This window comes from Crinia signifera, chromosome 12 (genome assembly GCF_055691185.1).
Source record: "Crinia signifera chromosome 12, ASM5569118v1, whole genome shotgun sequence".
NCBI classification, from domain to species: Eukaryota; Metazoa; Chordata; class Amphibia; order Anura; family Myobatrachidae; genus Crinia; species Crinia signifera.
The window spans coordinates 68,403,612-68,475,700 of NC_139228.1; positions in this window are offsets into that span (position 1 = coordinate 68,403,612).

Sequence of the window (72,089 nt, forward strand, 5' to 3'; positions counted from 1 at the left end):
CGCCACCGCCGTCCATCTTCTTGTCCTGATTATTGTTGTGGTACCGTTGCATGCGCAGTAGCCTCTTTGGTACAGCGCATGTGCTGGCCCCAGCCTCTAGAGGCTGGGTCTGCTTCAGGCGTAGACCGATAGAATTGTATTGACGGTCCCAGGACCGGCGCATGCACAGTAACGTCCGCGGTACTGCAATACACAGAACCCATTTTTAGGGGCTGCCACCCAGCTGTGCATAGAGAGGCATCCCGGAGGGAGGGAACACCTCCCAATGGGACTGCCTTGAGTGACTGGCAAGTCGTACTTCCAATAGGAAGTCCCTGCCAGTCACAGTGAAGCCAGTGCAGTCTCTCAGACTGCACTGGCTTCACATAGTGGTGGATTTGACCTGGGGGGGGGGGGCTGCAGCCCATAGATATAAACCGCCACTGACTCCAAGGGATCCGCAGCACCCAACTACAGAGTACATAAACAAATAAGCAAAACAAGAACAGAGTGAGTTAAGTACAAGACCATATAGAACACGTACAGGTTACATACGTAGCTGCATCAGCAGACGGCACTGATATAAGTAATAGTGTGGCAGAAAACCGAGAGATTGGGGTCCTTCTCAGCGTTTTCGCTAAGCACGCTACCACCCCAAGACACTGCTTTTCTGTCCGTCATCTTGCAATACGGCTAGCTTTGAAAAATAGCAAGATTTCATTGCTGCATGCGCACTGCTGCTCAGACGCAGTTTATCAATTATCGGCCGCTGTGTGACCTCACAAAGCAGCGATCCAGTCTGAATCGGGCCTAGATGCCATTAAAATGAATATGGAGTACAAGATGGTTTAAATAAGTGTAGGAGAAGCAATTGTGGGAAAAGGGCCCTGCTCGTGTAAACTCCTCAACTTAACCTAAACTGTAACTGTTTAAAAGTTTTTCTTTTCTTACAAGCTTAAACAATATCGTTTTATAATCTCCCGATTTTCTTTTTCTGGAAGCAGACCTAGAACATTGTTCAGAGGCATCGTACCCACTGGCTGACCAACCTTGGTATTAAAGAGCTTTAATCTGTAATCTCCAAGTAGGAAGTTATTCATCTTTATTGCCAGTCAGTTCCCAGTGGTGGCCTCTGTTGAGTTGTTTCTTTATAGCTCCTGTGTTTAGATGTTCTTTGACATGATAAAACTCAGCTGCGGTTCAATGAGAAATGAGATCACTATTTGTGCAGCCTAATTGTTTCCTTCAATATACCGTCAATTTTTCCCTTTTATGAGCTAACTGGTTGGAAGAACGAACTTAAAGGATGCAGCTATCTACTGTTAATTAACCTCTTTCACAAACACATTAGTGCAGGACAGGTCAAACAACTGGCGAGTGTTAAGTGCATCATTACAAGAACATTTTTCATTTGAAAGATAAATCCTATTTTAACGGCGAAGGAAGGGACTGAAAAGTGGCCTGTCTGTTCTTTTATGTGTATTTGTAAATGAAAGGGGGGGGAACCCTCTTCCTATTTTAAACTTTGTTTTTCACCATCATTCAGCGCGGCGCTCAACGTTTAGGTTTTTCATGAGTGTAAAATTCCCAATGTTTTGCAACAGTGGAAGTTTGTTAGGACAGTACAATTCATCACCAAGTTCGTTTACTAATTAATCTCTTCCCTGTTGATTCGGCGCATTCCTTTCTCAGTGTGATGAGAATCCAGCGTTGAACAAAATATTAGTGTCTGCTTTTCCCGAGAGACGGAAATACCAATTCTAATTATTCTGGGCAAATCTATGTGAACTATGTTATCATTCTTATGCCGCGGTTTAGTTTTGTGCTTTTTTTAAACTGGATTTAAAACAAATTCAGTGCAGATCATTGTGGAAAAGTAATGATTTTCTTCACTTTCTGAATAATATTGGGGGAGGGGGTCCAATTGCCCAAAAACAGTAGCAATGGTATATAATATGATTACTTGAGCTGCCACCACATCATGCAGTTTAGGGGACAGGGCGGAACAGCTGCCTATGCCAAGTGGAAGTAGCTTTTTCTACCGTTTGCTGTGTGTATGGTTCTGAGTCAGTGCACTGGACCAGAGAGCAGCTGCCAGGAAGAAGAGACAGGGGCCTTACCATGAGGTGGGAGAATATGAGCTTAGAAAGTGCAGTACTGGTTCTGTGTGTGTGTGTGTGTGTGTGTGTGTGTATGTACGTATAATCTTTTCCTGACCATGTATTTATATTATATAAATGTATGATCCAGCCTATACTAGAGACCATCTATAGTGTTAGATATTAATACTGAAGATGGATTTTGCCCATAGCAACCAATCCGATTCTATCTCTTATCTTTTGGAAGGTGCAAAATACATAGGAAAAAGAATCTGACTGGTTGCTATTGGCAACAGCCATATTCAATAGTACTCCCATATTAGTATATGTGCCTGTTACTTTCTCTACACGCACACCATACTCCTATGTGGTCTTGTTTCTGAGCTGTCTTATGTCCACCTCCATCATTAGTAGCTGATTGGTTGGTACATTATCTCACTGGGCTACCGCCCCAAAACGGTCACAGGGTGTCAATCACCCTGTAAGCAGCCAGCGAAAGCTAGCCATCGCTTGCTGTCTTCGCACGGACGGCTCACGCATGTGCCCGGCGCATCGTACTCGCAGCAGAGCAAACAGGTCTGAATCGGGCCTTAGATCCGCCTCTGCTTCAATGAATAGAGTTCTAATGCCGTTTGCATTGTGTCATATTAGCCAAAATATAGTGGAAACCAGAAGAAAAGTCTGTATACAGCTTGTGATGCTGATGCTTGGCCCTGCACAAGCCAATTGTGACTATATTGTGTACACTGTACAGTCTTGTGGTCAACGTTGGCCATAGTCAAAATCTAAAAGTAAATATAGGCAAGATTGAATGGTTTTTGGGCTATGGGGAGTTCAAGGGAAATCTCATAGACAAAACGGTACACCGCCAAAATCTCACCGTGTTTATGCACCTTTTTAGGTATCGTGGTAACGTTGATGGCACTTGGTTCCAGTACTAAGGCTCTGATATAGGCAGTGATGTCGTAATGATTGTCATACAGTACTAGACATGACAGGCGGGATGTACTAAACAAAAAATGAGGTTTTACTGCATTTTGAAATGCACCAAAGCCCTCATGGCGGAGCTTCTCTGCGGTACATATGCAATGAGCATCTGCATAATGGGCGGTGGGATGATAGTTGGTTGCAGAATTTTACCCAGCGCCCCATTGAGGGGGCGTGTCATGCTCCACCCTAAGGGCGTGTCTAGTTCCATATATGGAGAGATTGTGAAAAGAGATTGTGAACGTGGCACCTAGAAGTGTGGGTGTGTACTGCTACATCTGAGAGGAATCTTCTATAATGACTTATATCCAAATGTAAATGATCCCAAAAGCAGTTAGTAAGAGATACTATACTTGGTAAAGTGCTGGGAAATGGTGCTGATGATTCAATGTAACTGTATCTGTCTCTCATTCCTTTTTTCCCCAAAAATTTAACAGTGTAATGTGGGTTAGGTGACATGAGGGAGATTGCTAGACTAATGAGGGAGAGAGGGAGATTGCTGTTATTTCAGGGAGTCTCCTGCAGAATGCAGGAGGGTAGGTAACTATGATGTAACAGTGTAATGTGGGCTAGGTGACATGAGGGAGATTGCTAGACTAATGAGGGAGAGAGGGAGATTGCTGTTATTTCAGGGAGTCTCCTGCAGAATGCAGGAGGGTAGGCAGCTATGCTTCTGACCTATAACTCTAATTACTAATAGCCCTTCTGTTATATGATTATGTATTGCTGTACAGTTTCCGGGTTCCAAAACAGAGTGATACACTAAGGTGCCGACGGCCTTGTCATGACGGCTTACACTCAAACATATTCAGTGAATGCAAAGTACAGTATTAGTGATTACAAACCTGCTCTGCGCCTTTAAGACAAAAACCAAAACGTGCAGATAAAATGATTTGTAAATCCTGATGAAGTTAACCTGAGGACAAGGCTTTATCTCTGTGTAAAATAATACATCCAGCATGAGAAATGGCTCTGTAAGTGTTCCTGAGATGTGTTTACTGTGAGGTCCTACCGGAGATAAGATTTCCCTGAGATATTATATCGTTAAAAACAAATACTGTTCATCTGCGAAGTTCTTTGATGTCTCTTCCTCTGTAATAACTGTCTGGTTGGAGACATTTGTGCACTTTTAGACTTGGTCAAGTCAAGTGTTCCATATCCCGCTCTGCTGTGCTGTGATTAAGGCAAGAAGTGTGGAGTATTCCCCTGTGCATCAGGCTCTTTGGGCCTAATTCAGTACGAGCTGCAGTCTTGCGGGACTGTGAAAAAACTGCAATTCCCAGAGTCAGGCTTGAGGGCGGGCACATGGCACAGCACAGGGCATAGCTCCCGGAAGCCAGGTCCCACCACACAGAGGCGGCGGCACAACGCTATTGTGTGAGCGTTTCGCTGTACATCAAAGCACTCGCATATAATCGACTGCCCCTGGCTGTGCAAAGCCGGCCCATTTTCTGGCGGCACTGCTGCATTGATGGACTCTTAAGGGGTAAGTATTACAAATGGGTACAGTGTGGGCCCACATTGCAACTAGCCATCGATAGTAACATACTATGTGATGGATGACCAGCGATGCTTTTACCTATCAATGATCATCCATTGTCTTTGACTGGCCTGTTGTCCAATCAGAACATGGAGGCGGGGATTCATGGTGTCAGAGGGGGAATTATGCTCCGTATCCCAGCAACTCTGCAAAATAAAAAAATAAAAATAATAATAATATTCGGTTCTGCTGCACCATTGGTTCTCCCCCATCGATGGCAAAAGTATTCTACATCGGCCATAAACCATCAATGATTTTGAATCATTGATGGTCATCCCTAATTGGTGGCAGCAGGAGTCCTACTGTGTGCAGATAGGTAAGAGCTAGGCCCTTATTGCACCATACCATTAGCGTTCTATTATTGTGGAACATTTAGGGCCTTATCACTCTTTCTGACAAAATCCTTCTTAGATGGACAAAACCATGTGCACTTCAGGTGGGGCAGATGTTACTTGTGCAGAGAGAATTAGATTTGGGTGGGGTTTTACTTCAAAATGAGATCTATAGTGCAGTGTAAAAATAAAGCAGCCAGTATTTACCCTGCACAGAAACAAAATAACTCACCCAAATCTAATTCTCTCTGCACATTTTACAGCTGCTCCCCTGCCGTGCACATGGTTTTGTCCATCTAAGAAGGAATTTGCCAGAAGGAGTGAACCAGAATAAGTCACTTAGAAAGCGTTTAAACGAGTGTACTTTTTGCACTAGTTGCAGCAATGAAGCGCTTCCTGCCCCTCCACTCTGTCTGCTGCTGCTGGCCATCGTACCCCCTAATTACCATCTCAGAATTTTAATATAGAAACAGACGACCGAGTTTGTGGCACAGAAAGTGAATGATTTTCGTAGACAGCACTAAAATACCTACGGAGATGGGTTATTTTTAAAGCTAGGTTATGTTGTCCGCCAACGAGAAGGTGATGTATTGCTTCAGGCATGTTTTTCACATTTGTTTATGTTCTGCATATGTGGAATAGTTATTTAATATAAAGTATGTATGTATTTTATACAGGGACTGTTTTTTCTTTGTGCACTTATTATATAACTAGTGAGCTACTGCTGAATGGTATTCCTCGCCTCCATGCATTGCTTATGGCACACATGGGAATCTATGCAGCGCACCCAAGATGGCTGCCTCATCTGGTTCTCTCACTGGTAGGGTAAACAATTCATGGAGCTAATGATTCTGTAAGGATCCTGCATCTCACCTTAGTATTCTGTAGCTTCACCATTGTGGTTAATCTCTTCCACGCATTGTCTGTTCTGCCCAGAGTTACATGCGGCACGCCCAAGATGGCTGCCTGGTCAGGTGATCTAGTGAGTAGCATATAAATCTTATGATCCAAAATGGCTGCATCAAACCTACTGTATGTAATCATTTATTTTTTTGTGGAATTTCCTGCAATATGTCTAAGATTTCTGTAAAGCGCCTTGATAATAGCGCTTTATAAATATTATTATTATTGTAAATGTCCAACTCACCCTCTTTGTGTCCATACACAGTGTTGGGTGATAGATTGTAAGCTTTTAGGAGCAGGGCCCCCTCTCCTCATTTCATTTGAAGCACAAGACGGAAACATACAGTAGCTCATCCTTCCCCACTATATCCAGACACAATCTCCCTCATACACACATATACTAAGCCTTGACAAAGCTTATAGAGAGCGAAATGCGCATTGGCAGATCGCTGTAAACTGTTTGTTTGTTTGTACCAGTGTTTGCTTCAAATTGTAAATGTATTGTGGTGGGAGATAGCGGGATAGGAGAGCGAGTACTAGCTGCAGGCAGCGTGAATCACAGTGGACTAATGGGAATATACCCCTTGAATGTGAAGGCACAGTTTTGTAACGGAGAATCACTACAGATCTCCGGTTGCTAACTGAGCGCACACGCTGATACGCGCGGCGAGTACAACGGGAACAGTCCCTGACAGAGACTTCTGTACTCAAGCCCGCTACCTTACCCGCCTGACGAACTAGCCCTATGTGTATATATAATTGATAATTTGGTGTGAAGGTGCACATATATGCACCCTAAATATCAATTTGTATACTGCTGCCCTAACTAATAACAGTGCCTGCTTCGAGACACTAGAACATATGCTATTCAAAGCTACTCAATTGCAGACACCCAGAACTGGTTATATCAGTACAAGTCAGTGTTTGGAAGCTGCGTTTCTATTGAGTAGCCTAATATCTATAACATGCATGCGTAGTGGTGAAAACCGCCTGCAGTATAAACAACGGAAATCCCTCTGCATACTACAGTAAAAAACTCCACCCGTCATAGCGGTAATTAGATGCACAGAGAAAGCCAGCATTAATTAACTAAGCTTGCTTCTGTGGCCGCAAACACTCCGGACGGGATAGGAGACAGTATTCTCTTAATAAATACCGTGACTGAGCGATATGCAGAATACATACGCAAATATATGCAACTAATACTGCGGAAACACTCCCAAACGGTGGGACTATTGTATCATACCCACTACTCTATCTGTCCTATCAGCCAGCCTGAATGTGCATATACAATCTATGACATATTGTGAATGTGTATAATCAAGCACCCCATATTATCGATATATGTACTAAAGCATAACCACTTGACAGTGCTTGCTACAAGGTGCAACAATATACGTGGACTAAAGCTACACAAGCGCAACATTTAAAACCAGCTATACCAGCACAATCAGCGTTTTAAAGTCACAATAAATATGAAAGCACACTTTATGGTCTGATACAGATACCCTGCATGTACATTGGCAACGCTATTCTAATATCAGTAGCGGAAACCATAAGACTAAACCGTCCTAGCGGTAATTATATATTCATACAGATTTAGCTGGCACACATTTACTATAGCCCGCTTCTGTAGCCGCAATATCCCTGACGGGAAAAGAGATAGCAGTGTTCTTATGAATTACACAGCAGCAACTATTACAAGTATAAAATAAATACTTCTGATGGCAACAGTGTTTTTCAGCAACAACAATAGTTGCGATTATATATAAACCCACACATTTAGTGGCTCTATACCCCTGACCACATAAATACTCACTGGTACAATACCACTGATAGTTACCACCAAACTATCAGAGCAAACCTGATTAAAACAACAGTTTACAGATTTTAATCTTCTTATTTTCTTTCCTAATCTATATTCATCACTTTATTTTAATACTTCGCTATCAATATCCCTGTCACAGGGACTCGTTATACCAGGTCACTAGACAATGAATACAATTGACCTACTGGAATAATAAATGATGGCCTTTTACCTTTAATTGCATATCAATAAAGAACATGTATTAATTTTTATGTCCCATAGGACAATGTGGATGAGGAGTGCATTGCAGTGAAAACTGATTTCTTTCCTCCTTTTTCTGAACAATCTCCCTCATGTCACCTAGCCCACATTACACTGTTACATCATAGTTACCTCCCCTCCTGCATTCTGCAGGAGACTCCCTGACATAACAGCAATCTCCCTCTCTCCCTCATTAGTCTAGCAATCTCCCTCATGTCACCTAGCCCACATTACACTGTTACATCATAGTTACCTCCCCTCCTGCATTCTGCAGGAGACTCCCTGACATAACAGCAATCTCCCTCTCTCCCTCATTAGTCTAGCAATCTCCCTCATGTCACCTAGCCCACATTACACTGTTACATCATAGTTGTCTACCCTCCTGCATTCTGCAGGAGACTCCCTGAAATAGCAGCAATCTCCCTCTCTCCCTCATTAGTCTAGCAATCTCCCTCATTTCCCGTAGACCACATTACACTGTTACATTTTTTTGGGGAAAAAAATAATGAGGAATGAGAGATAGATACTTTTACATTGAATAGTCAGCACCATTTCCCAGCACTTTACCAAGTATAGTAGCTCTTACTAACTGCTTTGGGGCTCATCTACATTTGGATATAAGTCATTGTAAAAGATTCCTCTCAGAATTACAGTACACACCCACGCTTCTAGGTGCCATGTTCACAATCTCTTTTCTCAATCTCTCCATATATGGAACTAGCCACACCCTTTGGGTGGCGCATGACATGCCCCCTCAATGAGGGAGCTGTGCAAAATGCTATTAAAATATATAATGTCCCTGACACTCGTTTTCAAAAGTAGGAAAGTATGCGTAGAATATATATTTTATTTTAACGTCTCTGTTCAGCGGCACCTAGCCCAGGTTTCTGCCACCCTAATAATTATTTCAGTGTCCTGTCCCCTGATGTAACCATCTTTATGGGATGCAGTTAAAATCCCGGCGGTCGGGATCCCGGCGTTCAGAATCCCGACGCCGGAATCCCGACCGCCGAAATGCCGACACATTCTCCCTCCTGGGGTGTCCACGACACCCCTGGAGGGAGAATAAATTAGTGTGCCGAGCGTAGCGAGGCACCGGGCCCGCTGCGTGGCGAGCGCAGCGAGCCCGCAAGGGGGGGCGATCCACGTCCCCCCCTTGTCGGCATTTCGGCTGTCGGGATTCCGGCGTCGGGATTCTTAACGCTGGGATCCCGACCGCCGGGATTCAATACTGAATCCCATCTTTATTTACCTTGTATTTGTTCTAAATTGCCTTGTACTGTATGTCGTCGTTGTTTTGTTTTTGCTCAATTATGCATTCTGGGGGTTATTCAGACCTGATCGCACGGCTGCAAATTTGCAGGCCGGGCGATAATCGAATGAGCATGCGTAAGGGTAGCAGTATGCATGCGCAAGGCCATTCTGCGATAAAATCCTGCCACTTTTTTTTTATCGCTGGCAATAGGCAAGTTGATTGACAGGAAGCCAGCGTTTTTGAATGGTAACCGGACATTTTCTGGGACACTCAGGGAAGACGCAGGCGTGCCCAGATGTGGGCAGGTCTCTGGCATCAGCAATGACCACTTTTTCCTCTGTTCTAAAGCTGATTAGTGGAAGCCGGTTCTGTTTTTACAAATGGATCTGCGACTACATCACTATTTGCGATAAAGTTTCAAATTGCGCAAGCGGCGGCCATTATTTCTGCCTCAGCGTGATTGCAGTCTACTGCTTTTTCGCTAACTAAAGATCCATCTCAATCCTCCCCATTGTACAGATTTGCACATACATACAAGACACATATGTATTTTATTACATGCATAAAAAAACTATAAGTGGTCAAAAATGTAAAACGATCCAAAGTACAAAGCTATAACTGTAAAATGTTGTCATCATCCCACAAGACTTCTAGTAACATAAGCTTGTAATTAGAGTTTTACGTGGAGGACTCATCTGTGCTAATTTGTGCTTCCGGGGCCCCACATCCTGTTCGTGTTGGAAACCAGATAGCCACCCCGAAGCCCAGAAAAACCTTATTGCGTTAAAAAGTCAAGTGCCCGCAACAATAATTCCAGGATGGTTTACAGTCCGCCGCGCTCCCCCACCCAGCAGATGTGTCTGCGTGTATTGTCTTTGATATGTGCATACCTATTTAGGGCCTACTGAAACGTAACCAGAATTTATTCACAGGCCAACAAAGAGGCTATAGTTGCGTTATTGTCCTCAATAACTGGTGCTGTCAGATAAATGTAAAGAAAGGGTATTACAGGCTTCTAAATCCGATATCATGTAAGTTGTGATGTGCGGCATTGACAGTAACAATATCTGTCAGATAGAACAATGACAGATTAAATAGCAGACTGCTCTTCTATCATGCTGTACGGTTACTGGGAAAAAGGAGTCCATTGTTCCACCAGACATATCAGTTATGGTCCACACAAGGCCCTGTTGATTAAATTGGCTGGCAGGAGAACAGCAGGTTCTTGTTATACTTACACTCCGAAAAAAAAAAAACCCTAACAAAAACAATTGCTATTATAAATTAGCTCTTTGCAAACAATATTTCAAGAAAATACTTGTACGTTTCCCCAGATTATACATTTTTGGGATGATTACATGCTTATGCGGGGGAATGGCCCCGGGCCAGCCAGGGAGAATATTGGCTGGGACTGCATTGAGTTTATTAACAATCCTTTCTGTTGGAAGGAACAAGACACTCGGAGATAAAGTGTATGATACGATACTCCACTACTTTAGATAACTCCTAGCGTTACTTCCGAAGCGATAAAAACCCTCAGTTAAGCCTACCAGCCCAACTTAATCTTTTAATAAGTGGCTGTTCGGGAAACCACTTGACCATCTGGAAGAGTGTGAGACGGCAACACTGATAAAAGAAGGGACAACTACGGCTTCTACAAAACATTTAGACGTCCCTGGCAGCCGATCTGTTGACTCTGTAAACGTGCATTCTCTAAATGGCCATTGTTGGCTTGGCTTCCTGCTTAGTAGATAGTCTCCACTGGACAATGGAGTCGTCCCACGCCACTATTGGCGCAAGGAAAGCTGTAACAGACACCGTTCAGTTTAACTTATGCTGGTGCGGAAATGTCTGGGCTCTCATGGAGATACTTGTCCATTATCGGCCGTCTCCTACGTTACATTAGACGTTGGGGAAGACTTGACCTGGGTTGTCTGGTCTTTTAAGAACTCTTTTATTTGGAAGATGTACACAACTTCAGACTTGCACTACCATAGCATATTCCAATCAATGGAATGTTTATATGAGTCCTTTGTAGTCCGCAGACATTATAGGTTATGCGTATATAAAATATAATGCAGGGGTGGCCCAACTGGTCCTCGAGATCTGCCGACGGTTCATGATTTGCAGGCCACCTGTGGATCTGTTATATGTGTTGGTTAGGTATGCAGTACATGTTTGAAAGGGGTGCGTTTTTAGCATGCTGGTGAGGAGACTGGCGCTCAGAACACCGGTGCTGGAATCCTGAAATCACTACAGATGCTGAAGCCAGAATTCCAATCTTAAGAGTATGCCAGGGTCTCAGCATTAGGCCTGTGTGTGTATGTGGGGGGGGGGGGGGATTTACTCCCCATGCACCATGCACTCTCTAATTATTTAGTCAAGTGTCTCCTGGTGGGCCCCTCATGCCCCTGTCTGACACTGGGTGGGGCTGCAAGTGCAGTCCAAAAATCAAATAGGCCAAACATGGTACCATGGTACCATTATCCCTCCAACACCAGCCCCATACCATTATCACTACCACTTCATGGCTGAGTTACTGCTGTAGTGCTGTTCCTAATTGCTTCCACTTTCTAATAAAATCACTTACTACTCACCATGGAATATACATCAGGGATGAAATATCACAAACTGTCTTATTGCAAAGGTGTTGTCCTATCAGAGTACCACGCAGAGGTGGTGTCCTACCAGAGTACTACGCAGAGGTGGTGTCCTACCAGAGTACTACGCAGAGGTGGCGTCCTATCAGAGTACCACGCAGAGGTGGTGTCCTACCAGAGTACTACGCAGAGGTGGTGTCCTACCAGAGTACTACGCAGAGGTGGTGTCCTATCAGAGTACCACGCAGAGGTGGCGTCCTATCAGAGTACCACGCAGAGGTGGCGTCCTATCAGAGTACCACGCAGAGGTGGCGTCCTATCAGAGTACCACGCAGAGGTGGCGTCCCACCAGAGTACCACGCAGAGGTGGCGTCCCACCAGAGTACCACGCAGAGGTGGCGTCCTATCAGAGTACCACGCAGAGGTGGCGTCCTATCAGAGTACCACGCAGAGGTGGCGTCCTATCAGAGTACCACGCAGAGGTGGCGTCCTATCAGAGTACCACGCAGAGGTGGCGACCTATCAGAGTACCACACACAGGTGGGAACCTATCAGAGTACCACACACAGGTGGGGACCTATCAGAGTACCACACACAGGTGGCGACCTATCAGAGTACCACACACAGGTGGCATCCTATCAAAGTACAATGCAAAAAAATTCACTGATCTCTTAAGAATGTTTGCAAATGGAGACAGCATTGCTGGGCATTTGATTTTATACACCTGTGGCCACGGGTCTGATTGGAATACCTGAATTCAGTAATTAACAGGTGTGGCCAAATACCTTTGTCCATATACCGTATAAGCTCTTATACCCCTCTCACTACTGACCCGTGACGTGTCTGCTGGTAGAAATGATGGACAGGTAACCTTTGTAACACGTATAAGACATCTTGCCGGTGGTCTTGGGATGAGAAAGTCATTACACGCTTGTTACAACATGTGCTTTCATTTGAACTACATTTTTAAATACCAACACTTGACATTTCACTCTTTGAGTGTCTTGGTGTTTTGTAAATCCTAGTGGAGCTTGAGATAGTCCTCTATAGTCCCGTAAGAGGAGAAGGGTGCATTCCATCGAGAGTCTGGCATTGCCTAAAACTCATTCGACCTCTAAATACCCTAGTTTGTCCATTATAGGTTTTACATCGCTGGTTGAATTGATCACGGGCTGTAATTATGGGATAAATGAGAAAAAAACGAAATGATTCTTCACTCTATAAAGAACTCTAATTGTAATATATAAGACTACTTACAAAGATAGAGAATTTGGCTTCTAATAATCATTTCCTCATTTCTAATTTACCTCCGTCCACTTTATCTCTCCAAGGCTTAGTAAATAGACCCCTTAAGATACCACACCTTGGAGAGAGATTAAGTGGATGGAGATAAAGTACCAGCCAGTTGGCTCCTAACTGTCATGCTAGGTTGGATGATATTCAGTATTTGAAAGTTTATTAAGGCATTTCCACCTTCTGGGTAAGGTTTGTGATGTAGGCCATGCACCACTTTAGGTGCCCTTCTTTGTACCTTCTCTAATGCATTTATATCCTTTTGGAGGTACAGCCTCCAGAACTGGACACAGTATCTAGATGAGGCCGCACCAGTGACCTATACAGAACTGGACACAGTATCTAGATGAGGCCGCACCAGTGACCTATACAGAACTGGGCACAGTATCTAGATGAGGCCGCACCAATGACCTATACAGAACTGGGCACAGTGCCATAGATGAGGCGGCACCAGTGACCTATACAGAACTGGGCACAGTGCTCTAGATGAGGCCGCACTAGTGACCTATACGGAACTGGGCACAGTATCTAGATGAGGCCGCACCAGTGACCTATACAGAACTGGGCACAGTATCTAGATGAGGCCGCACCAGTGACCTATACGGAACTGGGCACAGTATCTAGATGAGGACGTACCAGTGACCTATACGGAACTGGGCACAGTATCTAGATGAGGCCGCACCAGTGACCTATACGGAACTGAGCACATTATCTAGATGAGGTCATATCAGTGACATTGGAATTACTTTAACAGTTGCCTCAAACTGGTATTGTCCTGTCCCACTCTGCCACTTCATTACTATACCCTTCACTTTTCTTACCCTCAGGTATAAAATCATAAGTGTCCCTACAATTACAGCCTGATTTCCAACTCAGTTCTGTCAGCAATTGCTACCTCATCTAAACTATTTTTATCTCTACTCATTCCCACCTCCAAAACCTCATGCATACTCCTACCTACCTCTGGACATCACTCCCACTAAGGCTATTCACCATGACCGTCAAACATGCCTAATAATCTTTTATAAAGATTAAAAACCCCTTATCCTAAGCAACTCACTTCCCCACTCTCTCTCTCCATTAGATTGTAAGCTCTCATGATCAAGGCCCTCTTGCCTCATGTTAATTTACCCTAATAATAAGATGGGTGGTATTACATGTAATAAGTTATCCTCTCTACGTACCATAAGAGGACCTGTAACCACGCAGATTTCGGTTTAGTAATAAAAAAAAAAACTAATTAAAACAGCAGACGGGTTCTTTGATTTTTTTTGGCCATGTTAATGTCTAAAGCGGCCACCTTTAACTTTTTTCTTAACCAATTGACTTGTTGAATACACAAATTAAATCACATTGGTATTCTTATTCCTGCTTGTATATGCTAAATGTGGTTCCGGTAAGGTGGATCAAGACGATGCCTCTACTTTTGATCCACCCAATCACTACATAGCTTTGGGCCCAAACACTGTTTTTGAATTTTGTTGTCACTGTAAATTGATAGAAATGCCTTCAAGTCTTCCCTGCTCTCCAGCTTGGACAAGTAATCTGTAATATATCAGGGTAGATTTTATAATAGAGAATCACCTCTGATACTTATGATGGTTCTCTTTGTCCATGAGCTCTACAGGGGTTTCAAGAAGGAACGGGCTTAATTTTGTCAAGTTCATCTCTAAATGTGAAGCAACAATCATTTATCACCCAGAATTGGCCGTATAACTGATTGCCAATTTAAGTCTAGTTAAGAACTTGGCAAAATCTCACCAGTTCCTTCATCTTAGAACCTATAACTGTTATAGACCTCCATGCAAGGGTGTGGATGGATGGGTCTTCATTCTTCCAAGATGGGTCTTCAGAGGCTTTATGTAGATATGAGTAAAATATTCAGGGAGGCCAATCCCTGGCTGTTTTTACAATACTGGGATTTGATATAAAAAAATGCTCAATTCCAGGATTTCAGGGATCCAGGGATTGACTTGGTAGTGGCACTGGCTGGCAGCAACAGGACTTATCGCAACCCCCCCTTGACCCGTCATCATCTCTCTCCCTCCCTCTCTCCAACCCCCAGTACTTAGCTCTACCCCACCCCCCAAGTCCTATCTTCCTATCTCTTTCTCTAAACCTGGGATTAAAATCCTAGCTATTTTAGGACGGGATTCCACCAAGCTTGGTCTCCAGATTGTCCACCCTATTCAAAATGTCTCTTGAAAATATTCATTTTCCAGGATTGGCCACATTATTTTGCAGGTATTGACCCAGGCCATGCAGCACAATTTAAATTGTGCATCACAGAATGGGGAAGCTAAAGCAGAATCCGAGGACTGAGCTACACCATTCTGCCACTCAACCGGATTTCCACCACATTTTTTTTTTCTATTGAAAAATCATCACTGACGAAGTTACCTACTGCGGCCAACAGCCGCTATGTCTCCAGAGCCAACACAGCTGTGCCGACTAAGATGACCACACTGCTATACATGCAAGCTTCACTTTTCCTTTAACGGTCATGTTATGAGAAGAGGTTGGAACATTAGATTGTACGATGTGAACACTTTCCGAGTTATGTATTATTGTTTATGCCAGGAGACCTCTTTGCCTCTCATTTTCCATAATTTATGAATTAATTGACATCCACATTCCTGTGATGCTTAGCTGGGAATGGCTGAGCGGAGCAAGTACAGAGTAATGAATCATAAACTACAAGGCAAGGAAACTGTTTTACTTATGTATGGGAAAGGCCCGCATTGGTGATATTGAAGTTGACCATTTGTCTTAATATATTTGTTTAAAACACAAACTGTAATATTCAGAGCAATCCTGCGACGCATGATGTAAACAGGAAGATAAATAACGAATGCAAATCATTTCAACGCACTTTGGGGGGCATTGAGAGAAACAAATGTAAGGAGACGAGTGCGACCATAATTATGGAACCAGGCCAGACTAATGGCAACCAGCTGTATCTTGTCTACTTGGCTACATCAATTGGCATTTATGATTGTGTATGGTCACTGTAGTTGTATGGTGGCAACTCCGCTGTCTGCGCAGTCTTATGTCAATCAGCCAGTGGCAAAGGGGAAGTGCTGGTTAGATCGCAAGGCTCGTCCTCCGGATCAGGCCCCATGTCCGAATCACAACTGGACAGAATAAGGGGCAGATTGGTTGCTATGGGCAACATCCCATCTTTAATTGAACTCAGATCTTAGTAAATTTACCCCCCCCCCCCAGTCTTTGTACATACGCACAGATGTAAACCAGGAAAGTGGTTTGTTGCGACATCTGCCTCAACAGAGTCTGCCGCCTGCGCTTCAGAATTAGGCACAATGGGGCCATTTCAGACCCCTCGCAGCAGGCCGATTCTGTCCCGTCCCCGATGGCCGGGATTTGGCGGGATGGGTAAGCAGTAGCGCACGCAGGGGGGGTTTCTGAGTACCCAGAAAGCCCCCTAGGAGTCTAAGGGCCCTAGACTGAAAGCTGAGGGTCCCCTCTTTCCATGGGTACAAGAATTTAAAAAATCGGCCTTTGGGAACCGGAGAAATCTGACTTCAAAGCAGTGGTCCCCATCCAAGCCTGTTGATTGCTATTCCCAGTCAGATATTTCAGGTTCTGTCTGACATAGTTATTCTGAGGGTACATTCCAAAAGCTGGGACTCTCCCCCTTTGAGGGACACTAGTAGCTTGTCTCTACTCTGTCCAGAACCAGAGATATCAGCCTTCCAGCTGCTGATTACTGTTCCAGCTCCACACACCTGGTATGTAGTTTTATATGCTCGTTGGCAGATTGCTCTGCCTCCTGAACTCTGATCCCCTAGTCCCCAATACCATTTGGTAGGTGGGATTCTCTAGTTTTTAATTCCATTAAAATCTAAGAAATGTATTTCTTGGAACTGGAGGTATCTGCAGTCAAGCAAGCTTTCCTCCCACCAGAAAATTATGAATAATAAGCCCACTCCACTATACACCCCTCCTCTGCATATTAAACATCCTCTACCACCCTGGAAGTTATGTATCAGGGCCCCTTCATTCAGGCCAATGCCCCCTTCTCCCACCTCATCTCCCACCATCTGTGCAGTAAAGGGGTAATTAGTGGAAATTACTGATCCAGGCCCTACATGCTGAGCGGTTGATATAATACCCCCTACCACCCGGGGACATCAAAGCTTCCCCCACCCATTTTTTTTTATTATTATTATTATTTATATACATTTGGTCTATCTATAATACTTTATCTGACTCGGCATATACTGGGTCACCTAAGGGTCCATCTCCGTGCTTTGCTCCGCCCCTCTGGAAACCCCCTTCTGAAAATCCTGCGTTTGCCCCTGGTAAGCATACATATCCACTCTCATGCAAATGCGGGATTTGCACAGCGGGTGTGGTATGGGACTCCGACAGTCGGGATCCCGACAGTCATTATCCCGACTGGCCAGAGTCAGACAGCATGGCGAGTGCAAAAAAGCCCCTTGCGGGCTCGCTGCGCTTGCCACGCTGTGGGCATGTATTCTATTCTCCCTCTATGGGGGTCGTGGACCCCCACGAGGGAAAATAGCGGGTGGCCGTCGGGCACCCGGCTGTTGGCGTTTTGACAGTCGGGATCCTGACGTCGGGTAAATGATTGTCGGGATCCCGTCCGGCACCCCGCACAGCAGCATGGGGGGGCGTTCGGCCCACAGTCTCCTGAGCAGAGTGTGTCACATACATGGGGATTTTTCCGTAAAAGGGCCCTACAACTCTTCCCGGTGGCAGTAAACAGGTGAGGCACGGGGCACTGCTTTGACATGTTTTCATTGTTTTCTCTTTGTTTGTGAACTCATCGTTGTAGATGTCTTCGCTGTGCACGTTCTATTCGCCAGCGACAATTTCAGTTGTCCGTTTGGAATATCGTGGTAAAGTATTTAAGCATTTGCAGCCTGTTGCACATCATTCGTCCAGGCGTTCTCACCGTGCGCTGAAGATGTAATTTCCAGCCCAATGTGATGTCTCCAATGGGATAGGGTGTGGAGCAGGCGAGCGTCGACCTCTCTGTCATCTCCACAAAAACACCAATAAAAATGCCTCTCTGTCATGGAGACACCTTGTGCAGCCGGCTCGCAGTGGTATTAGTGCACACGTTCTATCTTTCCATCGTTAAACTGGACTGGAAGAGGCGCCTCAGGAAGGCTCCACAGCCTTATTCACAATATTGTGTTTGTGTTAAAGAGAAACTGTTGTGGTGTAAAAGGAAATACAGCGGAACCATTATTTCCGTTGCTTAGTATACTCTTTTATGCATATTTCCAGTGGTGTGGTAATGCCACCACAGTCCAAGCGGTCACTTGGGGGAGGGGGGTGGCTGCGGCACCTGTTCTATGCAGACATGCTGAAAAGATCCCTCCAAAAATGGCTGCCGCCTTTGGAGGAGACTGATGCTAGAAGTTCTACTGGACCTCTAGCATCTGTTAGGGAAGCAGATAACCCTACTCTGAAGTGCCTGATTCTTGGGAGTGCTGACGTGCTTCTGAGCACTGATCCCCTGGTAATGAGCAAGAAGCGGGTGTGGTATGGCTCTCCGAAAGGGGGGATCCTGACGGCCAGTATAGCGACGTCAGAATCGCGACTGCCGGTGCTTTGACGGGGGGGGGCAAGCTCAAAGAAGACCCGTGCGGGCTCGCTGCGCTCACCACGCTGCGGGCTTGGTGGCTCGCTACGCTTGCAACAGGTTCTATTCTCGCTCTATGGGGGCCGAGGACCCCCACAATGGAGAATATCCCCTGTGAGTCGGGATCCCCCCCTGTCGGAGCGTCATCTGGCACCTGCAAGAAGTGCGTAGCAACCACCATGTAACCCCTGTCAAGAAGCATGAAATCCCTGTCACTGAGCAAGAAACCGCTGGCAACGAGCAAGAAAACCCTGGCAATGAGCATGTAACCCCTGGTAATGATCAAGAAACCACTGGAAACGAGCATGTAACCCCTGTCAATGCGCAAGAAACTACTGGCAACCAGCATGTTACCCCAGGCAGTGAGCATGAAATCCCTGTCAACAAGCATTTAATCCTTGTCACTGAGCAAGAAACACCTGGCAATGAGCAAAAAACTCCTGGCAATGAGCATGAAACCCCCGCCAATGATTAAGAAACCCCTGGCTATGGGCATATGCAATAGGTAAAGTGGGGGTGGTATCAGAAACTATTTTTATCAGGGGTCACTACATTTCTAATTACACCACTGTTCGTACTGGAAAATGACCTACCTGACCATGATGACTCATAGGAGGTATGTTGTGTTTTGGATAGTGTGCTAGGCTTGCTTCCACTGAGTTCTCTCTTGACGTCATCTGACCATGCAGCCATATGCCACATGGCATCAGAAACTTCCAAGTGTTTAATGAACATAGAACGTGTCTCTTGCCGTCCCACAGGCCCTGCTTAGGGCTTACAACATGGCTGTCGTGTACAAACTGACCAAACAGCCACAAAGCAAACCAGCGTTTAAGCACGGTTCCGGATAAAAAGGTCTACACAGCCTAGATAGACAGTCAATAGGCCGACATGCACAAGGTGGACAATGCTGCATGGTAAACATTAGTATCCCAGATTTTTTCTAGGTGTCAATGGTGACACCTGAAAACATGGACCCCCAATCCGCTTGGCTCCCTTCACTCACCAAGCTTCGGGCCCATTGCCTTGCTCCGCTGCACTTGGCACACTTTACCGCTCCCAATCAGATTCCACGTGGATGATAAAGTATGAAAAAAGTAAATCAAAACAGAAAAAAATGAGGAGCATATACGCATGTTGACCTTTGCATGTGTCGACCGTTGCTGTCGGCCACTTGACTGTCTATCTAGGTACGGTTGACACATCTTCCGGATACCATAGAGCACAGGAGAAGATCGCTGCACCAGTATTACACTTTGGTATATGTGAAGGTCCAGACCTCTTCTGGAAACCCCTGGTACGTCTTAGCAAGCATCCCCCGGGCTCCCCCTCTCCCCAGCAGCCATTCCCCCCCCCCCCCCGCCACGGCCTCCTCTGAGCGCAGCTATAACCTATGTATAAATGTTTTCACATTAAATCTAAGTAAAGCATTAGCTGTGAGGTTTAACGCTTTCATTATTCTGAAATCAATCACGGCTGCCTTCTGCAGAGACAAACCTGTACATTTATGTGTCACGTAATATTTCATGTATGTATGATTACATGTAACTGGCTGACACAAAGGGCTGGTTGAGATTTTCATGTCACATCATTAATTTCTTATACAGTTATAAAAATGCAATAAAACATCCACCCAGACAGATTTACGGCTGTAGTTGTGCAGCCCCCTCTATGGAACCTGGTTCCTCTTGTCTGCAACAGACACGTTCTAGACTATTTTGGTCCTGGCGCACAGAAAGGGGCAATGTGGCAATCTATCTGCGACAGCTACAATTCACCGGTATAGTCAGCGGCGAAACGCAGGGTTTCTGGTGGGTCTTTTCCGAATGCCGTCCTCAATCTTACACTCATTGGCGCAAGTGCGGGGGAGCAGTAGAAGAACCTACTATGACCCTGGACATTGTACACATTGGTCTTTTTATACATTGGATACTGTATGGGATGCAATATTATTTCATTATTTACAGTTTCTTTTATAGCGTAGTATAATCCTTTACGTTTTACAATTGAAAACAGTGATAAAACAAACTTCGTAGTAACAAATCGACATAGAGGTAGGAGGGCCCTGCTCACAAGCTTGCAATCTTAATTTCTAAAACTATACAGTAGGTCAGGCATGTCCAAACTATGGCCCTCCAGCTGTCTTGAAACTACACATGCCAGCATGCCTTGCCATCGTTTTAGCGTTTCCAATAGCAAAACTGTGGAAAGGCATGATGGGACTTGTAGTTTCACAACAGCTGGGGGGGGGGGCAAAGTTTGAACATGCCTGCTATAGGATGTCTATAGTAGTGATGGAGAAACTTGGCACTCCAGATGTTGTTGAACTGCACATCCCAGCATTCCCTGCAACAGTTTTAGCATGGCTGAGTAGCAAAACTGTAGCAGGGCATGCTGGCATGTTTATTTCACCAACAGCTGGAGTGTCAAGGTTCTCCATCACTGGTTTATAGTACAGACTGTATCAGACATTTTAAAGTTCAAAGTACCATAACAAATAATAATACAGAAACATAATCAAACAAGTACTGCAATTTCTAATAACACATTCTCCCACACCATGGTAAGGCTCCTGTCTCTTCTTCCTGGTAGCTGCTCTCTGGTCCAGTGAACTGATTGAGGACTCGGATCCACACACACAGCATCTTGGTAGAAAAAGCTGATACCACTGGGCATGTGCGGCAGCCCCGCTATGTCCCTTACAGTTGGTGCTGCGTCCTTCTGTACTATACCTGTTGGATTTTTAAATGTTTGTTTTGAAAAATTAAAACGTCCTGAATAGAGTTTGGACTGCAGTGGATCTAATGTAGTGTGTGCGTGTGTGTGTGTGTGTGTGTGGGTAATATACATTTTTCTTATCTGTCTCTCATAGTGATTCAAATTTGACCCCAGCCCCGGTTGGGTCGGGGTTTGCGCATGCCCCGGCACTGAATGACTTTGGCGAATAAACACAGGCCATTTGTTCCAGGGCAGGGGCGGAAATGGGGGATGGATCAGGGCGTCCCCATAAAAATGCTGGGCTTTCCCTTTGGAACGCAGGAGGGTGGGACTGAGATAGCTGAAATGGGGGCGGGAGCTGAGGTCATGTGATGTCAGCCACACGTCCCAAGCAGGCATGGACACACCTGCTTTTTTTACAGGTGTGCCTATGAAACGCTGGGTGGTCCGCCTCTCGCCCAGCCTTCAGTGCCCACCCCATCACTTGCCAAAGACGTTCGCTCCAGGGGTATGCACTTGCGCATATTCACGCATGCTAAATCCCCAAACATCGTCCTGGGTAGCGAATTCAGACCTGAGTAAATATTCCTAAACCATGGACAGGGGACTATTCCCATTTCTACTGACTCTTTCCCAACATGGCAGGGCCTGTAAATTAATGACAGGAGGTCTGAACCAGAAAATATTGCTGTTCAGAGGCCAAGACCTCCAGGGTTCCCATGCCATAAAATAACACATTGCATTGGCAATACTGATACTTTAAATTATTACCTGGTTTTGGGAGGTCTGTGTGGGGCAATCCTTCATGAATTCTTGAGTGGAACTTTCAGTGTGTGATCGGTGAGAACAAGTTTTTAATTACCCTTATTCTGGGTGGTCCCTGGCTGTTTTCTCCCACTTGCCCTCCTGCATACCTGCCGCGTAAAGGCATTGGTGTGAACACTTCTCCACCCGAAAAAAACGTACGGCAGGTGTTCTCCTGATGATCACTTTCCTGTTCCTCATAACTCCTCGCTCATGTTACAGCCCTTGGCCTGGACTCGCTAATCCCCCCGAAATTCCCTTTTCAAAAGTGACAATTCTGATTTTTTTTTTATTTTCCGCCTCCTATGACGAGCGGGTTCTGCGGCGGTTACATATTCTCCAGATAACATGCCAAACACATTGCAAAATATGTTTTATGGCCGATTTGGCACAGATTTGTACGAAAGCCTTCCATTATTTTTGTTTAATTATTATTATTTTAAACGAGCAACCACTTAATAATGCTGACGTTTCTTCAGCCGGCCTCCTCCTGAGACGCTTTGCAAAACCACTAAACTCTGTGCGGCCGCATAAAGCAGTAATACGGCACAGATATAAAAATCCGCATAGTTTCCTTCTTAACCCGTCAGGAGGAAGTAACCCGATCGCTCTGTGGACGTTAATGCAACTTATGGGGCTTTTTCTGCCGCTGGTTCTGTTATTGTTACATTTTTGAAATCAGAGATCTCAGGTGACAGAACCTTATCAAATGTGTGATTGTGTAAAAGCTTTGAAGTCGCTTCCAGGGAGGGTTAGACAGATATTGCCGGTTCTCTGTTTGTACGTATAAGACATTTAACTGCTATTGCAATGTGTAATGGAAGCATGAGCAGGGTCATCTTAATTTGTGGGCAAGCTAGGCAGCTGCCCATAGCCCCAAGATTCTAAGGGCCTTCGAGCAGGAAGTGGCTGTCAGCATGCTGATTGGTGGATGGTTGGAGTTATCCAGTGATTCAGAGTGCAGCATTTTCTTCAGTTCCGCACTATCCTGTGTTCTCTTCTGTCTCCTGTTCTGCACTGTCCTGTGTTCTCTTCTGTCACCTGTTCCGCACTGTCCTGTGTTCTCTTCTGTCTCCTGTTCCACACTGTCCTTTATTCTCTTCTGTCTCCTGTTCTGCACTGTCCTGTGTTCTCTTCTGTCTCCTGTTCTACACTGTCCTGTATTCTCTTCTGTCTCCTGTTCTGCACTGTCCTGTTCCGCACTGTCCTGTATTCTCTTCTGTCTCCTGTTCTGCACTGTCCTGTGTTCTCTTCTGTCTCCTGTTCTGCACTGTCCTGTGTTCTCTTCTGTCTCCTGTTCCGCACTGTCCTGTTCCACACTGTCCTGTATTCTCTTCTGTCTCCTGTTCTGCACTGTCCTGTGTTCTCTTCTGTCTCCTGTTCCGCACTGTCCTGTTCCACACTGTCCTGTATTCTCTTCTGTCACCTGTTCCGCACTGTCCTGTGTTCTCTTCTGTCTCCTGTTCCGCACTGTCCTGTTCCACACTGTCCTGTGTTCTCTTCTGTCTCCTGTTCTGCACTGTCCTGCGTTCTCTTCTGTCTCCTGTTCCGCACTATCCTGTGTTCTCTTCTGTCTCCTGTTCTGCACTGTCCTGCGTTCTCTTCTGTCTCCTGTTCCGCACTGTCCTGTATTCTCTTCTGTCTCCTGTTCCACACTGTCCTGTTCCGCACTGTCCTGCGTTCTCTTCTGTCTCCTGTTCTGCACTGTCCTGTGTTCTCTTCTGTCTCCTGTTCTGCACTGTCCTGTGTTCTCTTCTGTCTCCTGTTCTGCACTGTCCTGTGTTCTCTTCTGTCTCCTGTTCTGCACTGTCCTGCATTCTCTTCTGTCTCCTGTTCTGCACTGTCCTGCGTTCTCTTCTGTCTCCTGTTCCGCACTGTCCTGCGTTCTCTTCTGTCTCCTGTTCCGCACTGTCCTGCGTTCTCTTCTGTCTCCTGTTCCGCACTGTCCTGCGTTCTCTTCTGTCTCCTGTACTCCACTGTCCTGCGTTCTCTTCTGTCTCCTGTTCTGCACTGTCCTGTGTTCTCTTCTGTCTCCTGTACTCCACTGTCCTGCGTTCTCTTCTGTCTCCTGTTCTGCACTGTCCTGCATTCTCTTCTGTCTCCTGTTCTGCACTGTCCTGCGTTCTCTTCTGTCTCCTGTTCCGCACTGTCCTGCGTTCTCTTCTGTCTCCTGTTCTGCACTGTCCTGCATTCTCTTCTGTCTCCTGTTCTGCACTGTCCTGCGTTCTCTTCTGTCTCCTGTTCCGCACTGTCCTGCGTTCTCTTCTGTCTCCTGTTCCGCACTGTCCTGCGTTCTCTTCTGTCTCCTGTACTCCACTGTCCTGCGTTCTCTTCTGTCTCCTGTACTCCACTGTCCTGCGTTCTCTTCTGTCTCCTGTACTCCACTGTCCTGCGTTCTCTTCTGTCTCCTGTTCTGCACTGTCCTGCATTCTCTTCTGTCTCCTGTTCCGCACTGTCCTGTGTTCTCTTCTGTCTCCTGTTCCGCACTGTCCTGTATTCTCTTCTGTCCTGTTCTGCACTGTCCTGCGTTCTCTTCTGTCTCCTGTTCTGCACTGTCCTGTGTTCTCTTCTGTCACCTGTTCCACACTGTCCTGTTCTGCACTGTCCTGCATTCTCTTCTGTCTCCTGTTCTGCACAGTCCTGTGTTCTCTTCTGTCTCCTGTTCTGCACTGTCCTGTGTTCTCTTCTGTCTCCTGTTCTGCACTGTCCTGCGTTCTCTTCTGTCTCCTGTTCTGCACTGTCCTGCGTTCTCTTCTGTCTCCTGTTCTGCACTGTCCTGTGTTCTCTTCTGTCTCCTGTTCCGCACTGTCCTGTATTCTCTTCTGTCTCCTGTTCTGCACTGTCCTGTATTCTCTTCTGTCCTGTTCTGCACTGTTCTGTGTTCTCTTCTGTCACCTGTTCCACACTGTCCTGTTCCGCACTGTCCTGCGTTCTCTTCTGTCTCCTGTTCTGCACTGTCCTGTTTTCTCTTCTGTCTCCTGTTCTGCACTGTCCTGTGTTCTCTTTTGTCTCCTGTTCTGCACTGTCCTGCGTTCTCTTCTGTCTCCTGTTCTGCACTGTCCTGCGTTCTCTTCTGTCTCCTGTTCTGCACTGTCCTGCATTCTCTTCTGTCTCCTGTTCTGCACTGTCCTGCGTTCTCTTCTGTCTCCTGTTCCGCACTGTCCTGCGTTTACTTCTGTCTCCTGTTCCGCACTGTCCTGCGTTCTCTTCTGTCTCCTGTTCTGCACTGTCCTGTGTTCTCTTCTGTCTCCTGTTCCGCACTGTCCTGTTCCACACTGTCCTGCATTCTCTTCTGTCTCCTGTTCCGCACTGTCCTGTGTTCTCTTCTGTCTCCTGTTCCGCATTGTCCTGCATTCTCTTCTGTCTCCTGTTCCGCACTGTCCTGCATTCTCTTCTGTCTCCTGTTCCACACTGTCCTGTGTTTTCTTCATCCACCCACTCTGCACCCTCTATATTTTGGGAACCCACCTTTGTTCTAGGTTTACCATCTATCTTGAAGGTTTGCCTGTTCACAGCACATTAGGGGACTATGCGCATTCCTGTTCTCCTCTTGGCAGAGGTGTAGCCTCTCACTCTTGACAGATTGGACCTATAACACCATCCAGTCCATCGTCTGCCTATCTTTGGGAATTTCCACTCTGATCTACCCTCCAAGACCTCTACAGGACACTGAACTCCAGGTGAGCCCCACCATCTATAGCCACCTGTATGAGACAGTGGTCCTCCACAAAATATTTTAAGTGGGACTGATAATCTCCACCATAATAGTGACCAGGGGTAACCAGCAGCCTTTACCTCCAGGTGAGCCAACACCATCATAGCCACCTGTTAGAGGTTCTGCCAACCCCCTCTACCAAACCAAGTCCAGGTTGAAGAACTCCTGCCCACCCTCCTCCAGTGTTTACAACATCCACTGCGACTTTTTCCACATATGGGAGGTGCCCAAATTGGGTATTGAATACCAATTTCCCTAAAAACCATCAGAGGTCCTTTGAGGGATATACTACGGACATTTCTCCATTGATTCCTCCAGCGGCAACTAACATCTATCCGTGAATATAGAGAGGACCGGTGAATTGTCCCCCACAATCTTTCCCCCATTCATCTTCCCAATCGGCAGATATACCATTGGTTAAGTGCACTTTCCAATTGGACTGATACTCAATAGGGCAGTGGCCCTCACTGATCTACATCCAATCAAAGAGTGAGACCTTCTTTTTAACTTAATTTTATTGTGTGATATTGTCATGTGTAAATGTATGTAATGTGTTTATTCATTTTTGTGATATAAATAGTTTTTTTCACCATAAAATTGTTCAATCTGTTCATTGTGACACCAGCGCTGCTTCTTTGAAACTTAACATTACTCCCACTAACACTGGTTTCCGTTCCCCTCTTCTTGTCCACACCTTCCCATGTGCTATGTCCTTCGCAGCCACGTCCCTACACGTTTATCCAAACTTGTAGCATGGAACCGAAACCGTTTGGGTAACGGGGTTATTTTGTATTGAGCTGCAGCACAATAAACCCACATACAGTACCTGACATATTACGGAGGTTAATCGGCCCCTCTGGGTGATAAAAGATTAAGCAGATGTGTCAAGCAAGTGTTGTCACGAACAGAAGCTGCTTAATGAAGGTTTGCCCGTTCACAGCACATTAGGGGACTATGCGCATTCCTGTTCTCCTCTTGGCAGATGCTTCTGACCTCTTTCAGGTGAGCAGTCACATACGCATCACAATGGATGTGTTGTTTTCCCCTGTGATATTTGTTTCACTTGCTGTGATAGACATGTCAGTGGGACGATCATCACCTGTACTGAGCCCAGTGTCCATGTCCCTGTATGGAGATGCTGCTACTAATGTCATCCTGTATTATTGCCCATTTGGTTTTGGTGGCTGGACCACCAGACAGAAAAGGTTTTATTCTGAGGTGGACGCTGCTGCTGGTGTCTATTGCCGTCATTGTGCTTGCGACTACACTAAAGCTTCGCTTGCGATGTTGGCATACGTGCACAAAGATGTGCAGAGAAGCCTTAGGGTGCATGCGTCATGGGACTTGAATAGAAACTTACGTGAACCTCTGCACTACTTACTGTAGTTACCCTCCCTTCTAGTAGTCTAAACCTAACCTCCTTCTTGAAGCCTGACCCCAACATTCCCCAAAGCCTGACCCCCAACACTCCCCGCTAGTGCCTAAACCTAACCCGCTTCCCCTCTGCCTAAATCTAAGCCCCTTCCACGAACCTAAACCTAACCCCCCTCCCTGCAGCTTTTCCCTTTCTGCACCCCGGAAGGGTAGGCAAGCCTCCCGCATTCCTGGCCAGCTGCATCAGCTCCCCCTCCCCCCACTGCAGCCCCCTCCTTTGCTAGTGAAGCTAGAATGGGGAAAAAATGGCACACATCGCAACATTTAGCCCCTCCCCGAATCACGACATTTAGCTCCTCCCCCTAACCCTAAGATCTGCAGAGAGTCTCCTCTCCAGTCTTCTCTGCTGAGTGAACAAGCTTTGTTGCGAAACGTACGTCAGACAAAGCTGATTACGTGGTGCACTCACGTGACCGGCGGTAAAGGTGCCCATACACTAGTAAGATTTATCTTCAGATCTGGCTGGTTGGAACAAAAACATGGTTATGGATGAGTGACACTTTGTCAGTTTTCCAGCATTTCCAAGCAAATGGTCAACTGTCATTTGCTCTCATCCATAACCATGTTTTTGTTCCAACCAGACAGATCTGAAGATAAATCTGCGTGTGTATGGCCACCTTAACGCTGCTGCTTCCCAGGAGAACGGAGATCTGCCGCTTCAGCACGCTTGCAGGGGGAACGTTCAGCACCAGCCGGGCAAGGGCGGTAATGTACTGTGACTCACGGCTCAGCTCGACTCAGCTCCGACCGTGCCATATACTCCGTCTGTTCTTTGTTTCACGGCATATGCATATAATTGTAAAGGGATTGATTAATGTTTACTATACATGCTTCCCCAGTTCTGTGGTGCCGAAAGGCATTGATCTCTGAAAAAGCAATCTAGTTAAAGGGATATTATGTGTCTTTTCTGTGGACCTGATCAAGTGTATATAACTTTTCAGTTTTGTGACACATTTGATAAGGTACTGTGGTGTGGCAACCTGCTGCAAAAGATTATGTAGCTGGCTCATAGAATCTTTACTCCTGCATTGTACTGTGAGAGGTAACATTGTTTCACATATCATAGTATCTATTGTTGAGAGGTAAAATTGTATAACAAAGTGAGCCATCCATTGTAACATATAGCAGTGTGAGTAACTGTGAAATTATCAAACATACTCCTGTAGGTTAAAATCCCAAGAGTGTATAAAGCCACCCTGATAAGTATTGTACCCCTTTTTTGATCTGTCTCTAAAAGGTGGGTCTCTGTCGGATGCATCAGGCCTACCCACCCTGCAATGCAAAGGTAACAGGGGGGTACCCTGATTTCCCGTCTTACTTTGCTATCCCTCCAGAGCCATAAATGGACACAGGACTCTCTCACTCCTCGTTCTATGCAATTAAGTAAGACGAGTGAGCAGCAGAGGTACAGTGCACCACAGAGGCTCTAATTCTTGTAAATTCAATCTATAATACTCTTGACACTATCCCTTTACCTATGTTTAAGGAGGGTTAAGGCAGATATACCTGGACTGCCTACCCTGCAATGCCACCAAGCAACAGGGGGGGCACCCAGGAGATTGGTCTGAAAGGATCATCCTTCTACACTATCCCTCTGGGAATATATATGGGCACGGGGCTCTCTCACTCCTCGTCCTATACATTAAGCAAGACGAGTGGGCAGCAGAAGTCCTGTGGGCATAGCAGTCCCAACTTTTTAATGAAACGAAAACAGCGGAGACATCATAGTGACCCATGATTAAATCCTTAACACTATCCGATAAGTGAAAAAAACCAACACTGGCACATAACCGGGTGTAAGGAAATATGATGGTCACATTTTTTCAGAAATTCTCTGATAATGATTAATTTGATCACCTACAGCTAACCCAGCCGGTTATAGAAAAATATTCGCAATTGAGGCATAAATATAGGAAGTATTATCATTCCTTTGCTTTACTTTTCTTCTCTTCCCCCCCCCCCCCCCCTTTCGTCGGTAATATTGTGTGGGACCACACATATTCCATAAATTAACTCAAAATGTTGTATATTGCAGTAAGGCATACTAATCGGAGGGAGTCCAGCGTGCACCCCACCCGAGTTTCTTTTTTCTTTTTTGTTGTATAAATGTAATCAGGTATAACTCGGGGGTGCACCACTGTCCGTCACACAAAAAACACACACGGGGTGATTGACCCACATGTGAAAAGGTGACTAACAAGGAGCAAGTCTCCAAAAGGCCAGTTTTGACTCCTCTCACATATGATATAACAAGTGTTTACACTAGTGCGAGTCCCCCACCTTTTTGTTTTTTTCACCCCTTCTAAGGTGGAACATTTTTTTAAGATAGGAGTACTGTTTTACATGGGATGTTGCTATGGGCAACCAATCAGAATCTACGTCTTATTTATTTTGTACCTTCTAGAACATAATAGATCTAAATGGTTGCCCATAGCCCATCTGAAATAGAACTTCAATCGTATACCCCTTTTAGACCAAAACGCCGGGTCGCACCCGGCTTTTTGGACCCTGGTTGAAGCCGGGTGCGACCCGGCGTTTAGGGGTATTTACACCGGACGGGCTTAAACGCCCGCACCCCCCTCCCGCCCCTTGAAGATGACAGCGCGATGTCATCTTCAAGCGCCGATCGACGCCGCCGTACCCGGAACGCTGCTGGGGGCAGCCCAGCACTAAGGTAAGCTGCTAGGCTGCCCCCAGTCCCCGCGCGCACCCCCCCGCCATTGGACAGGAGGTGAATGGATGCCGCACACAGGCATCCGTTCACCTCCCTCCCCCGCCGCCGCTGCTGTCTGCAGAGTATAGCAGACAGCAGCGCCGGCTGTCAGTGTCAGACTGACAATCCGTCCAACCTGCGGACGCTGCGGTCGGCAGGTTGGACGTTCCCCATTCATGTAAATGGGAGCCGGGTCATCCGACCTGGCGTTTCCATTTACACCACCCTCTACCCAGGTCCTAGCCGTGTTCTACCCAGGTCAGGACCTGGGTAGAAGTCCCGTGTAAAGGGACACGGCGTTAGGGATTTGCACCGCCGAAGATCCGGTTCTGACCCGCCGCTGACCCGGATTTTTCGGCGGTGTAAAAGGGGTATTAGTAAATTTCCCCCTAAATTCCTAAACCTAATCCCCCCCCCCACACACACACACACCCCAGTGCCTAATCTATTTCCGATCCCTGCTGCGATCCCCACTGCACCACCGCCGGCCGCACCCCCCATAGGTTTCCATGGGGGATGCAAAGCTGCCCAATGTATCAACACCGGGCAGCAGCAGTACACATCCCTGGGCTACCACCATTCTGAGATGGCGGTAGGCCATTATAGCCTATGGGCTGCACACCGCACTGCCGCCGGGTCAGCAGGGTTGGCGGTGGAGTCAGCGCTAACCGCGCATGCACAGACCACCCGGGTTCCGACTGAGCACATTGCAGTCCTTCATAAATGGGCCCCTTAACCTATACGTAAAGAAAAAAGTCAAATTAAATCCTTATTTCACCTTCCAGTTTCCTTTACATGATGTCCATTTCCCGTCTGCACATTGAGGATGAATCTTTAGTCTCGGGACGATTGCTGAGACTCCGGAAGGTTTTATAGATGCTCCGCACATTTGTCACGCTGGGCCTGTCTCACGCACAACGAGGAATATTTAATGATCACAAGAAGAATTATTAAGAGCTAAATCTTGTAAGCAGGAAACATCGTTTTACAACCACTTAAATAATTTTATTGCCCATTGTCTTCCCCTGCAGGCCTCGATTGTTCCCTGGTTATTTATTGCAGGGGAAACACCAGCTGGATTTACTGCGGCATCTAAATATTACAATCGACACACAACTGTCCCATCATCGCCAAACACAATGGGTCTATAAAACAAAGAACGAGGCAGGTTCGAGACAGAAAATAAAGTTTGGTGAAGCTGGGAGAGATTATGTTGTGTCTTTGGTTTTATGCTAAACAATGTAAAACGTTACTTTACTTTTTTTGAAATATAAATTATTAATAAAGGGGGAGGAAGAATGATTTATAGAACGCTTCGGGCTTTAGAGAATGTATGAAGATGCAGTTTGCACATCTGTCCTCAAAGGACCTCGGCCGGAGCCGTATTTTGAGAACGAGCGACCAATATTCCAGACATATATAAACGACACACATTCATCCTATTTGGGTCACTAATTATAGGGCTGGGAACCGCTCTGTCTCAGGAGGCAAACGTTATGCATTCGGCATGCAGGCGAAATACTGAGTCCCAAACCTCTATGCTCCTCGCTCGCTGTCTCCATGTCACCACTGTCTGCCGCTTCCTTCCCATTAGATTGTAAGCTCTTATAACCGGGGACCTCTTCCCCTTTTAGAATCCAGTTCAAATTTTTCACAATCACTTGCAAAGGGCTCCCCCATCGCTCTTCTATTACATCTCTAACCTTATCTCTCTCTACACTCCCGCCCACCCACTTCACTCTCACAAGCAGGGCCCTCTCCCCTCATGTGCTTCTCCTACTCCTTCTACACCTTCAACACCTTCTACTTCATTCTCCTTTTGACAGCATCATGGGGCCCCTTTATCACGGATCGCATTTACAGTGCGATCTGGGCGGATTGTTTACAATTTGATCCTATCACAGGGATGTATCCGACCTAACGTGCAGGGACAGGGCTTCAAAAGGAGCTGGTCCCTGCCATGTGCTGAGCCGGGCACCTGCACATGTGCGGTTAACACTGACCCCCCACCGGCCCCGCTGACCGCACCACCCCGGCAGCAGGCTACAATGGGCTACCACCATCTCAGAATGGCGGTGGCCTCGGGATGCGATTGGCTGCTGCCCGATGTTGATATATTGGGCAGCTTCGCATCCCCCATAGTAACCTATAGGGGATGGGGCCGGTGCTGGTGCAGGAGGGATCGCAGCAGGGATCAGAGATTTTTACTGCGGTCCCCCTTTGGTACATTAGGGTGATACTTAATATTGGTAATTGTTTCCCAGCAGGGCGCCCAGTTTCACTACATACGGTACCATAGTGAAATTGCATCACATCGCATGCGATGCAATTTTCCTATGTAATTTAGTCACTGCTTCTTACCCCCCCGGGCGGTGCGATCGCATTGTACCGCAAAATCGCATGCGATTGCATAAGGTGCGATGCCATTTACTTTACTATACAGTTGTATGAGATGCAATGAGATTGAGGCACCCCCTCCCCCCCCCCAGTATCTACGCCACCCCGAAGTGTGGCTAGCGGCGGCGGAACGCGTCCTCCTGACCTTTTCATACCTCCACTATCCACGTCGGTGTGAGTTGATTTTATATAGTGTGGCGAGCGGACACGGAATACATGTAATGTAATACGTGTCCCCTCGCCACACTTCAGGCTCTATATAAAATCAACTCCACGCCGACGTGGATAGTGGGGGCATGAAAAGGTCGGTAGGATGCGTTCCGCCGCAGCTCGCCACGCTTCGGGGTGGCGTGGATACTGGGGGGGTTCCTCAATCTTCTAGCATCTCATATAAGTGTATAGTAAAGTAAATGGCATCGCACCCTATACAATCGCGTGTGATTTTGCGGTGCAATGCGATCGCATGCGATGCGATCACACTGCCCAGGGGGAAAAATAGCAGGGAATACATTACATAGGAAAATTGCATTGCATCGCATGCGGTCGCATCGCATGCAAAAACGGCATGCGATTCGATGCGATTTTCTTATGCAGAATCGCCCACTAAGCTATTTGCTTAGTGGGCGCCCTGGTAGGAAACAAGTACCTTAATATTTGTGGCTAACCATTTAAGACCAGTGTTTTGGGGGATTTAGCTGCAAATATTGTATGATAAATGCGGCCCTATAACCCTTGTTTTTTTGCCACCCTGATACTTATGTCAGCGCCGTCTGCTGATGCAGCTATGGTTATATACCCTGTACTTGTCCTACATAGTCATGGACGGTGGCCCTTATTCTGGTTGACTCGCACTGGCTGCGAATGGATGTTTAACATAAACAGCAGGGAACACCCATATCTTTCCATGGTCGCCGGCCATCAAAAGATGTGGAAGGTGCACGCATATAAAAGTGACTTTCATGGCACTTACATATGCGTGCACGCTTGGATGGAAATGGGCGGGCGGCTGACATCCAGTGATGTCAGCTGCCAGTCCCCGCACCCGCGTCAAGGCTTCATTACCATGAGAAGGCCCAGTGTTCTCATGGGGACGCCCATGAAACGATGGGCGTTCCCATATGTCAATGGGGCTGCCCGGCGCCCCCGCCCTTCTCTGCCCCCCACTCACCGTGTAGGGTGCGTGCACCCGGCAAACAGAATGTTCTCCACCTGCACATGTGCAGAAATGCGCCTGAGCATGTGCATATGCACAACATCGGCCCTCCGTGCGAATGCAGGCTTGAATCAGGCCCAATGTTCTGCGTTACCCTGGGAAGGAAAGCGGGCCGATCCCTGCTCGGGGCGGACAGTTGATGTCACATGACTTTAGTACCCGCCCCCTTTTAGGCCATCTCCGGCTGAAATGGGAGGGGATGTGTCATAGGACAAATGTTAGTGAGGGGATGCGGGGCGGTACTGGCAGGGGAGGGGGCCTTAGTCGGGGCGATGCTAAGGTGCGCGCTAAGCAGCAAAAGTATGCGAGCCAACCTGAATCAGACCCCAGATGTTTAGTATGTCAGCTGACAAAGTAACATGCAATATATATATATATGTGTCTTATCTATGACACGTCTGTGCCCCATATATCAGGGTCTGCTATAAGAATAGCTGCTGGAAGGGCGAGGGAGTTTGCAGAAAAGGCCATTAGTCTTTTTAATGTTGTGCATCCCATGTAAGAAGCTGCCTGGTCACTCCTCTCAACACCTGAAAGCACTCACTCTGAGAGATGGCTAATGTGCTAATTACCCACAAGCAAAACATCTCGGCTGTAAACAAATGAGAAATGTATTTATAATAAATCAGTTTTATGACCTCGTGATGGGAGGATATCATTGGCGTTTATGTTTGAAGACCTCACAATTCTCTGCGGCAGCTGTGTTCTTCACCTCCTCCCCCTCCACGACTCAGGATAAGAACAGCGAATATACATCTCTTATCAAGTCATTATGGTAAAAGCATGCTCGTTAGGGGTATGTGCAGAGCCAATGTCTGATAATACACCGCCCTGCAGCGCAGCTGGGCTCCTGCTGGCCTGGGGAGGGAGGGGAATTGCCCCCAAACAGTTACTGATCTATTTAGTGTGGCGCATACATTGGTTTACTAACTCGTGCAAATATACTTGTGGTCAACATGGGGAAGGTTGACCTGGGTTTTTCACTTTTTTTGCCCTGAATGTCGACACAGTCGACATGTACCCTGCATCGGTGCTCCACGTCCCCTAGCTTCGGGCACGGTTCCTCGTCACGCTCGACACACTATTTTATTCTCCCACCACACCATCGTGGATGGTAAGGCATGAAATACCGCCTGTCGGCACATGTAGGCTTAAATAAAAAAGGGAAAAACCCATGTCGATATTTTGACTGTCAACCTTTCTCATGTCGTGGGTCGACATGCGTGGGTCGACCTAATGACCCTGTCGACATAACCCCATGTTCGACCTTTGGAGGGTTTTGACCTAAGGATTGTCAACCTTCAGTGGTCAACCTATTGACCCTAGACCAGAGCTATTGGGGAGTCCCCTCTTTTAAATAATGGGAATTTTTTTTCTGGTGCAATTAATTATAGATATTTTTACCTATATACTCATTGCTAGGGGTTCCATGCTCATTGCCTGGGGTTTCTTGATTGTTGCCAGGGGTGTCAAGCTCGTTGCCAGGGGTGTCATGCTCATTGCTAGAGGTTTCTTGCTTGTTGACAGTGGTTTCTTGCTCGTTGCTAGGGGTTTCTTGTTAGTTGCCAGAGGTTACATGCTCCTATCAGAGGTTTCTTGCTTGTTGCTAGAAGTTTCTATGCTCGTTGCCAGGGGGTTACATGCTCATTGCCAGTCATACTGTAGTCAAACTGTATTTGTGATTCTATTAAGGCCTTTGCAAATGCCCCCCATTTTCCGTATAACTTATAATCAATTACATTATACATATATTGGCAGAGGATTATCACACCTCAAGAAGAGGGGATAAGAGAAGTCAAACAATGGCAGCCACATGTTGAGCTCTGAAAGCAGAATTACTAGTGCCATCATCCAAATAGGTAAATATAGCACACCAATCCCATAGCTACAAAAAAATCAAAAGTTTAAAAAATACAATATTAATAATAATAATTATAGATTTACACGTTATTCTGTAAAAAAAAAACCACCAGCCATACTGTAAAGTGTTCTTATGGTCCAGTACAGGACTTGGCAGCACTCAGTGAACAATGGGTCGAAGAAGCCAACACGACCGTGTCAAAGTCCGTCCAGTGACTCCAACGTGCCGGGTTGTGAACGCTATGTTTTGCAAACTTGGTGGAAATACGGGGCCAGATTCTCTAAGCTTCAAAAGTGATAAAATGGGGAATGACAAACAGCCAGCCAATCAGCTCCTGTCTGACATTTTTTAAACCCAGTCTGTAACGTGTCAGTGAGGAGCTGATTGGCTGGCTGTTTAGCACTCTCCATTTTCTCACTTTTGACGCTTAGTGCATCTGGCCCCCTGTCACTAGGTAGACATGCATTGGATTTACCACTGAAGGGCTTAGTCAACACCTGAAATAGGTTGACGTGGCTAAGGTCGACAGGGTTGGAAGGTCGACACAATCATTATGTAGACAATGGCTAGGTCGACAGTCAAAAGATCGACATGGATTTTTCACTTTTTTTTTTGTCCCGGACACCATCTAAGTGTACTCAACATATGGGTTCCAGAGTTGCTGGCGTCCCCAATGCAGTGGCTCTGCTTGCTCTTGCCTGTGGAGATATGAGTCTGTTTCCATGCAGACTACACAGAATAGTCCCTCCAGTGTTGCAGGGTGTTATCTGCGCTGCTCCCAGGTCAACAAAGACAGATTAGTGTAAATACTAATTTATCACTTTCACGTGTATGAATGAATGGCCGCCTCTCACGTGAAGCTTTACTATAAGTGTTTGTTTTCATCTTTTTAGCTTCAGTTACACTTTTACGCTCTAGGGCAGGGGTCTTCAACCTTTAAGACAGCGTGGGCCACCTAAAAAAATCCAGTGAAGCCCGAGGGCCACTATACTCTACTGCGGTATTTCGGACAGCCTCATAGAATCACAGCTCCCCTATAACGTCAGCACAGTCCTTCATAGATAGTTGGCACAGCCGCCCATACTCAGCACATACAACCCCCCCCCACCCCCCCACACCCCCCCCCCCCCCCCCACACACACATGCAAATAGTTATCAGCAGCCAATTTGGGTTCCAGTGCAAACAGTAAAATTTGTGCCCCCCCCCCCATATATGATTTGATATTGAATAAATTGCACGCGCCGTAGGCGCGCTCCCAAAAAAGGGGTGTGGTCTAATTATAACGAGTGTGAACTAGCAGGAAAACAATTACCTGACACCTCTTTTGCAACCTGCATGACCAGACATTGGTTACCGCAGGAATGGTCGTTGTCCTCACACGCTTAAGTTGACTGAAGGCTGCACAGTGACATATAAACATGAAGGCCCACACAGTGACCTAGTACGCCTCACAGATCGAACCCAAACAATGAAAGGCTACTTAAATCAATATACACTGTTACACTGTTTATCCATAATACACATTACACATTATGCCGCACACCGTGATGCCCATTACACATTAATCCACACAAAAATTATGCCCATTGCACATTATGCCCCACACTGATGCCCATTATGCCACAGACCATAATGCCAGCAGTACTCCTGCTTATACATATGATGCCCCAGCAGTGCCCCTCACCTAATGCCCCAGCAGTGCCCCTCACACACAATGCCCCAGCAGTGCCCCTCACACACAATGCCCCAGCAGTGCCCCTCACAAACAATGCCCCAGCAGTGCCCCTCACAATGCCCCTCACACACAATGCCCCAGCAGTGCCCCTCACACACAATGCACCAGCAGTGCCCCTCACACACAATTCCCCAGCAGTGCCCCTCACACACAATGCCCCAGATGTGCCCCTCACACACAATGCCCCAGCAGTGCCCCTCACACATAATGCCCCAGCAGTGCCCCTCACACACAATGCCCCCAGTAATGCCCCACACACAATGCCCCCAGTAATGCCTGCAGCATTGCCAGGTCCCCTGCTCCCGCCAGCTGTACCTCCTCATCCTGCAGCTTTGCCGGGTCACCTGCTTCCACCATCCATGCCTCCTCCTGCAGTTTCGCAGGGTCCCCTCCGCCAGCTGTGCCTCCTCCTCCTGCAGTTCCAGCACCGGGTCCCCTGCTCCCGCCAGCTGCGTCTCCTCCTCCCGCAGCTTCGCCGGGTCCCAACTCCCCAGCTCGTGACCAGACGTGCCTCCTCCTCCCTCAGCCGTGCTGGATCCACTCCTCTGCCCTGCCTGCAGCCAATGGAAATCGGGTAGGCGGCACCCGGGGGGATTCCATTACGCTGCCTCCCTCGGCAGCATTTTCTTTTACTTTAAAAAAAAAAATCCTGTGCATGGCGGACTGGCGGGCAGGGGGCCACTGAGATCAGCTCCGCGGGCCACTCGTGGCCCGCGGGCCATGGGTTGAAGACCCCTGCTCTAGGGTTTCACTACAAGCCATTGAAAGACGGAGGCCTGGAAGTTGGAGTGATCCGGGGACCCTTGCGAATGGAAATATTGAGCTCAGTTACTGTGTTGTATCAGGTCACCGCCGAGTACAACATATGGTGTCGGCAACAGTAGTGAACTTAAATGGCTTTTATCCCATTGAGCTTGTTACTAACCTTTGGGCAACGGAATAGGCTTTCTTGTCTTTACAGTCCCTAAACAATGCGTTCCGACCAATGTTTGTATTACGCGGCTTGTACAAAACCCAGGGCTTACAATGATGTTTCAAGGAGATTGCCGGCGGTTACAGAGAATTTCAGCGGTGACTGCCGACGGGATGTTTATGGATGTAGGGTAAAGAAAACCTGTATTTGGTTGAGATTTGTGTTATTGTAACTGTTATTTGTATTTTGTTTGTTGCGGGCCCCCCCTGAACACACTGCGCCCATTATAAGTATGCCACTGCATCGATAAGGAATTACAGATGGGCCACAAAATGTGTGCCTGCGACTCTCCGTGGACAAGTCCGTATACACCCTCTTCCATAGGAATGCTCGGGGTGATGAGTCGCGGCAGGCTGCGGGGTTTTGTGGTCACAATGCGCATGCATGCGGCAGCCAAAAAAGCACAAGGAAGAACACATCTGTACAGGGGCGGAGCTAAAATTTTCTTTGGGGGGGGGGGGGGTCATCAGCAGCTCGGTACTCAATAAATCTTGACTGTAGCAGACAGCACAATCAATGGAAGATCTTTGCACCTGGTAAAGATGACGTACAGGGAATACAAACAGGAGAGGATAGCCACACAATACGAGGTGGGACGATCGCCCATACCCCCCCCCCCTGGATTTGCCCATGCATCTGCATGCATTGTCTGTAGGATTTACTGTATGGGATGAACTGAGCCTGAGCAGCGACTCTGCACCTGAGCCCCTGTTTTGTGGCTCATAGTAAGGACTGAGCTTAGACCGCAGAATGTTATGGCTGCCTTTTAATCTCAACTTTAATAAATGCTTGACATAAATCAAACCATTTTGTATTACTTAATGGCACAGTCATTTAATTAATCATCATCTTATGGTAGTCAATGTGAAGAATTTTAATGCAGTTTTATAAGGCCCAGCCTATGCCATATGCACATAATAACACACGTGATATGTCATGCGATATTATAAAGCAATAACCTCATAAAAAGAAAATACACAATTCACAACATATGTTCTCCACAAAGCTGAAAATGCAATTCCGAACAGTAAAAATGAATATATGACTTACATGCTTGACATCTCATTATATTCCTATTTCAGATTGTTACTTTTTTGCCGTTGCCTACATGAGCCTGGAAAGGATCCCAAAAATGTTTTTTTTTTTTTTTTTTTGTAATGGTTTTATTCCCAGACATCGATGCTCTGGCATCATATATTCTGCATAAAAGTCATTTATAACACACATAGGTATTTTAGGTACTTGTGTATTTTGGCGGCGCCCATCGCATCGCATACCATAACGCATACGATGGTATGCAATGCGACGCGATATCCTACGATAGTGCACGATGGCATACAATTTTGAAATTGTATGCCATTGTACATGGCATACAATGCCATACGATGCGATGCGATTAAACATTGTATAAGCACCCTAATGGGTGCTTACAATGTTAAATGCACCCGCACGCCACCCCCCCACTATAAACGTGAACCCGAAGCGTGGCGAGCGGCGGCGGTACGCGTCCTAGGACCTTTTCATACCCCCACTATCCACGTCGGCGTGGAGTTGAGAATAGAATAGTGTGGCAAGTGCAGCGAGCCACCGAGCCCGAAGCGTGGCGAGCGGACGTGGATACCTGTGAAGCCCGCGAAGGGACGCGTTTACCTGTGAAGGGCTTCGGGCTCGGTGGCTCGCTGCGCTCGCCACACTATTCTATTCTCAACTCCACGCCGACGTGGATAGTGGGGGTATGAAAAGGTCGTAGGACGCGTACCGCCGCCCCTCGCGGGCTCGCTGCGCTCGCCACGCTTCAGGTTCACGTTTATAGTGGGGGGGTGGCGTGGGGGTGCATTTAACATTGTAAGCACCCATTAGGGTGCTCAAAAGCACCCTTTAGGGTGCTTATACGATTTTTTATCGTATAGGGGGTCAAAATCGCGTCGCATCGCATGCCATCGGGTACATGGCATGCGATGCGATACGTTCATCGTACGACGGACATCGGGGGCGCCGCCAAAATACACAAGTACCGTATTTTATATATTCTGCACAATTTATTGTGTACAGGAACACACACATGTCGACATCATACTTGCCTACTTTTGAAAACTAATTTCAGGGAGATTATAGTTGGTAATAGAATTTTGCACAGTGCCCCACTGAGGGGGCGTGTCATGCTCCCCAAAAAGGGTGTGGCTATTTCCATATATGAAGAGACTGTGAAAAGAGATTGTGGACGCGGCACCTAGAAGCGTGGTTGTGTACTGCTACATCTGAGAGGATTTTTTTTATATGACTTATATCCAAATGTAGATGAGCCCCAAAGCAGTTAGTAAGAGCTACTATACTTGCTAAAGTGCTGGGAAATGGTGCTGATGATTCAATGTAAATGTTTCTATCTCTCATTCCCTTTTTCTCCAAGGCTTGGTGATATACGGGAGATTGCTAAACTAATGAAGGAGAGAAGGAGATTGCTGCTATGTTAGGGAGTCTCCTGCAGAATGTAGGAGGGGAGGTAACTATGATGTAACAGTGTAATGTGGGCTAGGTGACATGAGGGAGATTGATAGACTATTGAGGGAGAGAGGGAGATTGCTGCTATGTCAGGGTGTCTCCTGCAGAATGCAGATGGGGAGGTAAATATGATGTAACAGTGTAATGTGGGCTAGGTGACATGAGGGAGATTGCTAGACTAATGAGGGAGAGAGGAAGATTGCTGCTATGTCAGGGTGTCTCCTGCAGATGGGGAGGTAACTATGATGTAACAGTGTAATGTGGGCTAGGTGACATGAGGGAGATTGCTAGACTAATGAAGGAGAGAGGGAGATTGCTGCTATGTCAGTGTGTCTCCTGCAGAATGCAGGAGGGGAGGTAACTTTGATGTAACAGTATAATGTGGTTTAGGTGACATGAGGGAGATTGCTAGACTAATGAGGGAGAGAGGGAGATTGCTACTATGTCAGGGAGTCTCCTGTAGAATGCAGGAGGGGAGGTAACTATGGTGTAACAGTGTAATGTGGGCTAGGTGACATGAGGGAGATTGCTAGACTAATGAAGGAGAGAGGGAGATTGCTGCTATGTCAGGATGTCTCATGCAGATGGGGAGGTAACTATGGTGTAACAGTGTAATGTGGGCTAGGTGACATGAGGGAGATTGCTAGACTAATGAAGGAGAGAGGGAGATTGCTGCTATGTCAGGGTGTCTCCTGCAGAATGCAGGAGGGGAGGTAACTATGGTGTAACAGTGTAATGTGGGATCAGTGACATGAGGGAGATTGCTAGACTAATCAGGGAGAGAGGGAGATTGCTGCTATGTCAGGGAGTCTCCTGCAGAATGCAGGAGGGGAGGTAACTATGATGTAACAGTATAATGTGGTTTAGGTGACATGAGGGAGATTGCTAGACTAATGAGGGAGAGAGGGAGATTGCTGCTATGTCAGGGAGTCTCATGCAGATGGGGAGGTAACTATGGTGTAACAGTGTAATGTGGGCTAGGTGACATGAGGGAGATTGCTAGACTAATGAAGGAGAGAGGGAGATTGCTGCTATGTCAGGGTGTCTCCTGCAGAATGCAGGAGGGGAGGTAACTATGGTGTAACAGTGTAATGTGGGATCAGTGACATGAGGGAGATTGCTAGACTAATCAGGGAGAGAGGGAGATTGCTGCTATGTCAGGGAGTCTCCTGCAGAATGCAGGAGGGGAGGTAACTATGATGTAACAGTATAATGTGGTTTAGGTGACATGAGGGAGATTGCTAGACTAATGAGGGAGAGAGGGAGATTGCTGCTATGTCAGGGAGTCTCCTGTAGAATGCAGGAGGGGAGGTAGCTATGGTGTAACAGTGTAATGTGGGCTAGGTGACATGAGGAAGATTGTGTCTGAATATAGTGGGGAAGGATGAGCTACAGTACTGTATGTTTCAGTCTTGTGCTTCAAATTAAGGAGACGCCTCTTACGGGCTTGATCTACTTATCAATATGGTAGTGTCCACTGAGCTCATGCAGATGTAAATACTAAAGAACGCACGTGGTCTCTGTGCAGATATACTGTATCCAAGTATTACATGATTCCCGCTTCTGGCGAGGATATAGTTGGAATTTTGACTTTTAGGTTCCAGCACAGCATTCCAGTCCGGACAGGTAAGACTTGGGAAGGCAGGGAGCAGAGATAAAGAAGGATTGCAGATAACGTTTTCAATGTAAAGTATTTTAAGTGTGCTGGGAAATTATTTACATGTTTTCCTGTTTTCAGCCAACAAAGGGAAACCGGGCAAGTGAGAACGTGTACCCTCCTGCAGTACCGCATGTCCCTGTATTGTGCAAGCCTCCGACTCGCCACTCCAAGTGGTGATCACGCACGGGAATTCTCGGTGACTGGCCTTTGTGTTTATCTGCTCATCGGTGTAATGTGCGAGCCAACAGCTTACATTCAGGGGCAAACCATGCTGCGCTGCAGGTGGGGCAGATGTAACGTGAAGAGAGAGTTAGATTTGGGGGAGTTATTGTATTTCTGTGCAGGGTAAATACCGGTTGCAGTTTTCTTACACTGCAATTTAGATTTCAGATTGAACACAACCCACCCAAATCCAACTCTCTCTGCACGTTACATCTGCCCCACCTGCAGTGCAGCATGATTTTGTCCATCTTCAAAAATGTCAGCTTTGCTAACAGGTCTGACAGGCCCTTGGTTCCTATAAGTATTTTGCATATAGGAATCAGCCATATGGTGGGTTATTTGTAAGCAGGGATGGCCATCAACCATCAAAGTTTTAAAATAATCGATGGTATATGACCAGTGGTAACTGCTTTTACCATCGATGGGTGAGAATCACTTTATTTGTCGCCATCGATGCTACAGAGCTACTGAATTTTTTTCGTCAAGGTGTCGTGACACAGTATAGCTCCACCCCAAAACCCACAAAGCCACACCTCCAAATTGACTAAGATGGGAGTTTTATTGAAGATGGATTATATCTATTATCTTGTAGAAGGTGCTAAAGAAATAAGGGGCGAGATTTAATAGAGTGCGATTTTTTAGACTTTAGCGACTTTTTTTGCAAAAAACGGCAGAATTCGCACATATTCCGAAAATCTCACATTTAATAGGGTTGCGCTAAAAATCGCACTTTTTGACCTGTCGGTTTTATAAAACTTGCAAATTTAATACGGTGCGGTTTTTAGTAAACATTACCAAAAATCGCAAAAAAAAAAATAGACCAGGTTCTGACAGGCGAATTTGACAGAACCATGCACAGATCATTGAGAGAAAAAAATGGCGTGGGGTTCTCTCCTCCTGAGCATAACCAGCCCCTGGCTTATTGAGCCCGACCTGGTTCCAAAAATAGGGGGGAAAAAAAGCGTAGGGGTCCCCCATATTTCTGAAGCCAGCCCCGGACTCTTGGACCGGTCCTTGTTCCAAAAATACGGGGGACAAGAAACTGGGGTCCCCCGTATTTTGGAACCTGCACCAGCCTCCAACAGCCCGTGGTGTCATGCCACAGCCGGGGGCACTTTTTACATAAGGTCCCCCGGCCGTACCATGCTCACCGTGGCTGGTCAGCCCTGGACCAATAAAGCGGTCCCCCCAAGGCTTCTCCCGTCTAGAAGTGAAGCCCGGGGCTGTCCCCGGTGTCCCTGGCCAGTGGACGCCGGGCTGATATGCATAAAATAAAAAAAAAGAAACATTGCTTTTTACATGTGAACTACAAGTCCCAGCAGGCCTCCCCCTCATGCAGCATGTTGACTGGGAGCAGGAAGATGAGTGGTGTGTTTTGCTGCCAGTATGTTGCCCTATCAAAAGATATGACTGTGTAAAGACGTCACCATTATGGTGAGGGTGAAGGTTGTAAAGGGGGAGCAAAGGGGTTTTTTGGGACTAAAGATAGCTGTTAAATCACGGCGGCGACTGTTTTTTTAAATAATAAAATGATTTGTTTTGTGATTACTGAAATGTGACCTCTGTCCAAATGCATCGTTCTGTGTCCCCACCATGACATTACCGGCGGTCACAGGAGTCTTGGTTCAATTCAACAGTTGTTCATAAAGTTGGACGGAGAAAATCATTGAAGTAAATGAGAACATGAAAGATTGGGTGCTATGTTCTTTAAACCTGTTCCTTAAAGTTATGTATTATTGGCAAGGAGTCCTAGTTTGCGGGGGTTTCACTTAACGTTCTCTTCAGTATATTTACAGCAATACTTTATAGCTAGTGAAAAGGTTATTGTAATCCACGTGCTGTGTACAAAGTGACCGCTATGGTTATTATACTGAGACGTTGTGGTTTATTAGATCTGAGTTTTATCTTACCTCTGCAGTCCCTACGCATAACCAATTGCCTTCCGTGGCCGCATCAGGACCACGCCAAGATAGGCTTTCCCGGACATGGTTACATATGATGCGACCAGTCAGAAACACCCATCAACAACTGCCGGAGCATGATTGGTAGTGGCCAGTTAAGCTGGGTACACATATAAACAATCGTCGGCCCGTTCTTCCATTCTGGGACGAACGGCCGTTCGATTGTATATGTGTGTACGCTGTCCCGACTACCTCTGGCCAAACATGGGGCCTTATTTTGGTTCATTCTTTCTGACAAAATCCTTCTTAGATGGACAAAACCATGTGCACTGAAGGGGGGCAGATGTAACATGTGCAGAGAGAATTAGATTTGGGTGAGTTATTTTGTTTCTGTGCAGGGTAAATACTGACTGCTTTATTTTTACACTGCAATATAGATCTCACTTTGAAGTAAAACCCCACCCAAATCTAATTCTCTCTGCACAAGTAACACCTGCCCCCTGCAGTGCACATGGTTTTGCCCATCTAAGAAGGATTTTGTCAGAAAGAATGAACCAAAATATGGCCCATGGTCTTGTCCAAACATGGTCTTGTCCGTCCATACTCGGTCGGTCGAACGTTCAGTGCTGTTTAATATTCATCCGACAGGACGGGCCCATATCGGTACAAAAGTGCAGTGTGTACGCACGTTCGATCGATATGCTGGCCGTTCTTGCGACTATACTGCCAAAGCTGGAACGCCCATGTGGGCGTTCCATAGCTGCATGATCTCTCCTACAGCACAAGAAGCGTTCACCTCTCCCCATGTGTATTTAAAGAAATAATCATAATATACATGCACCACATCTTTATAGCTGGTCACCGTATCTGTCCATAGTCACCCTGCCGGCTGCTATAAAGACGGGGTACGCGACTAGTCAGCCGGCCGGGTGACTATGGACAGATACGGCAAACTGCTATAAAGACGGGGTATGCAACTAGAGTTAGTTTGCGGTATCTGTCCATAGTCACCCTGCCGGCTGACTGTAGACGCTTTCCCCCGTCTTTATAGCACTTTGCCGTATCTGTCCATAGTCACCCTGCCGGCTGACTGTAGACACGTACCCCGTCTTTATAGACTGCTGTTCTCTGCACAGTAAGTACTGATGTAAAAAATGAATCACTTTTGTTTAGGTTCTGTACTCACGCCTCTTTGTTTTGGTATGCCCTTAACCCAGCCCATTATGATCATTTTGTTTATATATATCGTGTCATTAGCCCAAATCGAGAGAGTGTGTACGGTGGTACAATCTTTTTCTTGCGACTGTTTGAACGGGAGTACATCGGACGTCGCAAGTAAAATTGTACGTGTGTGTATGCGCGTATCGGCACTCAGGTGTTTGTGGACGGTCAGTCGCGTCTATGGTCGGTCGAGCGGTCGCAAGAAAACAGGGATTGTGTATATGTGTACCCAGCTTTTGAGACAGCATTGTCAGCATTTCACATATGGTGCTGACTGTGAGCCAATTAGAGATTGCAGACCTACAGCCAATCAGGTGCTGCCACTGTGGCAGCTCCTGATTTGGTACCGGTTTGCGAGTTTTGATTGGCTCGCATCCGGCTCTGTGTTCTAATTGCTGCTGCCGGTGTCTCTGCTTGGCTGCCACCCAGTGCTCCAGGTGCAATCAGCTGGTGGCACCGATCAACACCGCTCCCACACGGCCCCCTCTCTGTTTGTGCCCAGGATGCCAGGCCCCGCAGTATCAAAAGGTCGACAGTTAAAAAGGTAAACACTGACAAAAGGTTGACACACGCAATAGATTGATGTGGTAATGATCGACACATGAAAGGGTCTACATGAGGTTTCACCATTTATGTGAAAAACTCATGTCGACCTTTCCATGTGTCGAACATTTGCTTGTGTCAATATTTTGACCATTTTGGCCTAGTGCATGTCGACCTCCTTCATGTGTTGACCTAAAGACTGTCGACTTAGATCCTGTCGACCTAATAATCCACAGCCAATTGCATTGTCTAATGGTTTTGTTTAAAATTGCAGATTGCGACATCTCACCCCAGGCGGATACAATGTTACACTAAAAATAAGTAAAGACATGAAAGATAAAAGCGGTTCTTAATGAATGGACTAGACTATCTGGAATATTGGTTCAGCTCAACTACCACTGATATCTATGAAACTAGGGGCCTGATTCAGAGCTGCTGCCTAGGCTGCATATAATCGTTGTAAACTTTGCCCCGTTGAACGCAAGCACGCCCCCCTGCCGAGCAAATCCCTGCACAACCATGCCAGCAGAAAAATGTTTTGGTTGTTGCTCACCATCGAATGATTTTTCCGCTCTTTGCTACGAAAAGTAAGTCTATACTTTTCTGATGGCCGCGTTTTGCCAAATTGGGGGTGGGCGCTGACGTCATGTGACATCAGCCACCCGCCCCCGAGCAGGCATGGGCACACCTGCATTCTGGCGGACCCGTCCAGCGTTTCTATGGGCACGCCCACCTTTTTGTGGGCACGCCCATGAAACGCTAGGCGGGCCCGTCGGAACACACCTTTGCCTGTCACTCAGACAGCAAGCACCCTGGAGAAGGAAAACTTCACAAAGATGCTCGCTGTGGGGGTTCACATGTGCGTAAACACCCAACATCGGCCAGGGGAGCGAATTCGGACTGCAGCGAACAGGTCTGAATTACCCCTTCTGCTTACGGCCCTTAAGTAGCTGCCTTCACTGCCCGGGGTGCTCTCAGCAGATACATGTCTCAGTGATAAGGGAGCCAGAGGAGAAGTGGCCCATGGCAACCAATTAGCTGCTCTGTATAATTTTATATTATGCAAATTATAGATGTTACTTCAGTGCTGATTGGTTGCCATGGGCCACTTCTCTCTTATCACTGCTTCATACAACTACCCCTCATTTCGTTGTGCGTATGCGCGTATCGGCACTCAGGTGTTTGTGGACGGTCAGTCGCGTCTATGGTCGGTCGAGCGGTCGCAAGAAAACAGGGATTGTGTATATGTGTACCCAGCTTTTGAGACAGCATTGTCAGCATTTCACATATGGTGCTGACCGTGAGCCAATTAGAGCTTGCAGACCTACAGCCAATCAGGTGCTGCCACTGTGGCAGCTCCTGATTTGGTACCGGTTTGCGAGTTTTGATTGGCTCGCATCCGGCTCTGTGTTCTAATTGCTGCTGCCGGTATCTCTGCTTGGCTGCCACCCAGTGCTCCAGGTGCAATCAGCTGGTGGCACCGATCAACACCGCTCCCACACGGCCCCCTCTCTGTTTGTGCCCAGGATGCCAGGCCCCGCAGTATCAAAAGGTCGACATAGTTAAAAAGGTAAACACTGACAAAAGGTTGACACACGCAATAGATTGATGTGGTAATGATCGACACATGAAAGGGTCTACATGAGGTTTCACCATTTATGTGAAAAACTCATGTCGATCTTTCCATGTGTCGAACATTTGCTTGTGTCAATATTTTGACCATTTTGGCCTAGTGCATGTCGACCTCCTTCATGTGTTGACCTAAAGACTGTCGACTTAGATCCTGTCGACCTAATAATCCACAGCCAATTGCATTGTTTAATGGTTTTGTTTAAAATTGCAGATTGCGACATCTCACCCCAGGCGGATACAATGTTACACTAAAAATAAGTAAAGACATGAAAGATAAAAGCGGTTCTTAATGAATGGACTAGACTATCTGGAATATTGGTTCAGCTCAACTACCACTGATATCTATGAAACTAGGGGCCTGATTCAGAGCTGCTGCCTAGGCTGCATATAATCGTTGTAAACTTTGCCCCGTTGAACGCAAGCACGCCCCCCTGCCGAGCAAATCCCTGCACAACCATGCCAGCAGAAAAATGTTTTGGTTGTTGCTCACCATCGAATGATTTTTCCGCTCTTTGCTACGAAAAGTAAGTCTATACTTTTCTGATGGCCGCGTTTTGCCAAATTGGGGGTGGGCGCTGACGTCATGTGACATCAGCCACCCGCCCCCGAGCAGGCATGGGCACACCTGCATTCTGGCGGACCCGTCCAGCGTTTCTATGGGCACGCCCACCTTTTTGTGGGCACGCCCATGAAACGCTAGGCGGGCCCGTCGGAACACACCTTTGCCTGTCACTCAGACAGCAAGCACCCTGGAGAAGGAAAACTTCACAAAGATGCTCGCTGTGGGGGTTCACATGTGCGTAAACACCCAACATCGGCCAGGGGAGCGAATTCGGACTGCAGCGAACAGGTCTGAATTACCCCTTCTGCTTACGGCCCTTAAGTAGCTGCCTTCACTGCCCGGGGTGCTCTCAGCAGATACATGTCTCAGTGATAAGGGAGGAGAAGGGAGCCAGAGGAGAAGTGGCCCATGGCAACCAATTAGCTGCTCTGTATAATTTTATATTATGCAAATTATAGATGTTACTTCAGTGCTGATTGGTTGCCATGGGCCACTTCTCCCTTATCACTGCTTCATACAACTACCCCTCATTTCGTTGTGCGTATGCGCGTATCGGCACTCAGGTGTTTGTGGACGGTCAGTCGCGTCTATGGTCGGTCGAGCGGTCGCAAGAAAACAGGGATTGTGTATATGTGTACCCAGCTTTTGAGACAGCATTGTCAGCATTTCACATATGGTGCTGACCGTGAGCCAATTAGAGCTTGCAGACCTACAGCCAATCAGGTGCTGCCACTGTGGCAGCTCCTGATTTGGTACCGGTTTGCGAGTTTTGATTGGCTCGCATCCGGCTCTGTGTTCTAATTGCTGCTGCCGGTGTCTCTGCTTGGCTGCCACCCAGTGCTCCAGGTGCAATCAGCTGGTGGCACCGATCAACACCGCTCCCACACGGCCCCCTCTCTGTTTGTGCCCAGGATGCCAGGCCCCGCAGTATCAAAAGGTCGACATAGTTAAAAAGGTAAACACTGACAAAAGGTTGACACACGCAATAGATTGATGTGGTAATGATCGACACATGAAAGGGTCTACATGAGGTTTCACCATTTATGTGAAAAACTCATGTCGATCTTTCCATGTGTCGAACATTTGCTTGTGTCAATATTTTGACCATTTTGGCCTAGTGCATGTCGACCTCCTTCATGTGTTGACCTAAAGACTGTCGACTTAGATCCTGTCGACCTAATAATCCACAGCCAATTGCATTGTTTAATGGTTTTGTTTAAAATTGCAGATTGCGACATCTCACCCCAGGCGGATACAATGTTACACTTAGAGATGTGCACCGGCCACTTTTCAGGTTTTGGGTTTTGGGTTCTGATTACCTTGAGGTTTTGGGTTCTAATGGGTTTTGGCAAAACACCTCCTAAGTGTTTTGTGTTTGGATTTTTTGGGTTTTGGGTTCTGATTTTTTTGTTAAAAAGCATAAAAACTGCTAAAATCGCAGAATTTGGGTGTTTTTTTTGCTCCTACGCTATATTAACCTCAATAACATTCATTTCCACTCATTTACAGTCTGTTCTGAACAGCTCACACCTTACAATATTGTTTTTAGGACAAAAGGTTGCACCGAGGTAGCTGGATAACTATGCTAAGCCACACAAGTGTGCGGCCCAAACACGTGGCTCATGTAAGAGTGGCACTGCAGCGGAGTTATGTCACAGAACAGCGCCACTGGAGTGCAATTAATATATGTCAGTGGGTATGCACCAGCAGGCAGTTATACAGATACATCAGTATTAGGCAGTGAGCCCCAGACCACAAAGGTAGAGATATACGGCAGTATTTAATTATTTATTAGGCAGTGAGCCCCAGACCAGACGGTACATACGGCAGTATAGCCAGTGAGCCCCAGACCACAAAGGTAGAGATATACGGCAGTATTTAATTATTTATTAGCCAGTGAGCCCCAGACCAGACGGTATATACGGCAGTATAGCCAGTGAGCCCCAGATCACAAAGGTAGAGATATACGGCAGTATTTAATTATTTATTAGGCAGGCAATATTTAATTATTTATTAGCCAGTAAGCCCCAGACCACACAGGTAACTAGATAAGATATAGGGCATTATTATTTATTAGGCTGTGAGCCCCAGACCACAGACCACCAGACTGGCAGATTCAGTGCAGGCAGCAGTGCAGCACCAGTGGACTATATATAGCCAGTGACAACAGCAGCAAGATACAATATTTATTTTGTGGATAGTTACACTGGTAGGTAACACAACAAGTGGCGTCAGCAAACCGGAGTTATTTACTGCGATATATGTAACGGCAGCGGTGGCAGCAAACTGGATACCCAGATATCAGCTGGTTGTCACTAGCCAGTGACAACAGCAGCAAGATACAATATTTATTTTGTGGATAGTTACACTGGTAGGTAACACAACAAGTGGCGTCAGCAAACCGGAGTTATTTACTGCGATATATGTAACGGCAGCGGTGGCAGCAAACTGGATACCCAGATATCAGCTGGTTGTCACTAGCCAGTGACAACAGCAGCAAGATACAATATTTATTTTGTGGATACACTGGTAGGTAACACAACAAGTGGCGTCAGCAAACCGGAGTTATTTACTGCGATATATGTAACGGCAGCGGTGGCAGCAAACTGGATACCCAGATATCAGCTGGTTGTTGTCACTAGCCAGTGACAACAGCAGCAAGATACAAAAGTGGATACACTGGTAGGTAACACAACAAGTGGCGTCAGCAAACCACAGTTAAAAATTTAATTACTGAGTCTGCGATATCTAACGGCAGCCAGTGGTGTCAGCAACAACAACAACTTAATTATTTTTTTTTATATTTTTATATATTTTTAATTTTTTTTTTATTTTTTTTTATATACTCTGAGAGGTAGGTACAAGGTAGTGGCACTGGCAACAACAGAGGTGACTGCCTGGTAGGTGTTTACAACCATATAGCAGGTAGCCAGGCAGCACAAAAACCCTCTCTGGCAGCACAATAAAAATTATTAAACCCCCCTCTGTCTGTAGTATTCTGTAGCAGGCTAGCAGCAGCAGTGACACAATTAGAGATGAGCAGGCTATAGCAATATAGAAAGAAAACCCCCTCTGCGGCAGTACAATAAACCCCCCTCTGTCTGTAGTATTCTGTAGCAGCAGCAGTGACACAAATTACAGATGAGCAGGCTACAGCAATATAGAAAAAAAAATCACTCTCCAGCAGCACAATAAAAATGATTAAACCCCCTCTGTACTTGCAGCTCTTTAGCAGCAAGCAGCACAGTGACACACACAACGCTCCAGCAAACCCCCCTCACGGAGCAATAAATAAAACCCCCCTCTCTGGCAGCACTGCTGCCTGCTCTGCGTCGCCCCACAGAATGAAGATGGCGGCGGCGGGTCCCGGCTTTTATGTAATCCGGATCTCGCGAGAATCCGACGTCACCAATGTGACGTCGGGCCTCGATTTCGGCTCCGGGCCTGCGCGGGAGTCCGCGGACGTCCTGGATCCGGATTCGGATTCAGGACGTCCGTGCGGATCCGGATCTCGGAGATCCGGACCCGCTCATCACTACACTAAAAATAAGTAAAGACATGAAAGATAAAAGCGGTTCTTAATGAATGGACTAGACTATCTGGAATATTGGTTCAGCTCAACTACCACTGATATCTATGAAACTAGGGGCCTGATTCAGAGCTGCTGCCTAGGCTGCATATAATCGTTGTAAACTTTGCCCCGTTGAACGCAAGCACGCCCCCCTGCCGAGCAAATCCCTGCACAACCATGCCAGCAGAAAAATGTTTTGGTTGTTGCTCACCATCGAATGATTTTTCCGCTCTTTGCTACGAAAAGTAAGTCTATACTTTTCTGATGGCCGCGTTTTGCCGAATTGGGGGTGGGCGCTGATGTCATGTGACATCAGCCACCCGCCCCCGAGCAGGCATGGGCACACCTGCATTCTGGCGGACCCGTCCAGCGTTTCTATGGGCACGCCCACCTTTTTGTGGGCACGCCCATGAAACGCTAGGCGGGCCCGTCGGAACACACCTTTGCCTGTCACTCAGACAGCAAGCACCCTGGAGAAGGAAAACTTCACAAAGATGCTCGCTGTGGGGGTTCACATGTGCGTAAACACAAAACATCGGCCAGGGGAGCGAATTCGGACTGCAGCGAACAGGTCTGAATTACCCCTTCTGCTTACGGCCCTTAAGTAGCTGCCTTCACTGCCCGGGGTGCTCTCAGCATATACATGTCTGTTAGGCGCCGTACCTGGAGCCGCCGGCGTCCCAGGGCTTCCAGCAGCGTCTGTGCAGTCACGACGGCGGCCATCTTCCGGCGCGCGTCATCTAGCTTCGGGGACGTTGCTAGGCAACGCCCCGAACTTCCGCTCTTGCCGTCCCTGCAGGGGGAAGACTCTGCAGGACGGAAGGGAAGTGAGGTCATCTCAGGGGGCGGTTTATTTGAATATAAGCCGGCGTCTATAGCAGACAGACGCCGGTTATAGCGTTCCTGCATCCTTGCTGTGTTCGTGTTCCTGGTTCCACAGTCTGTTACTGGAGTCTGTTGGTGGAGTCTGCTGGTCTGCCTGCTCCTGCATCGCCGTGGCCTTCGTGCCCCTTGGTGGCTGTGCTGTCAGTATCTTTCATCCCGGACCGCCTGGAGGGTTCTCGTCTCTGTGATCCAACATCTTCCAGATAAGTCAGGGGCAACCCTGCATACCCTCCTGCTATTTATCTATATAACATCGTTTGAGCATTGTTGCTATTGTCTTCCAGACAAGATCAGGGGTCCACCTGGGTACCCCCTGTTATTTATCTTTATTACATCTCTTAGGCATTGTTGCTAGATATTTTACATTGTGTGTCACCATTACGCATTGTTGCGGCCTATCAGGGTTTCCCACCTAGTGTCATCACCCCTCGGGGTTATCGGGGACCCCTATCCTCATAGGGCTCAGTCAGATTTCCCCTTGCTCTCTTCTGGCCTTGGTGAGCGGGTTGTCTTTCACAAAGACCAGGTGGCATCGGGGTTGGAGCCGGACAACCAGCTCCTTCGGACGCGGCTATTATTGGCGAAGCCTAGTTCCTGCACACGTCCGCCAACCCCAGCTTGAGGCAACGGAGATAGGGCAGGATAGGTGGTCCTTGTCCCCTTACATTATAACCGGCCACAAAAAAGGGGAAAGGAGAGTCCAGATCCTCAACTATTCAGGAGGAGTCTGTTCTCTTTTTCTTCCCCTTCTGACCCTGATTTTTTGTGCTTCATCATGGATCCCACAGCAGGGAGTCCGGCTCAAGTCCTTTCTGACCAGGTCCGTCTCCTTACTCAGCAGATGGTGGAGTTGTCTCTGCGAGTGGAGACACAGGAGGAGGTCAGAAGAGTAACCCCTGCTTTACCCCAGGTTATTAAGGAGCCTAAGATGAATCTACCCGATCGCTTCTCGGGCGACCGGAAACAGTTTTTCAATTTTAGGGAGAGCTGCAAACTGTACTTCCGTCTCCGTCCCATATCCTCAGGCTCCGAGGCTCAGAAGGTTGGGTTGGTGATTTCCCTACTTCAAGGGGATCCACAGACCTGGGCTTTTGGATTAGGGGCAGATAATCCTGAACTCAGGACTGTGGAGGCGTTTTTTACGGCCATGGGGGTGCTTTATGATGATCCCGATAAAGCAGCCTCCGCCGAGACTCATATTAGGGCCTTAAAACAAGGTCGCCGCACTGCAGAGGCTTATTGTTCTGAATTTCGTCGTTACGCTGGGGATACCACTTGGAATGACCCTGCACTGCGGAGCCAATTCCGTCTTGGCCTGGCAGATCAGGTCAAGGATTTCCTGGTACAGTATCCGGCAGCTGCCTCCTTAGACGAATTGATGCAGTTGGTAATTCGTATCGACAGGCGCATCAGGGAGAGGCGCTCTGAGCGGGAGCTGCCCTCCTACCCGCCTGCGGATACGGGGGGAGAGTTCATAGGAGGATCAGAAGAACCCATGCAGATTGGAGCGTCTCGTTTATCTATCCAAGAGAAAGCTCGCCGACGCTCTTTGGGGTTGTGTCTATATTGCGGGGGTAAGGGGCACCTGGTTGGCACCTGTCCAGAGCGTCCGGGAAACGCCAAGGCCTAGGGGTTAGGGGAGGAATCCTCTTAGGCCAATCTTGGTTATCTCCCAATAATTCGCTCTTATTATTAGTATGTTTGGGTCTAGGGGTTCAACGATGGGAATCCCGAGCATTTGTGGACAGTGGAGCGGCCGGAAATTTCATCGATTCCCGGTTTGTCCGGGATCTTGCCATTCCACTAGTTCCATTATCATCCGAGTTATCTGTGTTTGGCTTGGATGGTAGTATTCTTCCCAAAGGACTAATATCTCATCGCACCGTGCCACTAGACCTAAACATAGGCTCTACCCATTCTGAGAAATTGGAATTTTTTGTTATCCATAGCCCTTTAGCTCCTGTGGTGCTTGGGTTACCTTGGTTAAGATTACATAACCCTCACTTTGATTGGCAGACTGGGGAATTGTTGCAGTGGGGTAGGTCATGCGCGGACTCATGTCTACACCTTCCTGTTAGGGTCTCTAGTCTCGCCAATCCTTTACTCCCTGTGCCGTATGCTTCTTTTGCGGATGTATTCTCCAAGAGAGAGGCCGATACATTACCACCCCATCGGCCGTATGACTGCGCCATTTCTCTCCTCCCACAGGCTAAGTTACCTAAGGCTCGTTTGTACTCCCTGTCGTTACCTGAAGCTAAGGCTATGGAGGAGTATATAGCGGAAAATTTAAAAAAGGGCTTTATACGTCCCTCAAAGTCTCCAGTAGGGGCAGGGTTTTTTTTTGTTGGTAAGAAGGATGGGACCTTACGTCCATGTATTGATTACAGACAACTCAACCTGATTTCGGTTAAAAATTCGTACCCATTGCCTTTGATTTCGGTATTGTTTGACCAACTTCGTTCCGCCACGGTATTTTCTAAAATTGATCTCCGAGGCGCATATAATTTGGTAAGGATTAAGGCAGGGGATGAGTGGAAAACCGCTTTTAACACTCATACAGGACATTATGAATACCTGGTAATGCCCTTTGGATTGGCTAATGCCCCTGCTGTCTTTCAAGACTTCATTAACGACGTCCTTCGGGATTTTCTGGGTATTTTTGTGGTTGTGTATCTTGACGACATTTTGATTTTTTCTTCTTCCTTAGAACAACATAGAGTACATGTAAAAGAGGTGTTACAGAAGCTTAGGGAGAACTGTCTCTATGCTAAACTCGAGAAATGCGAGTTTGAAGTCCATAGTATTTCCTTCTTGGGGTATATTATTTCCCCGGAGGGGTTCATTATGGATCCTGCCAAGGTTCAAGCCATTAAGGACTGGGTGCAGCCTACCACTCTTAAAGCCGTCCAGAGGTTCCTGGGATTCACGAATTACTATCGCAGGTTCATCCCTGCATTCTCAGATATTGTGGCACCCATTGTTGCATTTACCAGGAAGGGTGCTGATCCGGCGGTATGGTCTACAGAGGCATGTAGGTCTTTTCGCCGTCTCAAAGAGGCATTTGTTTCCGCCCATATCTTACGGCATCCGGACCCTGATCGCCCTTTCATTCTGGAGGTGGATGCCTCTGAGATCGGCATAGGGGCAGTTCTATCTCAGGTAGACCCTAAGGATGGTCTTCTACATCCGTGTGCCTTCCATTCTCGAAAATTTTCTTCCGCGGAGTGCAATTACGATGTGGGGAATAGGGAACTCCTTGCCGTGAAATGTGCTCTGGAAGAATGGAGGCACTGGTTGGAGGGAGCCAAATTTCAGGTGACCATTTTTACCGATCATAAGAACCTCTCTTATCTTCAGGATGCCAAGAGGCTCAATGCCCGTCAGGCCAGATGGGCATTATTTTTTGCACGATTTAACTTTTGTATCACGTTCAGGCCAGGGTCTAGGAATACCAAGGCAGATGCGTTGTCTAGGAGTTTTCTGGGCCTCCAGGAGAAGGAATTAGCACCTGAGCCCATTATTCCTTCAGCCCGGATTTGTGTGGGTATCACGCAGACTCTCTTAGATAGAGTCTTACTGGCGCAATCGGAAGCACCCGAGCTCACTCCCTCGGGGAGATTGTTCATTCCACCCAGACTACGTAAGAAGGTTCTAAGCGAGTTTTATACTCTCAAGACTGCAGGTCATCCAGGTACTTCAAAGACTTTGGAGTTAGTTTCTCGTTCTGTATGGTGGCCATCGCTAAGGACAGACGTAGAATCTTTTGTCAAATCCTGTGAGGTCTGTGCCAGAAACAAGTCCCTCCGCACCCCACCCATGGGTCAACTTGTACCGTTATCGTGTCCTGTGAAACCATGGACCCATATCTCCATGGATTTTATTGTGGATTTACCCTGTTCTTCCGGGCATGATACCATCTGGGTGGTGGTGGACCGTTTTAGTAAGATGGCTCATTTCATTCCCCTGGTCGGTCTTCCCTCCGCTCAGAGACTGGCTACATTATTTTTGCTTCATGTCTTTCGCCTCCATGGTCTTCCGGTGGACATTGTATCCGATAGGGGGGTACAATTTGTCGCCAGGTTTTGGAAATCACTCTGTGCTGCCTTGGGCATCAACCTCAGTCCTTCTTCAGGATACCATCCTCAGTCTAATGGGCAGACGGAGAGAGTGAACCAGTCTCTTGAACAATTTTTAAGATGTTACGCTTCCAAATGCCAGAATAATTGGGCGGAAGATTTGCCGTTGGCAGAATTTGCATACAATAATGCATGGCATTCAGCTTCAAAGATGTCTCCATTTTTTTGTAATTCTGGTCAACACCCCAGAGCTAATTCTTTTGATTCTGGAGCTCCGGGGGGCGGTTCTTGGTTATCACAGAAAAAGACCATTTGGAGCAAGGTTCATAAGGCTCTCCTTGCTTCTTCAGCATCTGCCAAACGGTTCTCTGATCGGCACAGGAAGCCTTGTCCGTTTAGAGTAGGAGATTGGGTTTGGCTTTCTACCAGAAACATTAAGCTGCGCCAGGTCTCTCATAGACTTGGTCCCCGCTTTGTTGGTCCCTTTAAGATCACCAGGCAAGTCAACCCAGTGGCCTTTAGGCTTCAACTTCCCCGGACCATGAAGATTCATAATACTTTTCATTGCTCCCTATTCAAGCAGGCCTCTCGGCCCAGGCGTCAGGGACCTGCACCAATTGTTGTCCAGGGTCACAAGGAGTTCGTGGTGGAGAGGATTCTGGATTCCAAAGTAATCCGCAATCAGCTTAGGTTCTTAGTTCATTGGAAAGGATACGGTCCAGAGGAAAGGTCCTGGATTCCGGACAAAGAACTCCATGCTCCTTCTTTAAAGAGGAGGTTCTTTAAAGAATTCCCTCAGAAACCCAGGCTTGGGGGTCCCTTGACCCCTCCTCAAGGGGGGGGTACTGTTAGGCGCCGTACCTGGAGCCGCCGGCGTCCCAGGGCTTCCAGCAGCGTCTGTGCAGTCACGACGGCGGCCATCTTCCGGCGCGCGTCATCTAGCTTCGGGGACGTTGCTAGGCAACGCCCCGAACTTCCGCTCTTGCCGTCCCTGCAGGGGGAAGACTCTGCAGGACGGAAGGGAAGTGAGGTCATCTCAGGGGGCGGTTTATTTGAATATAAGCCGGCGTCTATAGCAGACAGACGCCGGTTATAGCGTTCCTGCATCCTTGCTGTGTTCGTGTTCCTGGTTCCACAGTCTGTTACTGGAGTCTGTTGGTGGAGTCTGCTGGTCTGCCTGCTCCTGCATCGCCGTGGCCTTCGTGCCCCTTGGTGGCTGTGCTGTCAGTATCTTTCATCCCGGACCGCCTGGAGGGTTCTCGTCTCTGTGATCCAACATCTTCCAGATAAGTCAGGGGCAACCCTGCATACCCTCCTGCTATTTATCTATATAACATCGTTTGAGCATTGTTGCTATTGTCTTCCAGACAAGATCAGGGGTCCACCTGGGTACCCCCTGTTATTTATCTTTATTACATCTCTTAGGCATTGTTGCTAGATATTTTACATTGTGTGTCACCATTACGCATTGTTGCGGCCTATCAGGGTTTCCCACCTAGTGTCATCACCCCTCGGGGTTATCGGGGACCCCTATCCTCATAGGGCTCAGTCAGATTTCCCCTTGCTCTCTTCTGGCCTTGGTGAGCGGGTTGTCTTTCACAAAGACCAGGTGGCATCGGGGTTGGAGCCGGACAACCAGCTCCTTCGGACGCGGCTATTATTGGCGAAGCCTAGTTCCTGCACACGTCCGCCAACCCCAGCTTGAGGCAACGGAGATAGGGCAGGATAGGTGGTCCTTGTCCCCTTACAATGTCTCAGTGATAAGGGAGGAGAAGGGAGCCAGAGGAGAAGTGGCCCATGGCAACCAATCAGCTGCTCTGTATAATTTTATATTATGCAAATTATAGATGTTACTTCAGTGCTGATTGGTTGCCATGGGCCACTTCTCCCTTATCACTGCTTCATACAACTACCCCTCATTTCGTTGTGCGCTGTATCATGGCTTCCTGCCCCTGCGATCTGCCGGAGTCTATCCAGCCTTGTACAGGAGGACATTGTAGATGTTTGCTAAGTTGCGTCTATGTTTCAGCTTTACATCGACGGCCTCAGGAACACCTGGATGCAAATGGTAACAACACGTTACACACTAACAGAAAACTCCCGGTTCCCCACCCGCCCACAGCCCATAATAACAGGAGTGTATACTCATGTATAGCAGCGGCTGGTGAGTCATGTGTGGCATTCCATGCTCTCTGCCTGGCACTGCCCATCCTGCAGTTACCCCAATGGTGTGCTCTCACATAACTTTCCCATGTTGAAGTATATTTCTGTTACAGAAACACGGAAGCGATACGATTGTCCACAGTGAGGTCAATTTACTAAGAGGAGGGTTCTCCTGAAGATGGGATGTTGCCTGGAGCATCCAACCAGATTCTATGGGATACATTTACTAAAATGGGAGTTCTGTTGAAGATGGGATGTTGCTATGGGCAACCAATCAGCTTCTATCTATTACCTTCCAGAAGGTGCTGAATAAATAGGAAGTAGAATCTGATTGGTTGCCCGCAGCAACATCCCAACTTCAATAGAACTCCCACCTTAGATTGTGAGCTCACTGGGGTAAATGTACTATGTGGAAGTGGTTTCCCTGTGTGTGCGCACGCCCAGAAATAAGGATCCTCTGATAAAAATAACAGTTCCTCATGGAAGGTTTTTTATTATCAGGGATACAACTGACTGGTTGTGGAGTTAAACAGATAAAATGTCACATTGGATGTTCTGCAATCTGTGGGCCTGATTCAGACACTAGCATGCAAGGGGAAGTGTACGCTAACACATCCCCCTGCAAGGAAGAGACGCCATTCGATGATCGCTGCCTTCACTAAGAGAAGTCAGCCTGGACTGACTTTTCCAGTGCCCGCTATCCGCTGAAGAAGGGGCTGGCCCTGATGTCATGTGACTTCAGCCGCCCCAAGCAGGCATCGACACGCCTGCTTCAGGGCCGGAATAACAATGGGCCTAATGGAGCTACAGCTCCAGGCCCACTCTACAAATAGGCCCATTTTGTAGCTGAGGGTCCGGGCTTTATACGAGCCCAGCCCCACGTCGCTAGCCCACCGGGAACCCGAGATACCGCCAGGCAAAGCTGGAACATTTTCCCCATATGATAACATGGGACCCGACCCCCACCCAGTTCCAACGGTTGCCAGTTCCCCCTCCGGCATCACAGAAGCTCAAGGTTCAGTTGAACCCAAATCGCCTTCAATCTGATACCAGTCTGGTCCATATGGGTTCATTGGTTCTAGAGATATTGCCGATTTTTTTCATTTATGAAATGTAATTTCATGGCTGCTCATGTTGTTTGAGGACAGATTTCTCTGGAACCAAACAGCCCAGTTTCATGGGACCAAAATCATTCAAAGCCCACTCAAAAGTTATTTAATATAATACTGGTCTCATGTAAATGAGTTAGTTGGTTCCGAAGATATAGTTGGTTGGTCAGGGGGGGGGGGGGGGTTCTCTCCCCCTCACACCAGAAAATGCTGGTGACTAGGCTGGTGTTAAAAGGTCCAGCCCAGGAATGTCCCTGCATGATTCTGGGACCATATTCCCGGGTAAATCCCTGCATTTTCTGGTGTTAAAGGGGTATAATTTCAAATAGCCAGGACCTGCATTGCTCTGAATACAGCCGGGCAGCCCCTTCTCTCTGCCCAGCTGTCAATGACTGTCATTTCTGCCCGGCAGTGGCTGTCCCCCAGTTACCACGAGCATGTATTCCCACTTGGCAATGAGCATGTAATCCCCCATGGCAATGAGCATGAAACCCCTGGCAATGAGCATGTAGATAAAGCACTAATGTAGCAGAATTTTTAAGAGGCATTATGGTGTTTGGCATAATACGTAATGGACATTATGGTGTGTGGCTTAACATGTAATGGGCATTATGGTGTAAATTTTTAATGCGCGCCTCCGGCGCGCAATTCCCCTGTTTGTGAGGCATATTTTGCATTATTGCTCAATCTGTTTGGTATAGTGTGTATTTTGGCTCAATCCATGTTGCAAAATGTGAATTTTGCCTTAATCTGTGTGGCATAAAGTGAATTTTGACTCAATCCATTTGCCATAGTGTGAATTTTGGCTCATTCCATGTGGCATAATGTGTAAGAGGCAAGTACAGTATAAGGGGGTTATTATTGTGTTGCATGATTTGTATAAGGGATATATGGTGTGGTAAACCTAGGTGACCACATAAAAGGTGCTGAAATGTTGTGCATGAAGTTTTTATGACTGGAATGCCGCCTCACCCCACAAGTATCTTAGGACATCAGCGTTCTGTGGGTGCACCTTTGGAGGGTACCCGCCAATATATCTCCCTACATTTTTCCTATGCCAGCCCCCTGCCTTTTCCAGGCATATATAATTAGTTGAAAGTATTTACACAACTAGAGACACACCCATGAGCAGACCACCCAACCAGAACACTGGTTACACCCCCCACATTATTAGGTGCTGGCCACAACCCCTATTGTTGCACATAATAGGCCCTTGATAATCTTCAGCTCCAGGCCCATTTAGACCTTAATCTGGCACTGGCCTGCTTCTGCAGGGATACACCAAGCACTGCTTCCGCCCCCTTCCCACCTCTCCTGGAGTGGACGGCCCGGCGAGTGTGAAATTCATCAAAGCCTTCATATTCGTGCATGCGCAAACCCAGATCATCAGGGATGGAGCCGAATCGGCCCCTGTGAAAGTTCTACTACCTCTAATATGGCAACAGGACTGGTCAGGCAGCGTTTTAACAGAGGAGGTGACCCGTGTTGCCTGGAACACAGGCCGATTCAGAATTCCCGACCCGTCGTATATTCGACCGGCACGCCTACGCATGGTACGCTGTGCGCATGCGCAAGTCTTCCAGCAGAAGACACCCTGCGGATGTTTGGGGTGTGCCGCCGGTGTTTTCTGCCCGTTCCCCAGCTGCAACAAACTTACGCCACTCTTACCCCCAGGTCTCCTCGATGCCCTTCAGGCCACTCGGTGGTGATCCTGTGGGTCGCCGTGAAAGTGTTTTATGTCCCCTGTGGCTCAGTACGAGCTCTGTGCTGGAGGATAATTTTAGGGAGGAAGAAATCCGTCCTGAGAGTACCTGGAATTAAGCGAAAGTCGCAGTAAAGACTTGTGAACTTTAAAGCAACGCTGGAAATTGTGTGAACACACCCTGGATAATTGTAATTATGTGCACAAATGCATCAAACAATAACGAGCCAGCGGCTTGTCCTAACACACTTCACACATTTTCCGCTCAGAGATCAATAGATCTTATGAAGTTATTGAAGCCTAAGGGGAGCCGTCCGTGTGACAGCGTGTACTCCCAGCCGTGTCAGAGAGCTATACCCCAGCTCAGGAATACACAGTCATCCTTCTCATCTCCCTCAGGATACAGCTAAAGAGACTCAGCTTCATGGTAAACTGTGTCCGTTGCCTGAATGCAACAAGGGAATCCATTTTGTAGGATGAATCAATATAATCCTGTATCCAAGAGCAGGATATAGCTGTAGGGTGATATCTACAGATGTAGTGGTTGCTATGACTTGTGGCTATGGCTGGTGTAGATGTAACTCATGCTGCTTTCCACTGCTGCCTTCTCTTAGTACTGACCGTGGCCCACAGTGCCTTCTCTGAGTACTGACCACGGCCTACAGGGCCTTCTCTGAGTACTGTCCACAGCACACAGTGCCTTCTCTGAGTACTCTCTGTGGTCTACAGGGCCTTCTCTGAGTACTGTCTGTGACCTACATTACCTTCTCTGAGTACTGTCCGTGGCCCACAGTGCCTTCTCTGAGTACTGTCTGTGACCTACAGGGCCTTCTCTGAGTACTGTCTGTGGCCTACAGTGCCTTCTCTGAGTACTGTCCGCGGCCTACAGTGCCTTCTCTGAGTACTGTCTGTGACCTACAGTGCCTTCTCTGAGTACTGTCCGTGACCTACAGGGCCTTCTCTGAGTACTGTCTGTGACCTACAGGGCCTTCTCTGAGTACTGTCTGTGACCTACAGTGCCTTCTCTGAGTACTGTCTGTGACCTACAGGGCCTTCTCTGAGTACTGTCTGTGGCCTACAGTGCCTTCTCTGAGTACTGTCCGCGGCCTACAGTGCCTTCTCTGAGTACTGTCTGTGGCCTACAGTGACTTCTCTGAGTACTGTCCGCGGCCTACAGTGACTTCTCTGAGTACTGTCTGTGGCCTACAGTGACTTCTCTGAGTACTGTCCGTGACCTACAGTGCCTTCTCTGAGTACTGTCTGTGGCCTACAGTGACTTCTCTGAGTACTGTCCGTGGCCTACAGGGCCTTCTCTGAGTACTGTCTGCGGCCTACAGTGCCTTCTCTGAGTACTGTCCGCAGCCTACAGTGCCTTCTCTGAGTACTGTCCATGGCCTACAGTGCCTTCTCTGAGTTCTGTCCGTGACCTACAGTGCCTTCTCTGAGTACTGTCCGCAGCCTACAGTGCCTTCTCTGAATACTGTCCATGGCCTACAGTGCCTTCTCTGAGTACTGTCCGTGGCCTACAGGGCCTTCTCTGAGTACTGTCTGCGGCCTACAGTGCCTTCTCTGAGTACTGTCCGCAGCCTACAGTGCCTTCTCTGAGTACTGTCCATGGCCTACAGTGCCTTCTCTGAGTACTGTCCATGGCCTACAGGGCCTTCTCTGAGTACTGTCTGCGGCCTACAGGGCCTTCTCTGAGTACTGTCCATGGCCTACAGTGCCTTCTCTGAGTACTGTCCGTGACCTACAGTGCCTTCTCTGAGTACTGTCTGTGGCCTACAGTGACTTCTCTGAGTACTGTCCGTGGCCTACAGTGCCTTCTCTGAGTACTGTCTGCGGCCTACAGTGCCTTCTCTGAGTACTGTCCGCAGCCTACAGTGCCTTCTCTGAGTACTGTCCATGGCCTACAGGGCCTTCTCTGAGTTCTGTCCACAGCACACAGTGCCTTCTCTGAGTACTCTCTGTGGTCTACAGAGCCTTCTCTGAGTACTGTCCGTGACCTACAGTGCCTTCTCTGAGTACTGTCCGTGGCCTACAGTGCCTTCTCTGAGTACTGTCCACGGCACACAGTGCCTTCTCTGAGTAATGTTCGTGGCCTGCAGTGCCTTCTCTGAGTACGGACCATGGCCTGCAGTGCCTTCTGTGAGTACTGTCCGTGACCTACAGTTCCTTCTCTGAGTACTGTCCGTGGCCTACAGTGCCTTCTGTGAGTACTGTCCGTGACCTACAGTGCCTTCTCTGAGTACTGTCCGTGGCCTGCAGTGCCTTCTCTGAGTACTGTCCGCGGCCTACAGTGCCTTCTCTGAGTACTGTCCACAGCACACAGTGCCTTCTCTGAGTAATGTCCGTGACCTACAGTGCCTTCTCTGAGTACTGTCCGTGACCTACCTTACCTTCTCTGAGTACTGTCTGCGACCTACCTTACCTTCTCTGAGTACTGTCCGTGGCCTGCAGTGACTTCTCTGAGTACTGTCCGTGGCCTACAGTGCCTTCTCTGAGTACTGTCTACGGCCTACAGGGCCTTCTCTGAGTACTGTCCACGGCCTACAATGCCTTCTCTGAGTACTGTCCGTGGCCTACAGTGCCTTTTTATGAGTACTGTCCACGGCCTACAGGGCCTTCTCTGAGTACTGTCCATGGCCTGCAGTGACTTCTCTGAGTACTGTCCACGGCCTACAATGCCTTCTCTGAGTACTGTCCACGGCCTACAGGGCCTTCTCTGAGTACTGTCCACGGCCTACAATGCCTTCTCTGAGTACTGTCCGTGGCCTACAGTGCCTTCTCTGAGTACTGTCCACGGCCTACAGGGCCTTCTCTGAGTACTGTCCACGGCCTACAATGCCTTCTCTGAGACTGCCACGACACTGACTTGTAAGTTGCCACAATTTAAGACCCTCTTATGTTCCCAGTGCTGTGTGTAATGGATGGGTTTTCTGTTGTGCCTTCCTCTTGGCGGATAGTATTTCGTAGCCTATGATCTGCTACATGTTTGTGTTCATGTGTGCCCTGCAGTGTAAACAGCATTTATCCATGTAAAGAAAACATTCTACATTGCCAGTCTCGTCCTTTTAGTAACTCGCCGCTATGCATTATTTATTTTTTGTAACCAGAGATCTATTTAGACACCAAGTCAATGAAGCATTACAGACCTGAAGTGCAGTCTAGTCAGGCAGCAACACCTTGTAACTCCTGGCTCACCCGGCGCACTGAAGCGTCCAATCGTGGCACCCTGGCCAAGTCTTCATGTGATGTCCATGCCCCTGGACAGACTTCTGTTCTCACAGACTTTTCCCAACCAATTTTCAGTATGAGCCTCAGAGACAAGTACTCCGGATAATTGCCTGTGATCTCTTTGGTGAGGGTATCTTCTTCTACGTTTACCAATGTAACCCTTTGTAACACTCTTATGATCACCTCTCATCTATAAAACCAGACCTTGCTGCCTTATACTGACACTTCAACCTCTCACTAGTGTGATGCCTTGTGGTGTTTGGTTTGCGCTGGCGGGATGCATGTGATCATTATGTTGACATGAAAAAAGGTTGAAGTAAATTTTTCATATATTTTTTTCGATGGGTCCGATTCCCACCATGGCCCTAACTGTGCAGAGTTTGTATATTCTCCCCGTGCTTGCGTGGGTTTCCTCCGGGTACTCCAGTTTCCTCCCGGAATCCAAAAATATACTCGTAGGCTAATTGGCTCCCAACAAAATTACCCCTAGAATGTCTGTGTGCGCGTGTACATGTGGTAGGGAATATAGATTAAGCTCCACTGGGGCAGGGACTGATGTGACTGTAAATATTATCTGTACAGCGCTGCGGAATATTTATGATTTATTTATTAGCAGTTTCATGTATAGCGCGCACATATTCCGCAGCGCTGTACAGAGAATAGTTGAACAATGACATCAGTCCCTGCCCCAGTGGAGCTTACAATCTATATTCCCTACCACATGTACACGCACACATAGACAATCTAGGGTAATTTTGTTGGGAGCCAAATAACCTACCAGTATATTTTTGGATTCTGGGAGGAAACCGAGTGCCCTGAGGAAACCCACTCAAGCACGGGGAGAATATACAAACTCCGCACAGTTAGAGGAATGCTGGGTGTTCCCCTGGAACACAGGTGGGCCGCTGCCTGCTCGGGGCGGGCTACTGATGTCACATGATGTCAGCGCCTGCCCCATCTTTGCCAATCTGTGAAGGAAATGAAAGTCAGTTTAGACTGAGGTAGGCCATTCGGCAGGGCCGCGTTTCTGGGCTCGCCATGCAGCATATGTACCCTGCCTAGCGAGCCAACCTGAATCACCCCCTAGCTTTGTTATATTGCAGAGTTTCCTATCATTATTCTGATTCACAGTGTTTAGCGTGTGCCCCGGCGCTTTCCCTTTTTTCTCTGTGACATCTTCATGTAGCAACATCACTGTTATACAATTACATATCCCAAACTAGGGATGGCCATCTGCAACTGGCCATCGATAGTGCTAAACTATGCAATGGATGACCATCGATATTTTGACATATCAATGGTCATTCATTGTGTTTGATTGGCCTGTGGGCCAATCACAAAACGGCGGGCTTCGCAGGTGTCAGGGGGCGGAGCTATGCTCCGTGTACCGGCACTTTAAAAAAAAACAGCAAAACTTAGTTTTGCTGTTCCATCGATGGAGGTAATCCATCTGGTTCTCCCCATCAATGGCAAAAGTATTCGACATCGGCCATGAACCATCGATGATTTCGAATCATCGATGGTCGATGGCCATCCCTATCCAAAACTGAATACAATACAGCGTGTGGAATTATTTTGTTATGGGCAGCACAGGAAACATTGTGGATTACACATTTAGGAGTAGTGTTGTTGTTTCGGGGGGGGGGGGGGGGGGGGGGGGTAGTGTATATTGGAGTTTGTATTTCAGATTTATAACACTGGTGTATATTAGACTTGAGCTATTGCTTTAACAATGCCTGGGTACACACAGAGAAAAAAAATCTACGGTCTAACTTGTCACTTGCAAGAATGGCAGCAATTACACACTGGCACAGGAATCTGGAGTACTCTGTGTGTGTCTCTCTCATGTGCTCTGCTGTGTATTGTGGTGGTGGCGGGGGGTGTGGGGGGGGGGGGGGGGGGGCACAGCTGGGATCCCTGTGTCACTTACAGCCTCTCTCCCCTTCATTTCTCTCCACTGGCCAGAAAGTTCTGTGCTATCCTGCTCACATTCTGGCTGCCATGTTCTTCCTTCTGCTGCTGCACAAGAGGGAGAGCAGGTGATGTCAGCATACTCCAGCCGGAGGGGGGACCCTCTTAACAGTGTCTTCTGCACCCCTCCTCCTAATCTGGCTCTGTTCACAGTGATGGTTCCCTGCAGACCCTGACACTGGGGGTCTTGCTTATTTTCTAGGAAGACCACTATCTAAAATTGCCTCAGTTCTGCCCATCATATTGGAGAACGTGGAAACAAGTCTCCAATATTTCCCCATAGCGTCCAAGCTGAGATATTGGCTATACACACAACCTTCCTATCCGTCTTTTTATATCAAGTGGAGAGCCTGAAAAAAGCGAATCAGCCAACGTACAGACCCGGCACCGTTCTAGGTCAATGTCTACGTAGAGCTCTCCGAAACTGGCCATGTTCCGTAGTACGTGGTCATTAAACAACAGAAACGTTCTCTTTTAATCCTCCCGTGTACCACATGCGGATGTTAGCATATTTTAACTGCTTCACATTCCTTCTTGCCTGCTTTACAGAATGTAGTACATTTTAAAACTTGTAGCCTTCTTTCATGTTTTATTTGAACCTATGTAATTGCATTCCTGAAAGAATAACAGGCCCCTACAGTGATTTATATCCTGTATTAAGTGTCAGTTCTGAAGAGACACAGTTAACAGTTTGGTTGAAACTTCTGATTTTCAATTTAAGTTCAAAAACGAAAAGGCTTCACTGTATTCACTGCAACGGAATCATGAAACAAAAGCGATACGGCGGGGATGACGGATCACCCCGAGGATGAACACAAAGCTTCAATCTCTGCTGCCATCCATCACCCTGGGACAAGAAGATTTTTTTAATGAAATATGAAAGAGGCATTTTCACACCTCTAATACGCTCAAGGTTGTACGGCTAGTCGTTGGTTTATTTATGGCGTTATTAAGTTTTCACTTTCACCTGCTTATACCGAATTAATCAGCGCTGTAAAGAGACGGCTAATTAAAGGACCCCTGACGTCTGTTGACATTTGTTTTTTTTGTAACAATGAAAGTTATTATTGAACTAAAAAGCTCTATAGGAAAGACATTGCAGCAGATCGCGCTCATGCCGGGGAATGTCGGCAGTCACAAGGAGGTTGTTCAGCACCATAGCCAAAATGTCAGCCTTCCACCACCGCCGACGCACCAGTGCCGACTTTCCTGGTCTTAGAAGTTCCACGCCTGCCGTTAGCATTAAGTTCAACAAGGACGCCTCACTTACGGGCTAATTCAGCCCTGAAAATTCACATCCATGGCGATAATCGGAGGACAGTGCAAACGCACGCTCCCTAGTGCGCATGCGCGAGCCTTCCGTGTGATACCAGCCAGCCACTGCCTGTGATGGCAGGCCGCACACCTGCTGATTGATGCCGGCATTTCTGGGACTGCCCTAGATAACGCAGTGGTTGGGAGGGACGCTGATGTCATCAGTGGTCCGATCTCCCTGCAGCGCCGAGTAAAGTCTCATCTTACGTGGTGCTACACATGGGGGGGGGGGGGGATTCAACAGTCTCTGATTCTGAATTATTCCCCCCCCCCCCCTCCACACAGCTGCATTTGCAGAAATGCGCTGGCACAGGTATTCACTTGGTCAGGGAGGTGGCTACCTGATCGCTGGGCGCTGCAGATTTACTGCCCAGCGATCAGGTCTGAATGAGCCCCTTTGAGTCATCCTTCATTTTGTGATGGACACACTAGTGCCCCCCAGATTCTGGAGCCCCTAATAGTATATACAGCTCTGTCCACATGTCGACATAATGCTCATGTTGACAAATATGGGGTTATTCTGGTTCACTCCTTCTGGCAAATTCCTTCTCAAATAGACAAAACCATATGCACTGCAGGGGGGCAGATTTAACATGTGCAGATAGATGTAGATTTGGGTGAGTTATTTTGTTTCTGTGCAGGGCAAATACTGGCTGTTTTACTTCTGCACTGCAATATAGATCTCACTTTGAAGTAAAACCCCACCCAAATCTAATTCTCTCTGCACATGTTGCATCTGCCCCCCCCCCTGCAGTGCATATAGGCCCTTATTCTGATCGGTGCGGTCGGAGCCGAATATGCGGCCAGAACCGTGCGTGCGAAACCCTGCCTTCCATACGGATCGCCAACTCCGTCCGTATGCGGTAAGAAGCTGGCCGAACGGACCGCACGTGTATTTTTCACGGAATACGCCTCCTCCATCTAAGGGAACCCCCCCCCATCATTCGATGGTCGCAGACCATCGAATGCAGGACCGAGTGCTCCACCAGCTCCCGCAACCTCAGACCACACGGACATGTTTCCGTGCAAAAGCAGGGATCTGGGCGGGCAGCTGACATCCGGCGATGTCATATGTCTGCCCCCTACACGTGCGTCACGACTGCATTACCATACGTACGCCCAGCGTTTGCATGGGAACGCCCATGAAACGCGGGGCGTATGCATATGGTAATGAGCCCAAATAGCCCCTCACGCCCCTCTCCACCCCCTGTTCGGAGTGTTCACAGATCATGCGGGATTTGGCCGTACGCCCCGCTCGCACATGCGCAGAGACGCCTCTGCACATGCGCAGACACAAAACATCGGCGGGGCGAACGCACGCGGATATATCCGCACCGATCAGAATAAGGGCCTTAATTTTGTCCATTTGAGAAGGAATTTGCCTCTGAGAGTGAACCAGAATAAGGCCCTTAGACCACTTTGTACCGTATCTGAATGGTATAAGTACAATATTTGTAGCTAGTATAATACTCAACAATCACCATAATCTCCGCCCCTGCTCAGCCCAGCCCCCTCTACAGCTGGCCCCACCCCCTCCACTCCCGTCCAATTGCTGCTTCTATACTTCTAACCACGACCATCTTGCTCCAGGTCAATCCCATCTCCCTCACTCATTGGGCAGCAGGCCCAGGCTCCCACTGCGCACATTGGAGAGCCAGGAAAGCCTTACTCAATTATTCTATCGATTCAAATTACCGTATATACAAATATGTCTGTGATGTAAAAGGTGAGATTTCCCTAGATACTGATGAGCTAATTATTATTTACATTCATGCAGCGCCCAAATATCCTGCAGGGCTTTACAGAGAACCTGTCATTCAAACCGAGCCGTGCCCCAGTACAGTATATAATCCATATTCCACTTCACATGGACACACATATACGCAAAGGCCATTGAGCGGTCAATCACTGGCGGTTCCTGCAGTGGGCATACAGGCGGTCGGCATAATGCGGATACCCAGGAAACAATGTGCTGACATATCTTTATAGCCAACATGATATATCTGTAAACAGCGCTGTTCACAGATATACCGATGGTCGACACCTCAGAATGTTGACCCCAATTGGTGTAGCACATAATTTCCATGTGTCGGCCATTGCCATATAAATCTTTTGCTTGCGCTGACCTTTTGTCAATATTCACCTAGTGCATGTTGATAATTTTGCGTAAAGAGCTAAATAACGTCTAGCTGAGCCCATGTGCGGTGGTAACGAGTAACTAGAGATGTGTAAGTATCTGACAGAGCCATTGCCCTCATCTGGCTCTGCCCCTCGTTCACCAGTCTGCCGGATGGAAACATGACATCTAATGTGTCTGATCTGCATGTGGAGAGGCGTTCACAGAACCTCACATAATGATGACCCTGTGCAGCCAGAACAAGTCTCAACAAACCTGCAGCCTTTAAAGTATCATTTATCAACAATATAAGTAAGTTTGGTTGGTTGGCATGGCGCCGGCAAATTTCCTCACCTGCCCTTGGCTTTCATTTAACCTTCAAAGGGCGCAGGTGTCCCAGGTAATAGATGTTTTGTTTAGCATGAAAAGGACAGAAACGTGTAAAAATAACTAGTTACATTGTATATCTCATATATCTGTCTGTCTTATCCTGTAGATTTCTATCTAATAGTTCTGTATTATATACGCCTCATATCTGATTATCTCATCTATCATATTTCTTCTGCTTCATATATCTATTATTTAATAAGCATTACATGATCCGGTGGGGGCCGGGGATGGTCGCGCGTAGGAGAGCTCCGTCCTCCATCCTCGGAGCTCCCATCCCCCGGCCCGCGGGGAAGGGGAGCTCAGCGTGGCGCGGACGATGCAGGAGGAGATGGAGACCGGAGAGTCCCCGGTGCCGGATGAGGCGTCCTCCAGTCGGAGATGGAGACGCCGCGCCCCCCTAGATGCGGAGACGCCCGGGGTGGGGGAGCATCGGCTGCTGGTCGGCCTGCGGGACTGGGCTGCTGCGGGTCAGCCTGGAGGTCCCGCTGGCAGCCCGGAGAGTGTGCCCTGCGCCCAGCAGCGGTGGAGTAGCGGTGGCCGGAGAGACGGCAGCAGGGAGAGGAAGTCCCGGTGGCCATGGAGTCCGGCCTGGCCCGGAAGTGATGGCGCATCTGTGGGTCACACTGAATGTCCCGGCAGCGGCGCTGATGGGATGGGGGCAGCGGCTCAGCCTGGGGATCCCAGGGATGTCATTGCCTGTCCTGGAGGTGGAACAGCCTGTGGATCCTGGCAGGAGCTGCATCACACCGGCATGACCCAGGGACCGGTAGGATTACCTCACCCCCCCTGGCATCATTGACTCTCCACCAGCCTCATTGACTCTGCCCCAGCCTCTCCACCGCACCCCCACCCCACGCTGGCCTTCCCTACAGGAAGATGGCGCCACAAATGGCTGCCTAGGAACACTGTGCACTCAGCCTTATGTAGCCCCATGTCTCCCATGTGATAACTGTACTGTCTCTGCTATAATCTGTGCTGTTCTTGCTCATACTGTTACCTACCTGCCTGCTGCAACTACCGCTGATGGGTGCCTAGGCGCTGTGCAGCTTGGCGGCGTATATGT